General features: G+C 42.5%; 1 protein-coding gene across 1 annotated transcript; it reads right to left on the bottom strand.

The window, feature by feature from the left end:
* Positions 1–16,406: 16,406 nt before the first annotated feature.
* LOC122409726 (LIM domain-containing protein A-like) lies at positions 16,407–64,428 on the bottom strand. Its single transcript, XM_043417486.1, has 2 exons — positions 62,365–64,428; positions 16,407–17,864 (listed from the first exon to the last, which is right to left on the bottom strand). Exons 1-2 carry the CDS (start codon positions 63,584–63,586, stop codon positions 17,497–17,499), a joined length of 1,590 nt encoding a protein of 529 aa, XP_043273421.1. The 5' UTR covers positions 63,587–64,428; the 3' UTR covers positions 16,407–17,496.
* Between the last annotated feature and the right edge of the window lie 7,661 nt (positions 64,429–72,089).

Raw genomic sequence — 72,089 nt, 5'->3', positions numbered from 1 at the left:
GAGGAAAATCCGTCAAAAGTATACGTCTTTTGGAGGATGCTGGTAAGCAGGCGAGCATGCAACCCTTCCCGGTGCCCTGCGTTCCGAATCCTCGAAGACTCTTCGACGCGAAATTATCCACCGAGATCTCGTTTTATGCGGAAGATGACCGGCATTAAATTATACTTTTCGGATAATCCGGGTCATGTGGAGGAGAATGGATCGTCGGTTATCCCTTCCCTGTACATCTCGTCGCCGTACAGACACTACCTGCGACTAAGCGGAAGTTGATTAACGACTGATGGCTCTGCTTCTTCTTTCTCGCACGCTCGCCCGGTGTGTCGTTGATGCGAGAATCGTCACGATCGGAACGTCGATTCGACGCGATAACATCCAGTCACGTATAGTAGAAAATCAAGTATTTATTGTGTTTAGCCTTGTGACGATAGTTGGCCAGCGTTTCAGTCTCCTTTTCGTGCGCGTGTTTCCTGTTACGTAATCACAATTGTTTGGAAATTGAAAAATTTATGAATATCGTTTCCCTCATTTGTCGGTATTTCGTTAGGCCGGCAGCGCTTGATAATTTTCCTGAAGTGTAGCTATTTCAGATGCCATTGTTCGGAGCGAGCGCGATTGTATTGTCGTAAGTAATCGCAGAAAGCTGGGGCCCCGCTGTCGTTTCTTGTTTTAAACACTTGGCGTCGTAATGTCAAGTTTCGTGAGTACTTTCATCACTCCTCGGGCGACAAAGTGTCGTTTCAGGGGAAAAGTACACGTCGCTTTGCACGATCCGTAATTTCGATGACGCGTACCAGGAAGTTACATCGATATCTCGTGGCTCGAAGCTCTCGACGTTTTGTGGTGTTGAAACGAGAGCGACGGGTGTATCGAGAAGGCTGTTCCTGGTGGAACTCGCAAGCGGAATCGGCTTCATTATTGTCAGTAACTGTGCGCGGTAAAAAAGGAAAAAAGTACGAGCGATCTCGTGTCGAAGGGCATCAACGTGTCCCGGCGGGAGGAGGAGATGAGAAATTGCGAAAGTTGGCGTGGTTGGGCGTAACATCGCGGCGAGACAATCAGCGGGACCCATAGCGGACAGTGTTGCATCGACCAGTGGATAAATTCGATCTGAATGAAGCCTGAGAGAAAGAGAAAAAGCATTGGAAGCACGAGGAAGATCGTCGATACCGTGACACCGGTTGAATCAATAAATTCATCGGTTTCATGAACGAAGACGTACTTAACGCCAATAATCGAGTAAATTCGATATTTTCTCCCGACCTTCGTTTCGCCCACGAAGAAACGTTTCGTTCGATCGACGCTGATGCTTCAGAGTTTACAAGCCATTTCCCGGAGAGCTCGGGTTATTCGATTAAACGCAACAACCGGACGAATGTAGCGATAAATTAAGTCGAACGAAACCGAATTCTCGTATTCTATACGCGTTTTATTTGCGGTGGGTGTGACTCGCTCATTTTTTGTTGCGCTTTCTCGGGGCTCCGGACCCTCGCTCCTCCGCATCGAGCCATTGTCTCATCGCGAGGGGGATTGCTCATAGCACATTACACACCTCACTGAGTATCATGATCTATAGATATGTGCCGTATAATTGTGCGGGAGAAAAGAAAAATCAAGCACTCGTGTAGCCGCACAAAACGAGAGAAAAGGATCGAGGAAGATGGAAAGCTACAAAGCCAGATACATCGTACCTATCACGGATGTCGGATGCCTCGCACCTCGTGCTTTCGCACCGGACCTTCGTCTCGCCTCATCCTCCTCCATGTGCGGGTCCATCGCACAGGGGTTGAAGGGGAAAAGGAAGGAAGCAAGGAAGGACCACCCACCCAACCTATACTTAGCGAGGTGTCGGCAAATTGAGCTATAGATGCCCTGGGTAATACGACAGGTAAGCAAGAGCGAGAGGGAGAAAGAGGGCACCACAGGGATCGTCGATACCATCCGGCGCGAAGATTATTAGAGGGGGGCCCCCCGGGACTCTCGGACTCTTCGGACTCCCCGGTGGTGAGGCCGATATCCGAGCCCTCGATGCATGTTCCAGCCTCCTTTTCCCTTTTGAACCCGTGGGGACTACTAATTTCTCACCACCTGGTCCATTCTCTTGGCTCTGAAGCTCGTGCCCATCCGGATAAGTCCTTCAACCGATCGTTCCATTCGCATCGTTTATTTTCCTCCTCGTGTTTCTAGCATTTTTTATTTCTTTCGAGGCAGCGTCCCGCGCGACGTCGAAAGCATCCGATCCAATATCTCATTTTAAAAGTCTTCTAAATGAGGCTGCTTCTCGATTTATTGGAATGCCCTTGATGCCTCGTGGGTTAGTTGTCCGTAGCACTTTTCATTCGTGGTCAGGGGATCGGCTAATTCTCCGCATAGAAGACGTTTCTGTCATGTGTCTTGTTTTCGAGCTTTTACCGTTTAACCGAAATGCCGGAATGGCCATTTTGTCAAGACGTCTTCTCGTCGCATTGTTTTGAACAGATGTCCGGCTAATTATCTTCACACTCTTCTTCCGCACCATCAACATTACCGGTAGTCACATCCCCTCATTCTGTCATCAGGTCGCACGGTTACGAGGAAAGTGAAAGGCCCGCCCAGCGTTATCTTGGAAAAAATCTGAATGATCCTCGGTGCCCTCATTCGTAGAGCAACACAGGCTTCTTTTCCTGCCGGGTTGGACGAACCGAAGTGTAATAATTTGTGGCAATGGACGTGGGTCGGAGTTGGTGAGAAAACCTGCTGGCAGGACCGCCCTTGCGCGCCACTTCAATGCGCCTTAACACCCTCGACAAGTGTTACCTAATTAACCGGGACAAAAGAAGCCGGAGAAGACGAAGGCGAAGATCCCTCGAGATATTATTGTAAGCCTTCATCAGAGTTCCAAGCACAGTCAGATATCGATCCGTCGCTGGGCTCCAGCTTTTGATTTAATCTGTCCTATCACAGATGCGAGCCTTTCTCAATGGGATCCTCACGGAAATTGGCTAATATTTAAAAAATCAAAAGTGTCGCCTCGTCCTATGGGAACTTGGAAGCACAACAGCCAGGAAACTGTACGCCTCTTGTTTCCAGTGTTCATTTTCGTCGTAGAAACTGGCAGAAAGTCTCTCCACGAAAGACAGTCGGCCTGCTGAAATCGGTGAAAAGATTATGCGGCTGCGGTGTCGGGGCAGATAAGCTCAGCAGTCTCTCTCCCAAGACCACAAGACTTTTCCGGGGTACATAACCATCTCATCATCGACGTTTGTATGATAATAACTAAGGTGTGGAGAAATAAGAGATGTCCGCGCTCGCTCGTCCTCGCAATGACGACGAAGACGCAGAAGAAGAATAAGAAGAAGTAGAAAAAGAGGCACCCATAGCACTGAGGAATAAAAAAGAAAGTGAGAGAAAGAGTTGAACGAGAGAAGAAACTCTAAGCGACTGCTGAAGCGGGATGGAAGAGGACGAGGGAACGAGATGAGAGACGTGAAACTGAACGGGAGATAAAGACGAGGCGATCGCCTCGAGGTTGAGAGAACGAGAAGAGCGCTCTTTCGAAGAGCGCACCACACTGCGCGGTTCTTTTGAGGCCTTTGTCGGGTCTCGCGGCGCTTCGCGATTTGCAACTAAAATCATCCCCCGTGACCCCGCTCTTTGCGACTGTGCCTGTGCTCTTTCTCTCTCCCGCTTCGTGATTTGCTGCGAATTTATTAAAATGACGTCGCCAGAGTTGTCGTGTCGTCAACGATACTTTCCTTACGCGCTCATACATACCGCGGTGGGTGGGTCACACGCATCCCGCAATTTTATTCCCGCTCAACGATCGTTCCTCGCGTTGAATACGTAGCACCGATTACAACCAGCATACACACCGCATTATTCGATGTAATGAGAATAAAATACTGAGCTCTTTCATCATTCTCGGACCGCTACGGAGCTCGAGCGGTTCTCTAATGCTGCAATTCGTTGAACGACTCTTTTGCATTTTTCAGTCGGAATCCTAAGCGACTGCCCGACGAGTGTTCAGCTTGAGTGCCATTGGGATCTCTTAATCATCGAAGCACCCCTCGCTTTGCAACGACCTCGAATCGAACTCGTAAAAATCTGAAAAAAAAATCGGTGGAATCTAATGTCACGATGCCCTTTGCCATCGCTGAACGCAAAGTCTGTCTCCGTTGGAGCGACATGCGCAGATATGAATCTCGTCTCTGGGAATACACGAGCATCGCAATACGAATAATATAGGTGAGAGAAAGATATGATTCCCGTCTCTGTGTCTAATGTACAAGAGCACAAGATGGTGCTTCAGAGCCAGAGGGAAAGGGACAGGGAGTACAACATTCGCGCGAGCGATCGCTTCGCTCGCAGAGGAGGAAACGAGAGGAAGAGAGAGCGCAGGAGTGGAGGATCGTCTAAAGTACCAAGGGATAAAAGAAGAGAGGAAAGGAGTGTTGGTGGGTATATAGGAAAGACCACCCCGTGGTTCGTCGGCTCGTTTGATCTTCTCCCACCATTGCCAAGACTCCTTTCTTACCCTCTCTCTTTCTCTCTCCTCTTAGCTGCGCCATCCCTCTCCGACGTTTCTTCCGTGCCTCTCTCGCTCTCTCTCTCTCCTTCGAGTATGCATCGGTCTCTCTATCAAGCGTGTTCGGAGCCATCTCGCCCAAGCTCACCTCGTCCACTTCCTCCGCGGTTCCATCGTTCCTTGCAACTTGTCCTTCTCGCCCGGCGTCCCTCTCTCCCGAGGGAATCTTCTCTGCGTGTAGCTCGTAGATTTCTCGGGCGAGCGACCGGCAGCAATGGCCAGGAGCTTGTATATTCCGCTGTACGAATCCTAACCGCGTGCTCGCGCGATCACCTGCGGAAAGAGATGGCAGAACATCCTCCGCAGAGCAACGGAGAAGCGAGAGAGGAGCCGGAGGAGGCGTTCGTGGACACGTCGAAATCACACCTTCGACAACAACGCCGGACACATATACACCGATGGCGCTTTCGCTAATAATCCAACAGTCTCTGCGGACTTCCCTTTCCCTCCAGCGAAGCCGACTCGTGTGTCCCTTCTCCCTTTTTCTTCACGTCACGACTGCTCTTCGCCTTTATTTTACTCGCCCCTCGCACGCGGAGACCGAAATCCCCATTTCCTCAACTACTTCTCTCCACCCTCTCATTCGCGAGCAACCAAGGCACCTTGTGAACCTCGCCTTCGTTTCTCAGGATTCTCGATACCGCGAATATGGAGACACCTTTCATTCGGCGGACCACCAGAGGCTGCTGCTGCTGCTGCTGCTGCTTTCATTCCTTTTTACGTACCGCCAATATTTTTATTCCCACTTTTTCAACATCCTTTCTACTTTTTTCCTGGGAACGGAGGTGAAATAATCGCACAACGGGGAACGGTGTATGGGGACAATAAAATGTCGGGTAATTCGTCCGAATCGTTGCGCTGAATTTTGTAAAAGTGTACTTTTTATCGTTTTATCAAGTTTTTCGAACGTTCGCTACCTGTCATTACCACCGATACGATCAGCCTCTTCTCTAATAGTGCAAAAAGGTCATTGGTTTCGAAATTTCTAAAGGAGCTTCGCCAACGATTTCCCAGATTTTCGATCGCCCCGAAACTGCATGAAGTTTGAGCGATCGCGTGATAGAATTTTATGCTAATGAGCGTATTTCCGATATTTCGAAAGTATATATTTTTGCAGGTATTAGGGCATGCAATTTCGATAATAGAGTAGTTTTGTGAATAATTTATTTTAAACCGTTCGTTATTTTATTTCAGTGTTTTATTTTCCAAATTAGACTCGTTTGACGTTTCTCACATTACACACATGAGCAGGCTCTGATTTTTTCAACTCCCTACCAAGTTTCTGGGGAATGGTGGATTGAGAGGAACGAGAATAAAGATGAAGAACAAGAGTCGTGCCAATGTGAAGGCGAGAAAAACACAATGCGTGCATGTCAAAAAAGGAAATTCTATATACACTCGACACGAATATGTGCCGAAGAAAGAACGCACAGACACTTCTCTCACTCGAACCTCTTTTATATAAGGTTCGAGGGGTAGTTCTAGTGTCTACCTGCTGGGCGTTATTCGAAGGCGCTACTTAATTATCCTGGAGTCTCTAATCTGCACATTCGCCCGCCACATCGGCCAACACACACGCCACACGTCCACTTCACAACGCTCAAAAATATACATGTAGCATGCGGTGTTCAATGCCAAATCTTCCAAATTTTAGCTGTGATTGTTACAACTGTTTTGGTACACCGGACCCCGGGAACACAATCGCATTTTTTCACAATCGGTGTTCCGATATGATTTGGGTGTGATCACGAATAATTAAAGCTCTGTGAATTGAGCTTTTTTCTACGTGCGTTCATGCATTCACAGAAATGTTTTGATGGTGAAGACATTCATGACGAAATTAATGGAAAAATGTTAATGATTTTGAAAGTGATTTTAGATTTTATAACGAGGTCCAAAATTATCTTTAATTTGAACCCCTTTTCGGTGTTGCCATTCGTCCAAGTAAATGTCGAATTCCGATTTTTTACGAAACACGGAAATCCTGGAAAATCTTGGAGACATAAAATGATGGAATTTATGACGGTCGGCGTGGAAACGAATGTTTGGTCGAGGTAGCATGGAATCGCCTGTGTATGCGAAGGGCGAAAGGTAACGTCGATCGGTGTGCCTAAGCAGCGTCCCTAAACAGAAATCTTCGTGAATTCGAGCGTTCTGAATGAGGGAACTTAGATCGTGCGGAGGATGGCAGACGGCCGGACGTTGCGAATTCAGACTCGAGCATTTCGAACGTTCGAAAGGATTCTATGGACTCTTTTCGAAATACTTTTTATTCTCTCCTGCGATCTACGAAACGGAAGAGAGAAATTGAGCGCGAGGGGGGGGGGGGGGGGGGCAGCGAGGAAGCAAGAAGATGATCGGGAGAGATTGAAGAGAGGATAAGAAAACGTCGGTTCCTATTGGATGGAAAGGGGAAATTCAATTGGACCACACACTACGAGATAACAACTGCATTAGAAATGGCGAGCGTATAACTCAAGCGAATTCTCTTAGGCGAGAAAAACATCGGTTTTGAGACCGAAGGTTTGGGACCGGATGTCAGGAACAGTAGTTCAGTTCTCCGTTTCAACTTTGAGTTACTCACAAATCTGCAATTTTTGAAATGACTTATAAGCGAGTGAAAAGTCCCAGCTGACGATTTATATATTTTTGACGTAGTTTTCCTTGCGTCCGCGGTATCGTCTCATCCATCTCAATCTTTTAAAATGCCTAAATTAATTTCTTCATGCAGTCCCGTGATATTGTGAATGAAAAAAATGCCTCTCTAATTACAAAACACACACACACACACAATAAAAGCACTTGCTGAGATGTTTTTCACTAGGAACATCGAAATACCGAATAAATTTTCGTGCTTTTGTCGTTAACAGCGTCCGTGGGCTGAAACGAACCATGTCTAATTATCGTGTAGCCTCCATCATGGCCGACAGGACGCCAAGCGGTCACGTGATCCCTCCATAATTTCGGTGTACGAGTGAGAAACTTGTTATTTATTCCCCGATGCGCGCGGGGGCGTCACGTATTTAACGGGAGTGATATAAATTTTTTTGAGAAACTGGAATGCCGAAAAGAAACGGTGAAAGAAACGTCAAGGCTTATGCTCGCTGCGGGGACCACCTTTGAGGCCGATCCTCAACCCGAATAAATCCGAACGTGAAGCTTATACGCCGGCTTTCAACACCTCTAAGCTCATTATAACAGACATCGATAAACAGCAAACAAATGGTAGGGACCCACGTTCCATTGCGCTGCGGGTAGCTCAAACTTTTCTTCTTGGCACATTACACCATGTGAACCCGCGTCGAGGTAGGTTTATGATGCTTCATTTTTTCATTTTCGTATTCTACACTCGCTTAATTCTGTTCACACAGGCGGAAACTTGGCTCCGGCGATTGACTCGTGTCTGACACTCGAATCAGTTTGGAATGACGAACGGAACGGTGACTGCATTCATTACTTTCCTATATTTCTACATTTTGGGGTAAACCAATTAATCGTTCAGTTCCTCGTATGATTAAAATTTTCAGCTATTTCGGTGGCCAAGATATTTAAAGTTCGAAGATACATCAATCCGCGTTGTGCACGAGTCTGTGACCCGAAAAGTCTTCCTGCTGCGAATACTCACCATCGTTTCTTCAATGCTTTCAGATAAAGCTCCAGATCAATGGGAAATTGGGAGAGAGTGGGGTAATTCCGGAAGCAAGGTAAATACGGACACAGCAACATTTTTATATTCCGAAACCCCCACTTTTACGCACTTGAACTCATGGGATTTTTGTCTATACATTTAATTGATGAAACTGCGGGATAAACGGTTTCAATATCGTTAAAAAGATTAATTTAATATCCTTATTTCATATAAGAATCATTAACGCAGTTGGAACTTGAGCTTACCCCACTGTTTTTTTAATAATTAATTTGTGAAATTTTGGCAGTTTGGGATAATTTCGAACTGCTTTTTTGGAGGAATTCCGGACGTTCTGCTCTTACCCCATATCGATTGATTTTTTTCAAATTTCAGTAACGTTGCGAATGAAGGAAAATACCAACGTAGTGCATAAATGTAGCAGTGAACGATGCGAAAACAAAAATATTATTTCTCTTTTGAAAAATATGAAAATTCACCATCCGAAGACTGGATTATGTGAATCGAGTGTGAAGTTTGGCCTCTCAAAGTTGCACAAGCGGAAGTACGAGTCGAGAATTTTTCTGCGACTTGTGTAGCAATATTTAATGGCAATCTAGATTTACCCCGAGGGCCGTCCGGAATCACCCCGGAGGTTCAGGGTAAATCCGAATTTACGGAGTGTTTTTTTTTACTATAAATATCTAACAATTTTCTTTATCTGTTAGTTAAAATTTACATCGGAAATCGTAAACAAGATATCAAAGAGTAAAATACATCGAAAATTTATTTTGTAATTTCCTCATGTGATTGGTTATTGATAAACATCCCCTTAAGGGGTCGCAGACCCAGCTACACTAGAAGCTCAATGATGTTCCGGAAGCGATTTGAACAGTGTGATGCTGTACAGGAATGAAAATTCTGAGAATGACAGTGAATTTCAAAAAAATCATATTCTCATTCCTTTATTCAGAGATTCTGTAAAATTTTCCCAACAGCCCAGTAAAAGTTCCCTGCAATAAAACAACTTGTTCAATGCACAACCTCCTCACTGAAAGGCGCGTCACGGGGCTAGCGTCCAACAGGAAAGGAGTAAACCCAAAGACATTTTGTTATCCATGTCCATTTCGAATTGTCAAAGAGCGCTCTACGCAACGAAATAAAAATCGTCAACGCGCATACCGATCGCGTACATCGACAGGACATTTAGTCGCGCACGCGAAGGACCGTGCGCGCAGAGTTCCGGGCGTCGGTTGATCTATAGCGCGGCTTGTGTCCGAGCAAGGTTCAGGATAACCGAGGTGAGAGCGAGAGTGTAGGGGATCTCCTCACGGAGAGAGAGCTCTGTAATCAGGAGCCGCGAGCCGCTGGCAGGTCCGGGCTCTTTCTCCAACCACTCTTAGTTTGTGCTCGAGAGGGGCCTCTTCAGTGGGTCCCGCGGGGCCTCATTGCCATTAACCTATGCGCCGGATCTCCCACCTTTCGTAACCCAGCACCCCACCTTATCCTCCGAACGTGACGTCATAGCGTGCGGCAGGGCGAATGGTGGCTGATGATGGTACGATCAACGAGCCTCCTTGCAACAGGAACGTGTGCCCCGATAATCGAAAAACGCGTAATACACCTTATTACTGGAACTATGTATTAACGACGAGATGCAAGAAATAAAAAAAAATAAAATTGAATTAAAAAAAGAAGAGCAGGGGAAAGAGAGGGCCGAGGCGATCAATTAATTAGTAATCGATTCCAAGTATGAGCTATTTGCGAGCTGTTATGCATTTCGTAGCATCGAGTTCTCATCTGTTTTTCAATAACAAAAAATATAAGCCTCCTTATCGGAATGCAGTAATAACTGATCGATTCGTTAATAAAAAAATGATCGAACAACCACATTTTTCACGCGAGAGCTTCTGCGATGTCGTTATTATACACGAGATTGTTATTGAGTTTTCGATGATAATTGTTGGAAGCAACTTATTCACTTTTTGACACGAGATTAATAATTCGTCAAGGATATGATTCATTGGTGGGAATTAATTAATTAAGTAGTGGGCTTCTCGGAAGGCTGATGATGGAGAATGTGACTTGGGGAATTTTTTTAAGCTTCTCTCATATACGTTTAACAGGTATCCGACATTTCTCTTTACGACACAATAATTTGGCTTCTCGAGTGTTAAGTAGACGTTGAATCCATCAAACGCGGAGGGTCAATCAGCCACTTCGCATGTGTGTGTGTGTGTGTGTGTGTGTGTGTGTGTGTGTGTGTGTGTATGTGTGTGAACCACGCTCTGTATTCATACGTGTGTTCGTGCGTTACACGCTCGCGCCATTACCGCAGCATGAGGTCAGCACGAGATCCTTTCCCGCGGATAAACGGGAATATAAGTTTTTATTTCGCCGAAATACCTTAACTAATATCGCGAACGTGAATTCTCTCGTCGTTTCTGCGCGAGATATACCCTGTTGCCTGAATCCCAATTGCTGAATTTAATGAAAACGATAAAATCATCCTCTCCACTTGAACCCCTCGAATGGGATGGTTGACGAAAACTTTATTATGCAACTCTCTCGTTATGTCGAGCGGCTTATTGATATCACAAGCTCCGAGAATAGAGGCAAAACTCGTTTTGAATATTCTCATTCTTTCACCAAATGACAGTTATCACGAGAAAAACTACGGGAAATGAGAAGCAATGAAGTCAGTTTCATTCTACTGTTGCATATGTTTTTTACGTGTGTGCCTGCCACATTATAAAATAGAAACGTTAATTTGGCTAGTTTATGTAATCCTCTCATGGGAAATGGTATGTGAGAACGGAAAGCTCTTTTTTTATTGCAATTTCGTGACAGCTCGAAGATGACTCAGAAAAAAATTTTCTTTCAAAAATGATATGAATAATTCGCTATATTTTTGGTAACGTAAAGTTTTGAAAAATCATGAGCATTTGCCGGGGGCGATCCGTTCCATCGTGGACGTTGAACACTCCACAGCTTTATCTATGACAAAAAATTCATTCGACGTAGAAACGATAAAAGCAGCTCTCCGTTTCGTATCTCTGGCCGCACCCCGCAAAAAATTGAAGGGTTTCTTAAACGTTATTTATCTATTTTTTATCCATCCAGTGTGCAAAGGGCTCGTCTCGAACAGTCAAAAGTACAAGGATGCGTCCTTCTGCGATCTCTGGAGCGTTTTCCGTAGTTCCGCAGGGTCGTATAGCGTTCGGCACTTTGCCAAACCACACCATTAAATCTACCGCGTAATAATAATAAAAATCGAACTGTAAGGGCGGCGAATTCCAAGCTTTGTGCCCTGCTGCACTCTTCCCTTGTGACCCCAACGCGTTCACTGCTCTCAAACCATTTCCCAAATCTTGTCTCGTGCTCTCCGAGCATCAGTGAACACGTATAGAGACAGGTATACGACATTCCACGGACATGGCTATTCCTCGCCATCGAACTCGACCCCGTCATCGTGTGTTCGAGAGATTCGAGCGATCTGGCAATAAAATTGAATTAATTCGTCACGCGAATTCGTTCCTGCAGCGTTAATCAAGCTGGTTTACAGTACATTTGGCTCTTTTTTCCAAATCCTTCGACTATTCCGAGAAAAAAAATTCTAAACAATATTATTTCGAAGCTCAACGAAGCATTATTTTTAGTTTATTTTTCTCTCAATCATTTTAATTCCATTGGGAATCAATTGGAATTGAATTCTTATTCTCGCGAGGAACTTTCATCAGTTCCTCGTTGAGCGAGATGAAAAATTAGTCGGAAGGATTTAGCCCCGAGAATAAATATTTTTGGAAAATTGATCGTCATCGATAAAGCAAAATATATTTTATTAAAAGCAATGACTGGTATTGTGACGCGCGGGCGCGAACAATCCCGAGATTTGTATCTCGTTTCGCCTTCTCTCCAACAGCTCCGTCCCTCTCGCTCTGACGCTCCCGCGAGTTATTGGGTGTATCGGATATATCGAGAAAATTGACGGTGGTCATCATCGCCATTATGAATTCTTTATTTGGCCGTAGCGGCGCCTCAATTACAGGGCGGCATGGGCTACCTTGCTTACTGCTTCATATATGGGCCCGTGACCGTAAGGGATACGTCTGTATAGCGATGGCTACGAACTACCGTTCGAGCTGCTCGAACTCGAACAAATGCAGAAGATCTCCAGTGATTTTTAATCAAGTATTTCATACTTGTTCTAACTCCAAAATGAGAAAAATCATTCTCGCGTTACGAAGCGAACGTGATTTTGTGCCTGTTTCGACCTTAATTTTTTTCCAAACTGCGCTGTACGGATTCGTAGCTCGCAAAATTGAGAAAAAAAAATTCAATCAAGGGGGAATATATCAGTGTGACAAAAGTGCTTCGTCACAAAAGAGCTTCTGTATGGTCCAGGGATAGCAGGACTAATCGGTAAGAACTTGTTTTGGATTCATATTTAAGTTACATCATTCAATTTTATCCTATCAAAAATTTACCTGGTTCACAGCGAAATTCTGTCAAATTTTGTCCAATCGACTTCAATCAAAAAGGATTCCCTTCAATTGTTTACTTTTTTATTAACAATTTACTGCAAATTTTTGTGCAAAATTCCATTTTTTTTTTTTAAATCGCTATCATTATTTTCCTAATCAAAATTTTCAAATGTCCTACGATGAATACACAAAATTTCAAATAATTCGATCAAGCCGTTTAAAAAAAAAAAAAAAAAGTCCCAAAAAATACCTCATTTTTCAACCTGTCACACTGATATTTCCCCTTAAGAGTGAAAAATATTCGAGAAGAGTTTGCGTCACTATCCACCGGTTCACATTGAAATAGTATTTGTAAGCCCGCAGTCAGAGAATTTCACGAAATGAAAAATATCTTTCGTTAAATCCTGCATGAATTCATAAATAAAAGTAGCGAAGTGTGCTTGGTGAATGAGGCTGATGAAGTAATTAAAATAACTCCCACGAGCTCAAAAGCCCTTTTTTCGTTGGGTTTTCTCCGTCTCTTTCAGTTAATGGATCGATGCATCGATAGGTTCTCGTATTACCATACAAATTATGTGTAATGCAACGTATAATTAGCATGATTGATTAATACGGCGCAATTTGCGATGGAAATTCGCGAGATACACTTCGCAATACCAATGTACACACACGGGCGTATAAATCTGAGTGTAAACGCTTATTGTGGCGAGATTCGAGAGCGCGCCGCGCGCGTTGAGCGAGCCTTTCCAGTCACGGTGTGAGAGACACACGGACGTTGAGAGGATTTATGGGAGCGCGCCGTCGATTAGCGCCGAGATTCGATAAAAGGATACTTGTCGGAGCAGAAACCAAGAGAAGAAAAGCACCGATGAATCAGCGCCAAGTTCAAGAAATTTTACGAGAAACTATATACCGCTCTCGAGATGAATTGAAAAATCAAAAGAATTTCGATTTTCCCAAATTTTATCAAAAGCGACGACCTTTCCTTCGCTGCGTGCAATGTCTAAGAGTACGGATCAGTCGAGTAACCTCCTCACTTGGAATTTTCGAAACCGAAATTCTTTGATACAGTTTGACCGGCGATTAAAAAAGGCTCCGTCAGCCTACGCAGCAGGACGATGGCAAAGATCGACTGACAGCGGCTTTTTATAGCGCCTGATTCATTTTTATACCGACTGATCCATCATCTCAATGCAAAAGTTGTCATTTTCTCGTATCGCGATTGTTGAAACGGTTCCAGGAATTCATCGAATTCGAAAAAAAACTCGCACGACCGTCAGGAATAATTGTATATATCGAGAGATTGAAAATGATTGTTTTACGTGTGCGCGCAGGGGCGAGGACAACGGTCTGATACATACATGCGTGCTTAACGCAAAAGCATCGACGCCTATTGAGCTCGAGAGCGAGACTGAATTATTTCACGAATATATACGCGTTAATGCCATCCGGACGTGTTAGTTTCGTGTTATGTCCGGCTATTCGTGACGTTATGACGAGTGCCAGAACACGGGAATGTGTACACGAGGTAATGGAAAAGGGATACGGTAGAATACACACAACTCGATAAATTGCGGCGCAGTTAAAGATCGAGAGCAAGTAAAGGCATCAAACAGATTCCCGGAAGTCGTTATTAAAATGCATATTTCCATGTGTATGTGCATAAATCCTCGTGAGTACACACGGATGGGAGTGCGTGCTATTTTGATCGATGTGCATTTATTTTTGCCTCGAAAATCATTTCGATTCGGGCCCCTTCCGGTTTCCAGGGTTTCGTCATTGCGTTTCCGCAAAGTTATCGCCCCGCGCGTTCGACTTATTACGGTCTTTCTTCGTATCTTCGACTCGTGAACGGCGCTCCATTCGCGTAATTCGCTTTCTTCGTTAATGTCACCGTGTATTTACCCGAGACCTTCCGCTCCCTTAGCCAGAAGCCGCGACGTCGAATTTTCTCGAAATTCCAATTATTCAGCGCAAAATTCTGTGAGAACGAGAAAAAAACGACCCTCGCGAGCTTTACGAGTTTTTCGAAAGGGACCCCTCGCCTTCGCTCGACTTCGATTGCAACGATGATTTTTTCCGTGTAACCGCGTACGCTGTTTCTATCGATCGGTTCTTCATCCCATTGCTGCTCATTTGCTTCTTTCTTCCGTTGAACTTTTTCAGGATTCGCTTACAGCCGCCGCAGTGAAAACCGAAAAAATTGAAAAAGTCGCGAGTTGTCCGAAGTTACTCCGCTCCCGTTTGGAGTATTTTTCATTTCTTTTCATTCGAAAAATCGCATTTTCGGAGCGACTCGAAGATGATGCGACGAGAAAAAAAGTGATCACAAAAAACGCCAAAAATGAATCTTCACGCATTTGGCTCGATTTGAAGCGAATTTAATAACAAAAAAATTGCCCCTGCGAGAGAAAACAATTGGAGAATTATTAAAAAAAACCTTGCTTTGCCGTTGGGGGACGATAATTGTCGATCGTGTCTATACTCATGGATCGTGATGTCACGAATAATAAAGCGTTACTGACATGGTTGCACGTGTACCCTCGGTAACAAAACTGAACACATTGAAGCGATAAGAAAAAAGTTGACTTATCTGCTCGTTATTGACATAGCGCGCGGCGCTTTTGTGAATTCTCAAAACCGAGAACCCACGTGGCGATTCTTTCCGACCAGAGATTCAGTGGAAAACCGAGATAAAATGTTTGCTTTCATTAGAAAAGAATGATTGATTCCCATCGCGATGTTCCGGACGAGCGTTTTGAAGTACCATTAATTATGAATCGAAGCAGAAGCGAGAGTGAGAAAAAAGGTGGCAGCTTTGCCATCGCGTCTCCCTGCCGAAATCGTGTTTGTCTGCATACACGACGATCATTGAAGCTCCTTCGCAATCAATCAACGTTTCGAATTCAGCTCGGTTTAGCAATCGATATTTTTTCACGATAAAGTTGACGCTGGCGCCTTTTCCAGGGATGCGGTAATATCCGTACATGTTTTGTATTTTTTCTTGAATGTTTTTCCATGCCTGAATAATAGTGAATCATAAACTTTTACAACTGAAAACCGGCTTTTTTCAAAAAGTGCACGTAGATTCGAACGTTCGATCGAGATAATGAAGGAAAGTAACTTCAAAGAGGTCGATTAAAACTTCTTAATTACACTGAAAAAATACATTTGCTGACTCAACCAAACTTTCGTTTGATCAATCAGTCGTTGACGAACGAAATTAAGATCAGTACTCTAAACAAAAATTTAGTTGCTTCGAACACTTCGAAGCAACTAAATTTCGAAGGTTATAGGTTATCGAACATTTAATGAAGAATTAAAACTTCAAAAATCGTAAATTTTATACCAGAGTTTATGGAGATTCCATATTCACCACATTTTTATTCAATAATCCATATACTAAATAATTCTAAATTCCTCATACAAACTGTCTACAGATAGAAAAAAATGTAAGAAATCAGAGGCAAAAGCTTTTTCTAAACAGCGACTTCTCAGTCGAAATTTCGAGTGCCCCGATTTGCGTCACCAAAAAATATACGATCATGCGAAAGGAACGTTGAATGGACAAAAGTTTTGTGGAATAACCAACAATTTTGATTTGCTCACTGCAATTTGTTGATTCCCAAGGACTGCATTCAACAGAACTGTGCAATTTCAATTTTGTGTCTCGTTTTGATCGATGTTAAATTGGGATGGCGATGTAAGGTGAATGAGAATCGGGCGACATGAAAAGTTCATTATTTATATATCCATTTATTTCGGATAACTATACACTTTGCTAAAGGTTTTGTTTTTTCACAAAAATGTACTCAACCACATTCAGCTCTCACAGTCATTCGAATACTAGATCAGGCGAGAAAATTTTTCATCGAGTGTAAGACAGTTTGTAATAGTATTTGAAATTTGTCCAATTATCCCAATTATTCGAACAGCACGATGAAAAAGAGACTCACGAGGAAAAATATCTCGGCGTTCTTAATACAAAATCGTAAAGCTCCCTAATTAAAACTGACAATTAGGATATATTGCAGTGTCCCATTCTATCGTTTATAACACATGTTTTTTTTTCTCCGTTTTTTTTTAACCTTTTATCACGTACAACGACGACTTTTTCTATGTATATATTGTTTTCAATAATCAGCATATTACAGGAAAATTTATTTTCATTCTCGCTCTCGGAATCTTCATCGCAATTGACGAATTATTTACAAACGTATTTACAAGGATGAAACGACTCGACTATTTCGTCATTCGTCATTCATCAGAAACTAATAATTAAATTATAGTTATCAATAATTTATTATCGTCGTTTTTTAATAATATACCGATCATATCGTTCTTTCGATTAATTCTTTGATCTCTCGATAAATCGCATTCGTGCTCGCAAATTCGGTAAATAAATACATTATAATACATGTGGCTACGAAATTGGGCGAAAGCACGGTATCCACGGAATTATTTTCTCTCTCAATTTTCCCGAGTTTTGACAGAGTAATTATTCATTTGAATTTTCCTCTAGCACGATCAGCAATCGGAGGAATATTATTTGGGTGGATGGCGATAAATCGAGATCGACAAATAATATCGAATTTTATCGGTCACTTGACACATTCGCTGGCTGCATATAAATCACCGGCAATATTTCCACGGGTCGTTATCTTTTCTCTTTTATCGTAGCGCGAGGCGATTTTTTACGAAGAATTTTTCGCCCTGTCAAATTATCGCTGGAACAAGAAATATTCGTTCGTACGAAACGTTTGAAAGTTTTTTCTCGTATCGCGAGGGGACAAAAGTGTTTTCGCTTTTCCTCTTTTTCTAAGAACCTAAGACTTTTCGTCAATGGAAGTGGGCAGCGGCCTTTTTTTAAGGATACCGAGATCCTGAACGTTCTCGAGAAAAGTTTTATGGTGTTGAGCAACGAGAAGCGGATTCACCGTCTGTACATCCTTCTTGAGCTCCTCCATGTCCCTCTTCAGTTTCGCTCGGCGATTTTGGAACCACGTTATCACTTGAGCGTTACTCAGGCCCAATTGTGCCGCTATTTCGTCACGATCTGCTGGGCTCAGATATTTCTGGTAGAGAAAACGTTTCTCGAGCTCGAATATCTGCTGGTTCGTAAAGGCCGTTCGACTTTTGCGCTTCTTTTTTGGCTGCTGACGATTGTTGAAGAGGTTCAGGTGGTTGGCTTGTTCTGTAACGACAAAAAGGAGCAAACAAATATTTCATTAGTCACACTCGATAAGTACAACGTTTTTGTTTCAATAAAATTACATTCCTATCCACTTCCAATTCCAAACCACTCAAAATTACTCTCCATTTTACAAAATATTTCTCCACCTCGTCACCAAATCTTCCATTAATCCACAAAAGATCGATTCGCAATCGCTCGAAAAACCACAAGAAAACGCGCTTCCTGTCTATTCACAACCAAGAACAACGATCGCGAGATAAAACGTGAAAAGTGCTAGCTGTCAAATACTGCGAAATATCGACAACAATAAAAAGGATACATAAAGGTACGAGGAGCGTTAAAAAGTGTCGGAAAACCCATGGAACTTTGAGAAGAGTGATCGTAAAGGGTTGAATCCCACACACGTGATGTTCCCACTATGGCGCTCGAGTATGAGCATTCATAGTTACAGATGTCGAAGCGCCTATATGTTTTACATTTATATTTATATGTATAGCGTGGCCTTGTGATGCTCGACGGGAGCAACAAATCATATGCATTTCTCTCGGTGGTTCTTTTGGTATAACCGCGAGTTATACCCAGAAGAGAGAACGAGAGATTGTAGGAATTTCTCCATAAAAGTCGTATTACGCGTTCGTTCCGGACCCATCACGAAATTCCGTGCTGTGGAAGCTCTCCGGCTTGTATATATACACAGATAAACCCATACGCACGAGGGTGCTCAAGAGTTGCAGGACTCTTTACATCCACAACTGTAATATTTGCGTTTGTATGTGTATATATTCGAGGGAGCTAGTAGCGCAGGAGGTCGGTTATATAATATCTCACGCTCCTACATCCGATCCCTTCGTCTCGCCGTGCGCAACCCCACTTTTGCGAAACGATTCTCCTCCGCTTCGGCTCGTCTCCCTGTTAGGCTTTCAGCCTGTGCGATCTTCTCTCCTGGCGTAGGATATGCTCGCTCCTGAGAACATCGTTTCTGCAAACTCTCCAAGCCCAGCGCCGGGATAATCAATCTAATTACGCGATTTGTTCGATACATTTTCTCATGATTCACGTGATTGAGGGGGGCGGCTTCCGTGAGTCGTGTTGTCCTCAAAAAATTTCAAGAGTGCAAACGTCATTGCTGTCTCGTGAGGATCGATAAAAGAGTAAAAAGCACTTGGCCTTTTAGGAATTTAACGATCTATTAAATATGTAAGTGAAGGAAGAATTGAGAGGTGTCAGGATTAAAATAAGTGGGCGAGAGAGTGGAGAATCTTAACAGAAACTGTAGTATAAATACGAAGCGTTCTACAGCAAAATGCTAACTGGCAAAGCTACGGTATATCTATAGAGAGAGGAGCAAGAGTCTTACGGACAAAGTAGCGGAGTCGTTGGTGGATCAAAGGCCGCCGCCATCGGTCACACCTGCGCAACCCAAGTACAATCCTAACCAAAAATTCAACCCGTTTCTCTCATTCTGCTTCTCCTCTTCCATCAAAACACGCGGATGAAAAGGTGGAGTGACAGAGAAAGAGGGGCCGGGAGAAAGGAAGAGCGTTGAACGCCCCCCCGGTGTGTGTCATCGCTCAAACACCCGGATCATCGAAAAGTCATCCGACTCAAAGACTCTTGTTTACGTCAGGTGCATTAACCCTTTGTCGTTGATACGCTTGCTTTCGTCTCTTTCGAGTGGTCCCCCCTCCATCTCTTTTTTTCGTCAGATAATTAACAACATTACGAGACGAAGTGCGAAATGAAAGTTTCGGATCGAGACAATGAGTTTTATCCAATAAAAAGAGTGGCTTTGAATGGGACGAGTCGAGTAATGAGAACAGCAATCGAGATAATGGATTAAAATAGTTCTCAAATGAGATCGACGTGAATGCTTTCTCGAATAGAGTCGATAGGGGGTTTTTTTAAATAAATACACTCTTTCGTGGGAAAGCTTTTGGCCTCGTTGATCCATTTGAAACGAGAGGGAGAGAGAAAGAGATTCCCAACCGTTCTATATATATCCATGGTCTCGTAATATAATAAGGATAACGATTCGGGACGAAAAGTTATATTATGTGTGTGCATGTATTGTGTATATGCATATACGTATGGATGTATGTATAAACATCCATATGTACGAGGTCCGACTATATCGGATGATTAAGGAGACGGCGTATCGGATTTTGATGTTCATCTTTTTTCTTCTCTCTCCTCGCTCTCTCTCTCTTTTCTCTCTTTCTCCCTTAGTGTGATGGTTTTTTTACTCGTCGTTCTTTCTTTCGCAATACAATGGCGCATAATCGAAGACGCTTATTGCCGCAGGCTGCTCAAAGGATGAATGTGATCCTTCCTTTGATTCTTTCTTATCCCTCGTTATCTATTCGCAATCGGTGAAAAAATGAAGGTTTTGTATAAACGAATGAACAGGCGATTAAGCAAGGGAGTCAATCGTCCAATCGATTCGGGCATTTTTCACGAGTCCCAATCCGCAGCGATTGCCTGAATTTCTCATTAATAGTTTACCGGAAATTAAACGGATGCCGAAGAAATTTTAGAGCTTGCGTTTAAAACACGGGAAAAATAGCAGTAAAATCTACATAAATTTCAGCTGCAGGAGGCCCGCGTATCATAATCGCTCTGCCGAAGGCGCGAAACCTCTACTCGTGTTGTAGGCGTCCTCCTCGTCGACGATCACCAGTAAAAAATGAAATAGAAAAATGGGAATGAGAGAGAGGAGGAAAAGGCCTCTCGCCGAAGCTGCAAACGCGAGTTTACGCGAGCCAAACTACACAGCATCCCCCGCGAGGCATGGCAAAACGAGGCAGAGAGATCATTGGCAACATTGGCAGGAAAAGAGAGAAAGAGGGAACGAGAGGCCTAAGAAAAAGCCAGCAGCCAAGTGCAAGGGAGACAGAGAGGCGCTGAGATATTAGTTTCTGCGGTCGACTCTCCGTGGAGATTTAATTCGTTTGATGTTCACGAATTCGCCGCTTCTTCTTCTTCCTCCTCCTCCTCCTCCTCTTCTCCTTTGCTATCTTCGTTTTCTTCTTCTCCTCGTCTTTCTCACTATTCCGTGCTTCATCTGTCCTGGACCCATCACCTTAGCGTTCCTCATTCGCAATAAACGTGATCGTTTTCTCGCTTTTTTCATTCTCGAAACAAAAGTTTTTCTCTACTTTCCTATTTTATTTGACGTTTTTTCAAATATTAGTGAATAAGAATTTAAAAAAAAATACTTTTCTGATTCGTTATGCAAACAAAAATTTCAATAGTTTCTTCTTCTTCGTTAAATACCTTTTGGGCAATCGGGAAATCTCCGCTTTTAATCATCGTTATTGCACTTGGAACATAATGATTATTGTTACGAATGATTGGAGCGCTCGCGTGTCCGCAGCCATTTTTGTTCCGTTCGAACGAATCTCCGCGATGGCGTATCCAATCGACTGAGTCGAATGGCTGGTGCGAATTTGGACCAGTGTTTTTTGTCTCATTCGAAAAATCGCGTCGAAATAGTCCGGTTGAGGGTAGAAATTTACACCGCAGTGTGAAAGTCTGCGTGCATAAGTTTCATCGCAATCGTCAAAATCGATCAATTATTTCAGTCCCTTTTTCCAAAATCCATATTCCGATGGATTTTCATCAGATTCTCATTCGCCACGGAAAGTTAAACTTGAAGATTCGGACCTCATCGCGGTGTCCGAACCCCAAAAAATTGGTTAATTCCGATCCGAGTCCGGGCAAATTCATCTTACGCTTCAGACGTTTTATTCATCGGGGAACGGGGGCCAATTGAACATGCTGAAGAAATCTTTTGAACTCTTCCGTTAGCGGTTTTTTGTTGTCTCCGTTTCTTTCTCTCTCTTTCGCGAACAGAAGCCACTGGAACTCGTAGTTAATTCGATATAACGGGTGAAACGGTACGAATCGAAGCGTGCGATCGGCGAATGGTGTACGAGGAACACGCGGACGATAATGATGGTGTCGACAGGATCGTTACAGCTGGATTCATCTGATTAAAAAAACTTTTTCGCCGATCCCCCGCCATCTCCCTCGCTTTCTTTCGGCCAAATACATGTGGCTATGGAAAAAGACATTTTGGTCCAAGACTCGTATCTTCGTGAAGCTGGGGAGCGGACGGCGGAGTTTCAATTCCGTGAAGCGATACTCAAAAATATCTTCGAGGCCGTTATCTCGACGTCAAACTTAGCTAATTCATCTCGACAAATCGCTCTTGACAGAGAAAACATTTTATTCTCGTTCCGTCAAAATAAAAACTCGGTTATCAACGATTTTACGATTTCTCAAAGTCTCTTTGATCACTCACGAGCCGAAGGCGGTTTATCTTGTGCAAAAATACACAAAAAACTGATAAAACGAGAATTGGCTCGTGGAGAGTGATAATAAAACGTAGGAACGGTGGAAAAATGGTGGTCCGATCGAATGGCGAAGTGCTCCTCCAATTAGAGCGCTCCATCGATAATTAGTAAGGAAAGTGGAAGAAAATATATTTATATAGGATCGGAGGTCTGCGAGGGCGCGTGAAAGATTGCGTAAACGTGATCGAGAGGGAGCAAGCAATTTCGTCGAGTCTCTTCACCGGGAGACAGTCATTTGTCTCCCACTGCGAGACTCTCTTTTTTCTCCTATTCATCGGCAAGAAGCGTGTGTTGTTCCTCCTGACTTTGGTTACGCGTTTGGGAGTGTCTCCCTCTTCGGTTTGCGGACACACACTGTGAAATTACCTCGAAAAAGGTCCGCGAGGGGGCGCCCTCTCTTTTGCCCACACACATGTCAACGATATATTTTCAGGCTGGGCCACAAATCGTTTAGCGGGTAATTTTGAAATTGGAACACTTATTTAGTCGTTTAGACCCAAGGGCATACCACAGCTTCGCGTCAATCTTTCTCCCGGTTCCCTCTCGTCTTCTCTTTCTCCATCTTTTCTTCATTCTCTTTCTTCCCTGTTCGCCGGACGCCCTCTTTTCAGTATCTGTGGACACTCGAAGATTAATCGTGCTCCGATTTTCATTTGGCTCGCTGATACTTCGCGCCCAGTGGATGCAAAAGACGTTATTTTGTCTCTGCGAAGCGCGCGAGGAAGCAAACAATTTTTTTCGCACCCTCGTATCGTATTCCCAACAAAATGTTTCATCTCAATTTTTCGCGTCGGCATATCACCGTGAATAAGTTGCGCGATGAACGCTTCGTCTGAGTTACCGCCGCAGAAGAATCCTGCACCCAAACATTCCGCTCCGTCACTACAATTTTTCTGTCTCAACGTTTTGTTTGAATAAGTTGTGAAAAATAATGTTCATAAACTGCGCGCCACGCGGTAGCTGATTCGACCATTTTTATCGCCGCATCGGACCTCCTTAACAACGCTTTTCCTCTTTCTCGCTCTTCGTTGTTCCGAGCGTTCTAACCGGTTTTTCTAAACAAACATAATATAATGTTTGTCAAATTGTTCAAAAATAAAAATTCAACCGAACTTACACCAGGTGATTTTGACTAAAATACTTATCTTATTTCAATCAATAAATGCTGCTTTCTAATGTATTTTCATTATCCTTTAATCAAGTTTCTGACAAAGCGATTTAAATAAATTGAGTCGTTGGTTGCATCCAACTGCTTGTAATCAAATGAGCTCTGGAATGGAATGTAATATTACAATGGTATGAGGTATCCATTGAAAATAATTTTATAATGAATACATACTATGAAAATTGCAATTCATATGTGGTTGTTTTAACATTGAAAGACCATTTTATTCCTTTTAGCTGTACTTTTCAGGGGCTTTAAAAGACGAAAAATCATCTCATTACGACTAAATATGTCGGTTTTTTCCTACGTGCCTGTCATGCAGTTTCGAATAAGTGTATGGAATTTTACAAGTTATTAAGGATTACACATTTTCCAATATGTCATATATGTTGGTTACATATAGGGCATTTCCAAGCACAAAAATTATAATCCGACCAGGAATATTGTCAGTGAACTTCCCACGACACTTGAAAGCTGTATTCAGACGTATTGGAGGCCAATGAGAATACTGATAAAACGACAACAATAAAACTTACAAAATTCGGTATTATACGCACACGGATTTTATTTATTAAGAAACATATACTTTGTACTTTGTGCGTCACGTGACTATAGAACTTGGAGCAATGAGTACAGGCATAAAAAAAGATGGGCTGAAGGGGATAGCCATAGATCGATATTGCTGCAATGTCATATAATGTTAGATCCACCTTAGTAACTATGTGCTAACGTATGCAAACAACCTCTCGTCAAATGACCCACCTGCGAACTCTCTCTGGGTACAGACCAACTCGAATATTACATGTACGTAAATTTATATGTTCCTATACATGCTTCCATATACTTTTTACCTTCGTTTTATTCCGTATATGGATTACGTGACGGTTAAGTATGCAGTCGAGAATATTATTGTACGTGAACGCTATAGACAGTTGGGATGATCAGAGAATCGCTAATCAGGCGATCCTCGTCGATGCGTAGAGCTCTCTTTTGATGCCTTTATTGGCAATATGAATGAATTGTTACCGATTTTTCGAAAGGCTGAAGCGTTTTTGAGGAAAGTTACTTTTCAACGAATCACAATTTGTCTGTATTTTGCTCAATTTATATGCTTTCGATTTAATTTTACGTTTATCTCTTCTTCTTCCGCTTTTATTTCTTCCTTTTTTCTCCTACATTGAATTTCCTGAATTGCGTAATTCATTCGAACAACGCTAATGCGAGAGAACAGAGAACTCGCACGCTTCCTGGACGGGGATTAACGAGCACGAGGTGCGAAATTTGGGTGACGTTGAAAAATAACCGAACGGCATATAGTTAACGAGCACACTTGGTGATAATAGAATTGCTCAATTTCTTTTTGTCCTGCGAGCAGAATACCACGTAACCTGGCCATTTCGCGAGGAACCTCGGAGCGGATTATTCCCTGTTATTTTCACAATGAAGAGAGAAAAATTAATTTACGGACTCGTAGATATGCGATCTTTCGTAATTTTTCGCTTTTTTCGTGCTTACGCCCGTCGAGAGCTGGAAAAGAGGTCGCTAATGCGCTTTTTCGCACGCACAGTTTACAACGAATCATTAAGATTCGTCTTTGGGAGTGAAGTAACGAGGAAGCGCTTGTGCCATGTCGAAAAATTGGGAACGGACGGTACCTTGAGAAATTGAGGCACAAGAAAAAAGATAAATTCCAGAGAAATTTCGTGAAGCTTTTCTGCAGCGCGACTATTCACAAACTGCACGTAATAAAAATTGTTAAAAATATAAGTCGAACGATTCTGACGAATGAATTGAAAAACTTTTTTCAAAATTTTGGAAAAAGGCGAATATTTGTGGCCCCGACATTGCTCGAAATCCTTACCAGCAATATTTCCGAACCGAATGAATTCTTTTCACACTTTTGCACATTTTCGAGTTCAAAAGCTTAAGAAAATGAAACAGCGAGCGAGAAGAACGCGCAGAATTAGTTTGCGGTCCTCCAAAGCATCATTGATTCACGACGAATACATTTGTTCGTGAAGGATACTCGACAAATTCGTGTCTTCTCACATCACCTGAAAAAAATGTCGAGAGCAAAGCTTCTGGATGTTCGCAGCCATATTTTTTTCGCGCTCCGTCTTCTCCTCTCAGTCTTTCTCCCAATCAAGCCCCGGTTCATTCTTTCGTATAAATACACATTGCTAACACTCACGAGACTCTCCATCTCCCAGTGAAAGCAAAGTAAGATCGCTAAATTGAATCGCACGAGAGCTGAGAGATAAAAAAATGGTAGGAAGAGCGAGACACCTCGAGAGAGATTAACCTCCGCGTTGCAGGGCGAGAGGGAGCGGATTTGATCGCCTTTCTTTTTCTCTTACGTGTGTATATATCTCGTCAGCATTTCGTACGCGAGATTCGTCTTCATTAGGACACCCTGGCGAGAGTTCCTCGGGCTAAATCTACATGCAGCTTCTCTCTCTCTCTCTCTCTCTCTTTCCCTTGCACTTTTCTCGCTCTCAGTTGAACATCCAGCTCCCCTAATTCATATACCACCTGGCAGCACTGGATTATACGTTCTTTGCTAACCAAGAAATCAAAAGATAAAAAGAAAAATTGACTGAGTTGCTCGCTGAGGTGTGTTGGACCGTGATACAATGTAGATATTTATATACATTCGTGTTCGTCTATATTTATATTTATATACGCATGAGTACTCGAAAAGCGCTGCTTTCGATGCTCGAGATATGGGCGGCTGATGAAAGGATGGGGTTAACCTTGTCCGATGGTGTTCCTCCTTCAAATACTCTCTGAATGCACTCTCGTATGCGCGCCAGATTCGAGATATCGCACTTTCCCCTTTGGGTGGTCCGACTAACATTCAGCAGAGCCGCTACAACACTCTCGTCTTCGAGGAGCGATGAGAATGTCTTCCGATTATTTTTAATTCCATCATTTGACGTTTTTCGTCGATGGGACCAACGGTTCAATGCCGTTCACATTTCTGGCGTCATTTTCCAGTTTCTTGATTTTATTAATTTTCGGATTCAACGAATCTTCCTTGGCTCTAACAAACATTGAGATGCGACGAAACAAATTTTTTTTAATCCTCATCACGGATGTGGAATTTTGTAACTGCGACTGGCGGTAATTTTTCATTGGAAAAATTGAAATTCCAACGTACTGGAATTGAATAAAATTTTAATGAAACACAATGCATCAAACTGCCCTTCTCAGTTGCTGCTACAGCATTCTTCCATTTTTACGTATCCCCGTTTTGACCTGTTTGCGCGTCCATCTGACACCTGACCAAGGAGCTTGGCCATCGTGAAATAAAGGGAGGGAGAGTATAAGTAATACACGAAATATACACGAAAATTAACGTATGTGTTCACACGGCGCGTCTGCCACTGCTGCTCTCTTCCTGACAGCTTGGCTGTTACACCTGTTCTTGGAGAAGCCGGAGGCCTCGTGTCCCTTGCGCACGCAATCCCTTCCACGTGTATATATATACGTATATCAATACGTTTTATCGAAATTTCGAGCGAAATTAAGAGCTCCGATATCGCGAGACGGGAGATCACCGAATTCATGTAATAACGAGCTCCCCAATATTTTTCCTCGAAAAATAACATGCCATTTTCGTCAGATAACTTCTAATTATCCGGTGCTCCATTCGAGCACCATTTTCTCAAATAATCTGAGTCGTTACGTCAGAAATATTAGGTAAAATAATTGAATGCCCATTTACAATTAAACGCGAAATCGCCCTTCGAAATTTCGAGGCTCTCGAAGATGGCCGCAAGGGGCGAGAAATTTTCTTTGGTTGGTTCATTCGAAGCTCGAGTGTCCCGCCAGCGTTTTTTCACTCCGAGCATCAATGAAAATATTTCAAAGAATAAAAATCGTTGACACTGGACACGAGGAGCAATTATCGTCGTAAAACAGCCGTCAGTTTCGAATAAAATCGTTCAATCGAGTCACTTACGAGATAATAATTCGTTTAATTAAAGTCTGCAAATTACACATGCACGACGTAAGAGTTTATCGGAATGAGATACGCGAGTGCGAAGCCGAATGACGGAAAGAATTTGATTGATTCGTAACAGAAAAAGGTCAATTAAGCTTCGATTAGAGTCAAAAGAGGTGGGAAGAACGTGAAATTCTTGAGACTTTATGAAACACTTCGATACGCTCTTTTAGCCGCTCTCACTCGTTGCGGAATGAAAATTTCACGAGACTTCTCCGAGAGTACGGGCGGGCCGTATTAAGCTCGAGGATAACTTTCGTCGCGGTTCTGCGCGCTCCCTATTAGTCCTCCGCTCCGTTTTCTTTTTTTTTTCATCCGTTTTTGTTTCTCTTCTTCTCGGTCTTTATATCTCTGTTGTCTTATTTCCTCCTACTTTTTAAAACTCTTTTTGCGTACACCTTTTTTGTCGTACGACTCGCATTTCTCTCTTCCTCTTCCTCTCGCCCTTCTTGGTCTCATTCTCGTGTTTTTTTTCCGCGGCTACCGAGAGAGTTGGACCGCTCTCTTATCTTCTCGCTCTCCCGAGTCTCGTCCTTTTATTCTTGCTGCATTTCTGCTTATTTTCTCGCTCTCTCTCTCTCTCTCTCTCTCTCTCTGCCCTTTGCTTGGCTCCTTTGCGACTATAATGTGCGAGCACATCGTTGCAGCGTCACGGCAGAACGTCTATTTCCGGCCTTCGCTTTCTCTCTTCATCAGTTTCTCATCTCTCCTCCTCGCCCCTCTCGCCGCCCCCTTTTCTTTCCCCTCTTTTCCTCTTTCGGTACATTACACGCATCTTCCTTTCCCTCTTTCCCCCGGCGCTCTCTTCCTCGCTTTGAAATCGTGTGCGAGTCGAGTTGATTGTAGATACGCTCCGCGTCAGTCCACGTGCCGCTGATTAGTGTAATTAGACAGGATGAAAGAGCGCGAGGAGAGACAAAGGAAAAATACTGCGGAGACCTCCGCTCGCATCCATCCTCAAAACGATTCATGTGCTTAATGTCAGTGAAATGATTTTTCTTGGCTCCGCGCTCAATCTATTAGTCGATTCAACTTTATCCGAGCTAATTGACATTCCTCGATTACTTTTCTACCTCTTTTTCATCACGGAATCCTCAAAAAAAACTTCACAATTCCTCTGGCAAGTTGAACAATCACAAAAACTGTCTTGTGGCCTTGAAAACTTGAATTCTAATGTTCTAATACCGCTTCGCGTACTTGAGGGGAGGAAAATAATCGGGGGAAATACAAAGTACAGAAACAACGTGTTTCGAGAAAGAAATCCGGGCGTATTCACACTAATAGGTTTCTCGTCAGCTCCGCGACGTTATCTATCGCTTCATTACAAGCCACGTAACCTTCCCTTGTCTCTGTCCGACTGGCTGCACTCGCATTATGCAGAATACGTGGATACTCCCTGCTCGTATACGTGTATAGATCCGTTAGTGCATTTTGCTCGTTTTAACGGTGAGACGGTTTATTATGCGAAGAATGTCGACACCAATTTATTATCGCGCACACTTCGTACTCACGCATGAACATATGCGCTCGTGTTAGCGCCCCTAGATCCACCTCCGGAGTATTTAAATACTGGAATTGCTAGCTGTCAATTATTTTATTATTCCCTGTATATACGAGAGTTCAATGTAAATGAGTGGCGAATATCGCGGGGCTTTCATTTTCTCCCCTTTATCCGACGTCCATTGCTGCAAAGTATTTAACAAAAGTGAGAAGAATCGCATCGATTGGGAAGCTCAACGAAACGCTCATTCAGACGAATGGAAAACTTTTTTCTCTTCTAGAATCGAATTTCAAGGAGGGTTATGAATATTGAAAGAAAAAAGTGTAAGAAAAACCAGACCTGACAAACACAAATTTTCTCACAGAGTAATTCTTATTCGTTTGTAAACACATGGCACGCGTGACAGTCGTCCACCCCACATAGCGTAAGCGGAATTGCTTTACAAATGCCTTCGTTGAAATGAAACTCTCTCGGGTGAGTTTAGAGTTTGGAGAAGAGATAAATAAAAATTTGGTGAATGCGAGGAAATGAGAGAGGAAAAATCATTTCACGCCGTCCGTGTCATTACGATGAAGATTTCTCGCAGTATTTAATTTCGTTGGGTTGCACATTAAGAGACTTTAGGACGCAGGAGCAACGACACATAAGATGGGCATTTAGGGATGCGACGTCAACGTCAAAACCGATGGGACGTCATCTTTGGGTCATTAGTCACGACGTCGTCACTTCTGCAACTGGAAGCCACAACAGACACTTTTCTCTTTCTCTTATTTCTCCTTCCCCTGTCCTCCCACTGCTTCACTTCTTCCCTTTTTCTCCCATTTACGTATTTCCTTGTACCCGATTCGACCTCGAGTGACCCTAGTAGTGCTTCAAAATAAATGGGCACTGGCCGAAGGATTTCTTCCGCAATATCGTGTTGCGCTCCAGCATCCATGAAACTTTTCTCAGCACACATTTTTCTCTATCCTTTTTCCTCGAATATTCATCCCGAGAGATCACTTTCGTCCGTGACACCAAATCTTGTTGCCTCTCGAGGATATAAATGCGTTGGCACTGTCGAAAGGTAGCCGAGCGACCCAGGAAAATGATGGCTTTATAGAGCCTTGGTACGGGTTCGCATTACACTCACTTCCTGTCCTGCCTCGATATTTCGCTCCCCGGAGTCCTCGCTTCGACGAAAATCCAACATTTTTATACAGAAAACATAGCAGATTGGCTTTCCACGGAACGGGGATGAGAAAAACAGAAATCGAAACGCGCTTCAATTTTATAAAAAATTATAATTCCGGAGCTTCAGTTCAAAACTTCGATGCATGATTTCCCAAAATCTGCGAACTCCTAATTTTCATTCCACCGATTCCCCGTCCGCAACCCCCAATTTCCGCACCAGTCGTTCATGTGCTCCACGGCCCAAAAATTTTCCAATGAAGAGCGTGAAATACTGGAGGAAAACGGCAGGTCCGAGGGTGCGAAGCGAAAAAAAAAATAGGAAAAAGAGCTGACGAGGAGGTTCGACTTGACCAGAAGCGAGGGCGCGAGTTCCTGGCTCTTTCCATCGCGCTCATTGTTACTTCCCAGTTGCCACGAGTCTGCAGTACATCGAGACTCATAAATAATTGGAGAGTCTTTATAGACAAATGACAGAGTGCATGGTACGAAACCAAGTTCTTGGGTGGTTTGTAAGGACGAGTTGTCTGCGTCCCTCCTCAAAGAGGTCCCTGTGAACTGCAACGGAGCTCAGTGCAATACATATATACATGTGGCGCACGACTCCGGGACGGCCAAAGTTACGTATTAATTACACGAAACATTCGGCCCGGAAAATTGATGCCCCGGAGCGCCAATCGGCGTCCCTCTTTTTTCACAGGCAAACGGTGCCACGTAAGCCCCACCTGTTTCGTTTCAACAGAGGAAGAAAATGAAGATCCTCTTTGTTCTCCAACCTCCCCGTTCGGTGTGTGGTAGCGGCTCAAATCCATCACCGTTTTTCCAGTTTCACGGGTCCTAAAAAGCTCCGAAACACTAGCTAGCAGCTTCATACGTGTCAGGGCTCGGCTTAACTTTTCTCTCGTTTTAATTAATTTTAATGAGCATTCGCCCCTTCGTGAAGCTTCCCAAAGATCCGAGATATTAGTTACTAAATTATTACGTCACGTATCAGCTCCCAGCTGCCCTATGAGAGTCACAAAAACCAGTCGAACTTTTATAACTTCATATATACTAATGACTAACTATTTGATGCCTTCATTCGTGATTTAACGATCTTTTCAAACGGTACCTGTTCCGTAAACTTTTTGTGGCTTCTACCATGTAAACCGGTAACTCTCAAACTTTATATCATTCGATATTTTGCTTCAATTTTACCTCAAGATTCGCGGCCACGAATACGTTTTGAGGAAATTCAATAATTTTATAAATATTCATACTCCAGGCTAAGAAACTGTGCGCAGGAGAGTGAGAGATCTGAAGAACTGAGAGGGGGGGGGGGGGGGGGAAGGTCGTGGAAAAAGTGACGCAACGAGAATGGAATCGCTTCGTTGAACCGCGATAATAAAATGTTTCCCGAAACTATAACCAATCGAGTGAAATTCGTAGGAAATAGTTTTCATAAAAATGTATATTTTTCTTCCACCGTAGTTTCTTTTGCTTTATCCATCATCGTTAGGTCCTACGATTTTTCTCGTGCGCCGTCGCCGTCCCCGCTCTGAGAAAGAACGAGGACGACGAATTGATTGAAATTCTTCCTCGAGTTCGAACGCAACGATCGCACTTGTGAGTGACCAAAAACGGGAGAGAAATATGCGTCAGAATGGCTCTCGTTGGGGAAAAAGAGCGTAGGATGATAGTCAGTCGTTTTCAAAAACTTCGCTTGTAAGACGGAGAATGAGCCAGAGAGACTAGAGAGCGCGGGAAGAAAGAAAGAAAAAACGATGTAGAGGCCAAGAAAATACGAATAGCGTGAAAAAGTGTGTGCATCGAGAATCGATTGTTCGGGCGAGACGGGACGATTTTTAATTTCCTGTTCGATGGTCATGGGACCTCAAGATTCTCTTTGAAGTATTCCGATCCTCGCACGATATATCTATAGATAAACATTTATTCATCGTGGCATATACTTGTATGGGTACAAATGGATACATACAAATATAATCGTCTGCCACGTCCACCCTGTCGTCACCTCATTATTCACTTTTATTTCGAATTCATAAATAATAAACTCGAATAGTTGGCTGTATCGCGTTCTTTTTAACTCGGATATACACCGCAGTGAATTACCGGTGAAAGTCACTTTGCTTCATAATCCATTTGTAAAGCAATCCGAGGAACAACATAGACCATTCGTAATTTGCACTTCAACGAGTCGATCTCGTGTACAAAGCGAGAATATATTTGTCGAAAGATGCGACGTTTTAAGTGGGATTCTCGCTGTCTATACTTATAACCGATGCCAAGTGTGTGTGCGCGCGCGCACTGAAATCCGTGTTTTCTCTTCTGCTTTGATGTAGACGTCCGGCTGGCATATTAGTGTAGCAAGTACAGAATTTACGCCAGTAACGATGCGATGTTTCACTTCGCAAAAGTGCTAAATAAATTGAGGCGGCTCAACGTTATGTTACTAAGCTTGGAAGGCTGCTTAATATCCACTCACGATTTTGGTACTTTGCGCTCCGCCTGGTGCTCATTTCCACCGAGTGCGATTGGGCTTATCGGTCCTTTGGATCTGTCATTCATTAGGAAAATTCATGAAACTCGATACGATATCTGGTGGGAGCTGCGCGGACGACAACGGAGATCCGGAGAGAAGCGAGAAAAGAGAGAAAAAGCCGAGCAAATATGTTGCAGCAGCGGACTTAAAGGCGTAAATCCAGCCGTGTACGGGCGTTAAACGACGCAAAAGACGCAGCGCAGTCTAATTAGCGAGAGCGGAGGCGCGATCGTTACTTATTTTCGTAAATTCGCCCCGAGAGGCTAATCACCCGGGGCAATTAATTATAAATGTCTTCGTTTAGAGAAATGCCGCCAACGAGCGAATGAATAAAACTCAACGAGCCACAGGAATAAGGTATTCGAACACGTGTACGAGAAGTCTCATTTATACGGTTGGAACAGAAACTGTCTTGCTGAGAAATATTCATCCTCGATAAATGCTTCGGAAAAACAGACGAGGGCATGATTTTCTTCGTGGCTTTCGTACACGAAATCGTTTTCTTTCTTTTTGAGATTAAAACTCTGCAAGGTGTCGGGGAGAATGGCAGGGGATTAGTTTCTGGGAAAATCGGTTCTGGAGCTCGATTCTCCGGCGCATGAGAATTTCTATGTACAAATAGTTCGATACCCTCACAAAGAAACGTGTCTTTGACGCTGTTACATATAAATATAGCCGAAACTACGTCAGGACAGCTGTATTAACAGACGGAGCATTAGTCAAATTTGATATGATGTACGACTCGCTTAACTTTCTGCTCCAAATATTAGCAACAAAGCCACGAATCTATCGAATAGAAAAGTATCTATACACCCAGAAAAGAAACTTGCTCGTTCAACAAAATTTTTTGTTGGGTTAACGAATCGTGGCAAAGAAACGAAGTTCATACAAACAAAAACTTCTTAGAAACTTAAATGTTGGCTCAAAGCATCACGAATGAAGGGAAGTTTCATTGAACCCAAAAAATTCGATTTGTTTTTCTCTCCTCCTATTTAATTTTCGAAAATCTGTAAAAGTACTCAACTTGCAGTCGTCTGCCATAGAAATATAACAGTGAGGCGAAAAACCGATGTACTTTCTCAGCCACGTAACTCGTCACCGAAAGCATATTCGAGTAGTATCGTGCTAAAAGTTTTTCCTCCAAACGGTATATAACATTGTACGTGTCGTTTATTTCAAGCCTGAAAAAATAAATTGCTTCGATCCAAATAACAACGTGTCAATATTGTAACTGAAATTTCTTTATGAATCGTTAACTTTCTCACTTTTCTCCCTTCTCTTCCCCTCTATGTCCGTTTGTCTCTTTCCCCCCCCCCCCTCTTTCTCTCTCTCTCTCTCTCTCTCTAATTCCTTTATGTATTTGCAGAATAGATACGACCGCGATAGAGTGATTCTCGTCTATATTGCTGGTGTGATGCCTGCTGGGGAGAGAGCCTCGATTAATAAATGAAAAGTACTCGATGTGGATTGATCGTTAAAACTCGATGAACTCTATACACTCGTTCCTGTCCTCTTTGCCTAAAATCTATAGATGTTTCACGATAGTGTACGTTGCTAATCAAAAACTTCTATAAACATCCATATTTTTCCACACGTTCGTACATCATATACGAATACGAATTGACTTGTGGATATACGTGTCTCTGTACATTGTCAAAAGTTGTATACGCGGAGCACACTTGTTGAAGAAAAAGCACAGAACACTGTAGTGTGTTCTATCCCGAGGCTACGTCGTCCTAACGCCCCGAGTATTATTTGCCAATGACGCTGTGAGCATGAAAAAGTTGGATAGATACACAGGAAAAAACCAGGCCAAGTTAGGGACTTTGAAATTATTAAACGTTCTTTATTCGGCCGAGCACACTGCCAACTGACATCGATGCATATTGCAGGCATCGTAAGTCCGTACTAGCAGTGACACTCCAACGTCAACCCTCCGATATAATTGCCTAATTGAAATACGTCTCGATCCTTCAATTTTCAACACTGTATAAAGCTCTTATAATGCGTGTAATGAAACAGCACGTGCATACGTACACCGGCCCGATTTCAGTTTATAGAACAGTCTACGATATTTTATTCACGAGGTGAAATAACCCAATGCGAAAGGAAAGGAAAAGAAGAAAAAAAGGTAAAAACGGTAGAGAACTCTTCGTCATTACTAATGATTTTCGCCACCTGTATACGCAACGTTACCGGATCAAATGTGCTTCTTTCTTTTGTGTATATTTTTTTCTTACGAAGCCCGACACCGTTTCGCCTTTCCGAGCAGGGACCATTTTTGGGGGAATATTTCCAGGGGAAGAATGTTTCGGGTTTCGTATACGATGCTCTTAGATTCGGATTAACGCTTCAATAATAAAATTAATCCTCGGGGCAACGATTGATCAGATTTACCGGAATTCGATTGACGAAGATCGAGGTCTCCTTTTACTCCGTCGTCACTACCGTCGCACTGCGGACGAGATTTTTTTACGATTTCACCTCCTCGAACGTTCCAAGACACTACAGAAATTTAAGCGTTTGGTTAATTGATTTTTTGCTTCCATTAGGGGACAGTAACAACGATAAAGTGCTACTGAAATAACATACGTGCGAATGCAAGAGAGGGATCGGGATGCATAGACAATAACGATTTCCGAGCGTGACGATTTTAATTTCAAGCCTATCCGGGCGACTCATCCACGCCCGATTAAATTTACCTAACTCTCGCCCGAAGGGTCTTCCTCGTAGGATCGAAATATATATACCGGCAGGTGCCCCCGATTTCCGGCAGAGTAAGCACAATTCTGCTTCTCGATGACGCGCTACATCGCCCGTGCAGAATAACGCGCGTTAACGCGTGTCCGATCGTTTTCTCGATCGTTCTTCATTGCGCATCGACCCCGGCGCCTCTGGCATCAAACCCGAGTTGCGATCCTCGCCAGGGGCAAATGTAAGGATCGCGCATTCAAAGCGCTCGGAATTTTGATGAATTTCGCTTCGCAGGTGACGTGGAAAGCGAAACTAAAGCAACTCTGGAAAACACTTGGGTTCGTTCACTTTTTTATTCTCGGGGTTTAATGTACCGATTATAAAGAAAAAGAAAAACAGAAAAATCGATGGATTTTATGACTGAGGATAATCGTTTTTCTAAAGTCGCGCGTGTTACCGCTCTTTTCTGAGATTTTCTCGGCTCTTTCAACACAATTCGTTATCATGAATCCAGAAAAACTATTTTTTGTCGCCCGCTGAGGTTGGAAGTTTCATCGAAGCATTGAAAATTCATCAATTTTACGAAATTATGAGAAACAAGAGTGAGATTCGTAAAGTTGACGCGACCGTTGACGGAAATGTTGTTCGTGCGTTCTCCAAAGATCGATACCGCCGACCGAAAGCTGTGATATTCGGTGGTCAATTCACCGCCGCGGCCGGAGGTCCGTATCGGCCAAGCTCAATCTAACTTTCCCCATTTATGATTGTACTTCGTCCCTAGTTTCGTCTCTCAATTCGATCATTTATTCACAACGATAATCAGACATGCAAATGCACGAGCGACTAGAGACTTGTTGTAGGCATATAATTGAGCGTTGGTAACAAACTTGCCGACGAAACTTCCACGGTACTTTAAATCCACGAATTTAATTTGTGGTCTAATGTAAAAGAAATTATTGGCGAACGGACGGAAAGCAAAAAATAAAATGAATAACGAAGTTTGTTTTTCGAAGAGCATTAAACGCAAATATTTCATTGGGTTTCAGCAGTGGTACTTAATAATTTGTCAACCCCTGTAGTCTGATCATTTTTGACCAAAAGGTTCGTAATCCCTGGAATTCGGACTTCCACTGTTCTAACCGAAAAAACCTTTTCCCTGCACCATAGCTTTTGGCTTTTTCTCCTTATTTTCATAACCTTTAAATTGTTTTCCTTCCCTAGACAGTTGGAAAAATGTTGCCCATTAATTTTCTCCTCACAGTTGCTTTACATTTTTCACCAGAGCATGGAAATAAGAAATTTCTGCAGCGTCGCTTTTTTCATGACGCACGATAATGCGCTCGCATTCGTTTTATGCAAGAGGACAACTTGGAGCGTGAACAATGAAAAGAGAATGAGAGATCAGAGGCGCGGAGAGAAAGAAAATCTCGCGCGTTTTCGCGATGAGAATTTGCGTGAACACAAATCTCTCGTCGGTTCAAGGGGAATGTGGTAAACGGCTTAATTCCATCGAGCTCGCGAGGAATGTTAGTTGAAATGGTGCGAGCTCCAGCGCTGGGGTCATATTACCTATAGCTATACACAGTATAAACCAAAAGACCATCCCTATATGTATAAGATGCAAGCCATGTACGCGGGTGTACGCACCAGGAGTCCACGAGTAATTTGCAGGAGCGAGTCAGTAAACGCGGGTTGGAGGGAGACGAAAAAAATAAGGGAATATAAAATAAGCCGTTGGAAAAACATTCATTCGATGGGTAAAATTATATTTGAGAGCGTTCAAGATTGATAGCAAAAATTGGATTCAAATTTAAGATAATGTCGAGTGAAAACGCGTTATTAAGGTAGATATTGCCCGAAGGATCGTATTTTATTGGTGTCCAAATTGGATCGACTTTTACTCCTTAATTAAAGATATAATCACTTTAAATTAATGTCAGAGCCATTAATTCGAAATTGTAAATAAATTTTTTCGATTTATCTTTTGGCGAATGAAATTACAAGCCATTGATCAGTTGGGCACCGATCACTGACTGAACCCCACATTTCAATCGTCCCTGGCGAAAATATTATAGTGTTTTATGGAAAAATCGCTTTAGAGAGGGCAAAAAGGGAAAACACAAAATTAAATGAATTGAGAAAAAAGTATTAATAAAAAGACAGAAAGTTGTGACAGGAATGGCCCAAGCCAAGAAGAAATGCCGAAATAAGCAAATGTGAGGTTATACGAATGCTCATTATCAATTTCGTTCAATCTTTAAGGTAATATATCTTTATTAATAGTAAGACAATCGTCTCAAGAATTTTTTCCCAAACTTTCACTGCATACTTCATTGTTTTGTGTACTTTTTTAATAAACTTAGTAAGAAGTGTTCAATCGTTATATGAAAAGAAAAACGATTTTTTACGCATAGTCCTTAAAACCCTGTGTATTTTTCTTCATATTTAAACACTTTTATCTCAAGGACCAATAAGACGAGCTCTTTAGAATTTGATACGCGTGTCAGTCGACTACTCATTCAAATTCTGTGTGAATTTCGAGATTTTATTGAGAAAATCGTTTCATACATGATGCATGCATACCTTAATTATTTTTGCTCGAAAGTGAATTCGAAAAAAATATTTTGGGGGTGAGAACGAATGAACGACTTATAATATGATATTTTCTGATTATGGAAACCCGAACGTTTTGATTACTTTTCGTCAGTTGGAGAGAAAGACTCGACTCCTGGGTTCCCACGATGTCTAGTTCTTTCGGTCAGTTTGTTCGTATTCGCGCATTCCTTTCATTTGAAAAATTGAGACGAGAGTCCAAGAAATTCGTTGATAAAAGGAAGAACACATGGTTTGAGTATTGGCGATACGAACGACGTGAAATATGGAGTGTTATTTTACAGTTTGTGAAGAGCCGGAGAGGGACTTTTCAAAAAACGCTTTCGTCTCGCTAGTTAGGCTAATTATTTCCTCATTCAGAGTCGTGGGATCGATGCGCGTGAGGAGAATATTGTATTGGCAAGAAACTCGTGATTTATGACATTGTTTTTAGGTTTGCTTCGTGCACGCGGAGAGTTTGAAACCGTGAAAAAAAACAATCTCAGCTAAATTGGTTGTTCATTTCTATGAAAATCAAATGGAAAAAACGACTCGAACCATTAAATTCTTTCTTCTTCATGGGAAAGGTGCAATGGCAAAAAAAATCGAAACTGTGTTTTCACCCACGTGCCTTTATACAACGTATAGAAACAGACTCTGTCGAAGATAAGTAGCTCAAAAGGCACCGCCCGTGTTGAGCTATCTTTCGATGATTCGAAGCAGAAGCCCTCCCAGCACGATAAAACGTGCCCTGAAAACTCTCCGGGACCCAACCAATCGCTTTTTGTTTCGCTTTTCAATTTTTTTTTCTCTCTCAACGTTGAACGATCGAAGCACAATGTTCAACGATCCACCGACAGTTCGATTATTCGCAAGTCGATAAGAATGAGGAAATCGATCGAAACTCAACAATTCCATCGAAAAATTGCATTAAATGAACAAACTGCTATAATCATTTGAAAAACTCATGAAATTAATGAAAGAATCGTCGAATACCATTTCGTTATTATACGAGAATCAATTCCAAATTTTCCTTTTCAATAAAAATCATTGGAAAAACTATCATTTGTTTTGGTTTCTTTGACTCAACGTTTTTCTAAGCTCGAAACGCGTTGGAGTTCGTTACAATTCGATGTTTATTTAACAGCCCGCTTAAGCGCTTGTCACATCCATAAACGAGTATCAGTCTCGATTTTTTAGTGCAGGGAATGCTCGGCGAATAGGTTGACAATAATAGAAGATGCCAGAGCCGCTGTGTCAACAGATTGCGGGCTTAATCGGCCATGAAGAGAGCAAATCGTTTTGTGTAAGCGATTATCCAAGCTTATTGTCTCTGGCAGAATGAGAGAGGGCGGAGCGTCCGTGTTGGCCTGGTGAATGAGCGGAATCATTGTGCACCCTCGGCTCACCCTTGTTCGTGCCCCAAGAGCAGGAGGGTTGTGAAGGAGCAGAACATCCGAATGCCTGAATCTACGAGCGGTGTTTTCACACCCTCAGAATTCTCGTAGTTTTTCAATTCTCGTTTTTTAATGATAGCCAAAGTAAACCGTTGAATTTTAAGTACACAAAAAGCTTGATCTTCTCATTCGTTAGCTGCCTCCCTCAAGATTTTCATGTTTTTCAGAAGCTCCGGAGACTGCGTGAAAACTGAATTCAACGCGATGATGCTGGGCCATCAATGTCCGAAGCCGATAAAAGAGAATCGACGCCAAATTTGCGACGGTGAAAGAAGAAAGAGACAAAACACACGGAGATGAGGGCGCATAAACGTTTTGATTCCGGGCACAATGGTGATCGCTTTTTGGAGATAAATGGACCGATTCATGGGCCGCGAAACTCAGCTTCGATAGTTCGTAAGAGCTTCGGAAAAAGTGGGAGAGCCAAAGATGGAAAAGCTTTCGAGCGAAAGATTCGCGGTAAATAAAATTCCAGCTATGCCGACACATTTTCTCGGGTGCTTTCATGCGACAGGGCCGTGAAAGAAAAACGAGGAGCGATAACAGCCAAACTGATTTTTCCATCAAATTTTCCTCTCATTTATTGCCCCATTTACAGCGATTCGATGAAAAAAATCGTGCCGCTCGGGATGAGAATTTTTTAATGAGATTGAGTGACGCTTCGCTGCTGTCATGTCGCAGATTTTTACGAAGTGTAACTCCCTCGCTTTGAGCCTACATCTCGAGCTTTCTTGTCCCAAGTTTTTTTTTCACTTTCGTTCGAGCATAAACGTCTGTAGACAGCACCTTGCGTTTTTCTTCGTTCCGTTCTTCGTTCTTCGCATACCCAGAATGTCTTTTTCCCTTTTGTCTCTAATTTTCGCATGAACCTGGACGCGCGATCGATATCCCGTCAGGCCACTTTCGCGTGCAAATTCTCAACGAAGCCGGACGACGTCTGAAACTTCTTGTCGACACTTAGCGTCAGTCTACGAATGTGCAAACTCCAGCGCGAGCACTTTGATGCGAGTCGACTTGTTCGTAACTAGCGTTAAACAGAATCCTTTATAGTCAAATAGTGACTTTATGTGCGCGAAAGAATGCCCGAGAAATCTTAACGTTGTGCTTGCACTTTCGAAAGGTTTCCGGTTCGGTAAAAAGATAACTTAGGAGATATGAGCACGAAAAATCGTAGTCGAAGGTTTTTTAGTTCACCGTGCCTCCGAGGAGTTGTCTGATGAACGGAAATTGTAAGAAAGGCAAGTGTTTCGATGTTCAGAACCCTTGAAATTCGTCTCGAGGAAGGTTCCATCAAGCGACAGAACTTTTATGCTTTTGAGGATACACAACAACAGAAATTTCATGCTGTAAAAAAGCTCGCACGTCATCACTTACGGGCTGACTTTCTACCGGGGTTGAAGTTAGGAGAAGGAATCTCGTAAAGGATGTGACATAAATGGAGGGCTGGAAGTTGCGTGTGTAAACTCGACCAATGACGAAGCAGAGCGTGGTTGGTAAACTCGAGGACGAGAAGGGCATAAAGCTCGGAACGAGCGCCAGGAAGAGAAAGAGGGAGGGAAGAGCAAAAGTGATTTCACGGGAGGATATCCTGGAAAAGTCAGACGAGAGAGGGGATCCGCACCACCATTTGTCACCAGTCCGCTGGCTTTCCCATTTTCCGTCCGATTTGCCGCGAGCACGGCGTTGAACCATCGCTCGCACCCCCTCGTCGCTTTTCCACTTGATCCTCCCTCCCAGCCTGTTTGAAAGTCCACCAAAGCTGCGAAATACTTCAGCATTGCTGGGCTCTCGAGTCGACTACACGGCTTTGCCGTTTTATCCCTATTTCATCCCCTTCCTTCAATTTACTCCGACCTTCTGACTGGTGTCGCTGCTAAATTTCTTTGGTACAACGAAAACCTCATTTTCTCGTCTCAGAATCAGACGAGCAGAGTATTTAGTGTGTATCCTTAAGCCCGAATGTACGATATTTTTTATAAATTTATACTTCACTCGTAGCTTCGATAAACATATTCACCTTCCAGTACAGAAATAATGTCAACGTTGATGAAAAATTAACTGTCAATGCTGTGAAGTCTCACCATCGATTTCGAAGTCTTTGAAATCCTTTTCTCCTTCGCAACATCAATCTCAATATTTCTATTACTGTGGAATAATAAATTCAAGTAAAAAACACCGATCGAATGTATTTTATTGGAACAAGAACATTTTTTAGTATCGATAGAGAAAATCATGTTTTGACATACGCGCGTTTATGTCACGACTGTGTGACCTCTTTTATCTTTCTCGCTATTTCTCTCTTTTATAAAACAACTGAAATTCCTTTTCGTCTCTGATCGTAACGTTTTCTCCATACTTCATACATTGATATATATTTGACCTTTCTACCTTATTATATCCTCTGTACCATCCGTAATTTCGGGACATTCAAGTTTTCGAAGAGTTTATCAAAAATACTATTTCATTCAAGCAAGTTCGTCTGCCATATTCGAAAGATGAAATCACAGAAAAGGACTCTCTCACGACTTTCCAACTCGAGCTAATTGAGCCTCACCCGAGATACCGTGAAAACTAAAATACGATTATTCAAAAAAGCACAAAATAAAAATAAAAAATATTACGTGAAAAGCAAAACTTCTTTGAAATTTGAATCTGCATCTAGTCCTGTGATTATAAGTTAGTATTTTAACGAGTACCCTCGTTTCGTTCAAATCATTTGGTGCAGGCTGTGATTTTTTCCGAGCTAACACCATCCACTCATTATAAAATAATGTGCAGACATAGTTATATCGCAGGGAACTTATTTATGAAGGATTTTCCTTCGTATCCTGCCTCTCATTGATATCTAAAGGGGTATATCTATGTTCGTAGGGAATAAGGAATGCGTATACATAATTTTAATGCTCTTCCGCAGCTCTTCTCTTCGGCATATTACGAAAATAATGTCTGTAAAGTCTTCGTACTGTCGAGGCTGGATACGCATACGAAGCACGTGCATTTACACAGGCACAGACACACGACGTTATAACGATCACCGACCTTTGATACACAGGGATAAAGTATACGAGAGCCCGGAGAAATACGCGAACAGCAACCCCCAATAGCGTAGTAAATGGGGAAATAAGTATACTTGTACAAAATATACTGCTACAATGTGTCCAACACGCTTTGCTCGTAATGAGGATCGTGTGTGCCTGTGCATCCCCTTCCTCCTCTTCTCTCCTATTTTCTTCTCTAACTTCGCTGTTAGGTACATTATCCCTGGAGTTTTGGATAAGCAGAGCTACGGAGATTGAATGAAAACAATGTTCAATCTCGAACCACAGTGAGCAGGGTTTCGCTCGTGTCTGCCTCCTTTTAGAAATTGAGCTGGTTCTGCAGCCATGAAATTCCAAATGAGCTTCGAATGTAGTGAGTTCAGTCGTGAGTATGGTTAAAATTGAATTTCATTTTTGGATTTTTTAAATTCCTTCATTTCATTTATTTTTACTTCATTTTTGATTGAATTAATTTTTGTTCGGCTGTTGGATCAGGAATATGAACTTTGATTTTGATTTTGAGAATTGGAATATAGCAGCTCTTCGTACTAATATTATTTTTAGGATAATTTGTTCAATGTAATGGCATTGAATAATGGCACCAAAAATGTTTTCGTGCTCTGCCAATAACCATTCTCAATGCTCTTTTCTGTGGCTATCCTCTCGCTCTAATCCCGACGAGGGTGTAACTCGATGCAACTCTGCCCTCGTACGAGTTCGATATCTCTCGTTACCGTTGTAATACAGCTCCGGTGATATGCTCAGGGCTCGTTAACCTCGTACACTAAACTTTCTCATCAGGAGAATCGGTGGCTGGGCTGCTCCATATCGTTCGCTGTGGCGTTATTAAATTTACGATACATCGAGCGTGTGCAGCTCGACGTGTGCGTTTCCGGAGCTGTACACGTGTCTGTGTGTTCCAAAACCTCGTGATGGAGAAAACCTCCCCATTACTGAGTTTGGCTTTCGTTACCAAACATATTTAAATAAACTTCGAACGAGGAATCACGTGTTGCAATGATTGGGTTATTTATCTCGATTTTTTTTCATAATAGCAACTATGATTGTTTTACTTTTCATATTTTATCGAATTTCAGAGAATTTCGTGAGCGCGAAATTCAGGAAAAGCTATTAACTCCTTCGATGGCAAGAGATTTTTCACGCCAACTATCGAAAACGCTGAAAAAAATAAAGAAGAAAAGATTACCACGAAAATTGGTTGCCGAGAGTTTTTGAGGTCGCTCATTACGAATCTGCACTCAAAATGAAGCAATTCAAAATGCCGGACCAAAATGCACAAATTGATCTGACGCCAAATGGCAAGAATGCCACTGACGAGCTTAATATCAACTCGATTCCTGCATATTTCCGAATCATCTCGTCACTGCGAAAAAAATCTGAATTAATTTCACAAACATTTTCGTTTTCTCACTCTTCTTCGATTTCTTATCGCCTTTGATTCTGTCAGATAAACGACTAGAGTTAATCAAGGCCGATGATACTTCTCACCATAGGAGCCGAAATAGATCTTGTTTATCTCTCGACCTTAAACGGTAGAAAGGTAACAAAAGAAACGTATTTTTCGTGACTCGCAATTCACATACACACGAAGTATCGAGTCAATTAGCAAGCTAAAAAGGAAAGAACTTTCGATCTCAGCGAATAGGTATAGGCAGGCCTGAGAATCGAATATCTTTTATAATGCATTTGGGCTTATACATCGCTATAAACCGCGCGGTTTTTTGACTCTCTCTCCATCTCTTTCGCTCTCAGGCTTCCCTTCTGTCGCTGTTTAACTCTCCTTTTCTGTTTGTGTCTTTCTCGAATGTCTTTCGCGCCGGTCTTCGCGCGCGAATTGGCTCATCGGTGAGGCTAATTGGGCAATTATATACGAATCTTGCCTGACGATCACGCGGGCGGTTCACTTTCGCAGCGGTCTAAACGACCGTAAATATTCGTCGAAGTCGAAAGAGAAAAAGACGGATACTGAGAGAGAGAGAGAGAGAGACGAAGAAAAGCTCGTGTTCCCGGCGCGTTGTAAAATCGCTCATCACATAATCCAACAGGCAGACGGCAATGGGATTCGTAGGATCGGGTAATGCCACGGAGCTCTGCTGGGCATGAATAGAATGTTCATGGAATCAAATTTTCAAAATTAATTTCACCAAAATCCGCGTTTCTCTATATTCCCAAATACAGTTTGAGTAACTCGTTAATTTCTATTCCCCCACAAACACCTTTCCTTCGAGATATTTCGTCTGGTTTCCCCCCTTTTAGCTAAAATTCATTTTTCATTTATTTGTAAGGTGAATTTTTCAAAATTCATGAAATCTGCTGAATTTTATGAAACCTAAATGTATGAAAAATGTAAATTTATGAAATCCGAATGTGCACGTTTTGGTGGAATCGTTAAAATTGGGAGTTCGGTTTCCATCGACAGAGCTCTTACAGCGAACGTCGGAAGCGAGTATAATAATGTCGTTGCAGCAAACTGCTTCCGATCTCCGGCACGACGATTCCAAAGTCCACAGACGTGCACACTGGTCGTCCATGTGCGGAATTCACATGTATAAATTTATTAACGTACGTACAAACGGTTCGGATCAGTATTGTCGAGATGTCAAGAGTGTGGGGAGGGACTTGGAGCTCATGGTTTATAGATAGACTTAAACACAGAGCTGTAGAACTATTGTTCTATTTCCAAGGCTGTCGGTGAGGTCGGAGATTCGTTAGGTTTGCTCCGGCGCGTTGCGCGAGCGATAGGGCTTGGTGTTGGCCCGTCACTCAACTCTTTCAGCTTTACTTCTCCCCGGAGTGCCTTTCCTGCGAGTGCAACGGCGAGAGGGAGAGATCTATAACTCGAGAACTGTCATTACAGGGTACGAGTCTTTACACACGAATAGCGCACACATTAAATATTCGTTAATACACGTAGAACTGACGATCGAAAAGATACACGAAAATAGAGAAAACGATGCAGTGGCGAGTGCAAAGAGTTGGACCTCGAATTTCCTGGAGACTTTGAATTCAGGAAACGAGTGGATTCGATGAAATATTTCAGTGAATCTGGTACCGAGAGTGCTGTACAAAAATCAGCCTGAAGAACTTCTCCGTAGTTCCTTCATAATGATTCAATGACAACCTCGGAGGTCGGATCTTATGTTTTATTCTAATTTTAATCTTAAGGAGTTTCGGTACAGGCGATACAATATTGCCATGCTAACCCATGCTAAAAAAATTAAAAAATTCAAAAAGTTCAGAATTTTATAAAATTTGGTGAACATATTCTTTAGTGCCAAATTTGACTATACAAATTTTTTAAGATTTTTCTTCTACACAGTTATCGAGTAATTGATCACTAAGTTCACGTGTATAAGCATAGCGTTTCCATATATATAGTTATACATTCCGGGCATAAGAAATCTGCTTTAATGCGTAATTACTCGATAACTAAGTAGAAAAAAATTTTGAAAAAATTTGTGTTTTCGCACTTGATGTTGAAGAACATTATCACCAAATTTCATCAATTTCTTAACATTTAGACTTTTGTACCGAAACTCCTTAACTCAAATTATACTGAATAGGACAGGACCTGTGAACTCTGTTCTTTGTGCAATCCTGAATAAATTTATTTAGGTTATTATGTTAGTTCTGGAGAGAGCAACGCAAATATTAGTATTAATTGAAAATATGTATTGTACTACTTTTCAAACTTGCCTCAAGGTGCTAACCAAGGGTTAAAGTAGTTCGGCCATTCTATGACTAGTCAAGTTCGCAACTGCTGCTTTGTTTTGATTTAATTGAAGACTGAATTATTAATAAAATTAATGAACACTTACATTGAGAATATTTTTATCTCAAGAACGTAATAAAATGCTATAAAAATATATCATAAAATACAAAATTTATACTTCAACTTGACTATTTAATGATTGCCTCTAACACTTTAAATACACAAAACCTGGGGAACATTTTTATTGCACGAAAGAAAGTTTACGTCGGTGTAATGGCACCGAGAAAAAGGAATGGTCAATTCATTGAAAAAAGCGAAGCTACTAGAGGAATGAAAGCACGTGAGTCAGTCTCAAAAATAAATTTGATGAAATTCCCGCGATTCCCGACTTTGCCCGAAGTTCAATGAGCTGTTACCAGGAGTCGAACGTAATGACTGGCACCCGCTTTCGACACGTCAAAAACTGAAGTTTTTTTCATGCTTTCTTTCTTAAAAGCCCCGTAAGGTAATGTTTTTTTAAAGAAACGGAATCTGTAATGAATTTTCTTCGCGATATAAACTTTTCCGAAGCTTGAACACCGTAAAACTTTTTCACAATTATTGTAATATTATTATTGTGAGTTCTTCCATAGGGTACCGTGTTAAAAACTCAAAATTGTAAATGAATTCACTCAACATTTTAATACTAATTTAAATAAACTGAATTAAATTCGATAACGAAGTTTTAGTGGCTCGCGTCATCAAATTAGATCATGAATCCCAATAAAGTTTCACTTCGACAGTCATTTTCGCTCGGTATTGATATTTTGTTGTGGGAAAATGAGGGTGAATAGTTCTCTTGTCAGCACTCGCCAACTTCTCGTAGGCGCGTTTGCTGAGGCTGTCTAATTAGAGAATGCGAAACGTCGTTTCATGCATATATGTAGAAGAGATTGGAAATACAAAGTCACAGAGAGCCCTGTGAAACTTCACGTGACATCGATCTAAAGCAAACCTGGCGTACACGCGTAATATTCGCGTAGTTGTTTCCGTGCATTTTATATCGTAAATATCAAAGTGTATATTTTTCGTTTATACGTGTTTTTACGAAGCCTCCCATACGCGACGCTCTCCCATACAAAGGCTCGCTAATTACTCGAGAATCGATTAAGCCTTCCCCTTTCCTCCTGCCGCTTTCGGACCTCCCACTCGCTGCCATTGGGTTTCAACCTCGTCGGGGTTTCGAGCACCCTCCGCACGTCCATAACCATCATAATGTAGCGCACGAATTTTTTATTAGTTCGATAGTGTAAAGAATGTTTATTTTTCATAAATTTATCGTCTGTGATCTCTCAGATAAAATTACACGTCGTTTGTTAACGCTGTTCGTTGTTCGATCGTTCCAAAGCTATTACAACGTTTTATGCTCTTTCGGAGAGAGCACGAATTTCGTGAAACCGATGGAAAAAATATTTGTGCAGGTTTCGAGTTGCCCGGTTTATTGAATTTCGGATTCGATGGAGATTTTTTTTTCAAAAAATTGCCACTTTGAGGGAGGAAAGTTTTTGCTGCCGGTGGCAAAAATGAGGGTCGCGTCAAACCGGTTGTCCAACGGTTCAACAATTTCTAGTTCCGTTTGAGCCTACGATGCGACCTCATCCGTTTCCTAACTTACTTTCCGTAGCCTCAAACGGCGAGGTCACTCGATCGTTTTGTATTTCAAGTGAGTAGACGATCATTCTGCTAACCCCTTTTTTACGACGCCAGCTCCAATGAAAAAAAGAAGAAGAAGACGAGAGAAAAAGACTCATTTTCAGTGAAAAATCGAAACGTCGACTTTGTCTTCAGGATCCATTCGAATGCTATGCTGAAAAAGCAGGAATTTGCGGCGTAAACAAGAGTGACGAAATGGCCTTGAGGAAAAAATTGTTTGATTGATGCCGCGTTACGCGACTCCCGATTAAATATGTCTTTGATTTTGTATGTAACGTTGTAGAAAAATAGCTTGTATATAGTAATGAGGTGCGTGCTGACTCTACTTAATTTCGAGCACACGCACGTCGCTCTGCCCGACACGTTTGCTTCTATTTTATTAGATTTCTCGTGTGAGCATTGTCATATATTGTTTTCGTTCGTTTTTTTTTCGCTCCTCCGCATGTTTTTCGTCATATTTTCGTGTTTCGTGAATTTGTCAAACGCCCAAGTATATATTTAATTCATGTTGCTTGCGCACAGGTGAAAATGATCGACACGAAAAACCAGGGGCACGTGAACACGTCGAAAAGTGGGGGGAAATAAACAAGTTTTTCTATCGAGTAAGCAATAGCAAGAGCGAGGTTGATAACGAAAAAATAATGAGCCGAGGAAAAGACGATCGATCTTCGGACTCTCTTCGATAACCGCACGTGCTCGAAAGAACTTTCCTTCCTCGAAAATGTATCGTGACCAATATTGACCGGGTCGAAATTATCCCCGGCGAATATTGAAAGGAAACGAAATTCGATTATTAATATTTACTGTTCATTTCATTTATCCTCCGATCCAATCTTCGATCGTTGAGGTCTTTGGAGTGGCAAAACGGGGCGAGCGAGAACGCGGAGGTATTCGGTGTAGAAAGGCAAAAAAGGAAGTCGCACCTTTTCTGTCAAACTGACAGTTCGCGAGGCATTTATAACGGGGAATTCCTTTCCCTGCTCGGCAACCCCCTCTGCCGCGGTGCTGTTCTTCAGAAAAGATAGGAGATCGCGCGCGCGCGCCAACTCGATCGAGACGAGAGGCCGCGTTTTTTCACTTCCTCTCTCGTTTTCGTTAACACCTCACCTCCCCCTCTTTATATTCTGTTTCTTTTACTTGTCAGCAATTAGCACCGCCGTAAAGTACGTTCGTATATATAAATATGGAGGAAAGGAAAGAGAGACGCGTTCGTTTATTTGTCGGCCGGTGAGGTCGCGCGCGCGCGCGCGCGCGCGCCACCGATGCCTATCCCCGACTTTTATGTTTGATTTGCATGTGAAACGTGAGTGCCGCTCGAAGTCGTACGGCTCGCTCGAACTTTTTCTTCCCGCTTTGTCCGCGCGGATTTTTTCCAAGGATATTCGTCTGCGATTGAATTTTCTCAGCTTCGTTATCTCGTAAGAATTTCATTCGATCTCGTCATACGTTTTCCTGTCGAAAAACGTACCAGGACGCCATTTTTATTTCTGCGGATCCTCCAAATTCCCTTTATCGATGGATAATAAAAGATCTTTTCATCAGACATTTTTTTTCAACACGCAGTTGGTCCTTTTCATTCTTCCAGTATTTCCCATTATTCTCGTCCCTTCAGAATCCTCCAGCCATTCGACTTTTGGCTCGTCCATGCGGCAAACCGCAACTCTCCGTATATTTTCGGCTCTCTTTTCCTCCCTTTCTTCTATCTTCATTTTGAGTATCCACGCGCGGATACCGGCTCAAAAGGAACTCACACATACGTCGACATTTCTTTTATTACGAGAAGCGAACGGAAGTTTCAAAAATTCTAACGAAACAATGGCCAAACTCATAGCTGTGAAGCTTTTATGGCTGTAATTCTGCCATCACGCCGCGGAGCTCTCGCGTATTTCTGCGCGCTCAACAAGCGGACTCAGACCTCGCACCAGCATTCTTTTTATTCATAGTTTAAACACGCGCGTGTGGCTTCAACTAAAACGAGTGTTTTAACGATTAAACACACTTTTGAGAAACTCGGATGAAGTCTTTCAACGCGCGACGCCGGGTTTCGCACTTTAGGCTAAATTATATTGTTGTAATACTAACGTCAAACACGTTCTCACTTCTCGCTCGCCTTAACTCCTCGTATAACTTACTTCAATGTGCCACCCACTTTTCACTGGATTTAGTATTTTACGATTTATCTTTCGAACTAAATAACGCTCTCATTTTCTCGAACACAATGAGCCTCGCGCTCATTTCTCAGGGGGTAAAAGCCTATTCAAATAATTTTATGATCGTGCGATACGGTTTCATTCGACTCAGCTTCTTAATGATTCGCAGAGTGTACTTAATAAACGTAAATAAACCAAGAGCATATTGATTCATAAAACCTCAACGCTCAGCACGATTGAATCTTAACAATTTTGAAATCTAATGATGAAAAAACATCGGAATAAATGAAAGAAAGTTTGGAATATTTTTAAAAATGGTTACGCTTCCGCTGCGTTTTGAATATTCAGTCGAATTCTACTACCCCAAAAAATAAATGGCAGCGAGTTCTCATCTCCATTTTGGTAACTTCGAATCCTCCTTTTTGGCTGGAGCACAAAGTAAAAATGTACCATCTGGCTTTGTCTACTCGCATCGTTTTTTATTTTCTCGCGTTTTGCGGTATCATCTGCGGCGAAGAGGCCGCACGTTCCTGTGAGGCCAATGGAGCCACCGATTGTGGCCACGGCGGATCCTTTTGAGAAGGAAACGAAGAGACACGACAAGGATCTGCCTTCATATTTACCGGCGAATACGTAACCGCCCGTCGAATAAGAATGATAATATTCAAAGAAGAAATCCATCTGTATAGGAACGTTAGATTTTCTGTGCGATGACATTGTGTCACAAAATTTTTCAAGGTTTTGTAATGCTCGTTGAATGATCTCAGTTGTTGAAATAATTTATTTTATTCCCATTTTATGAAACCCGTTTCTTCAGTGGTTTCTTTTCTTCCAACGGAACGATCAGTTATCATTCATCAAAACTTTTAACTCAAAGGAAAAAATCGTTTAACAGAAAAAAACGTTCGTGGATTGTCCAGTTCGACAATTTCCAATTAAATGGCGAATATTTATTTAGGAGTCAAACGTTCAGGGAATGCGCTCGTACTTCCTACGCTGAATCTCCAACGAAATTGTTTTCTGCCTAGAATTTTGACTCCGCACTTGTTTAATTCGGAAAGATTGTAATTGCAACGGAGTGTCACTGACTGATGCGGGTACTACGGAGAGGGGAAATCGTGCTCGGTGGTAAATTTGGTATAGATATATGGGATGTAAAAACGATAGAGTATGGCAAATCGCAGAGGCCTCAGGGACCGTTTCTCCGGCAGGCGTAATCCGCTACAAATTTATTTCTATTTGGCGTCGAGGGTGGGCGATGATCGTAGGCCGCGTGGCGAAAGCGTACCATGATAGAGGGTGAACGGAGATCGATCAAGCAAATTTTTCATCGTCTTTTGTATCCATTTAGGTGAGAGAGGCAGAAAAAGAGAGAGAGAGAGAGAGAGAGAGAGAGAGAGAGAGAGAGAATTTGTGTACACAAAGTACAGCAGGAAAAATGTTAATTGAAGTGATATCGAAAAGACGAGAAAAAAGGTGGAGATTTAAAAAGCCAGAAATCTGGATTGGAATTCGGATTTTCTTGGCTCTCACTTTCCAAACGAATTGCTTGAAATTTATCTGCTCGGTAAATCTGCACGATTTATGACGAAGCATCGATCCTTGCTACTTTTTAACAATTTGACATAGTTCTATTGGCCTTGCATACGTAACAGCAATCGTAAAATGGAGAGAGAAGGAAAAAATTGATGAAAGAAAAGTTACATATCGAGTAGGGAGTCGCTTCACGGTGTGCCTTCCGTCCGCGTTCTCAGTTTCTCTCGTCGAAGCACACCAGGACTCGAGCAGGCTCTTCGGAACTCCGGGATACCTCTCGTACCACCGAGATGGAAAGAGAGCGAGAGAGAAAGAGAAAAAGAGAGGAAGACCGCCTCTGAACAGGGGGATCCCTCTCTCCGGTGGACAAACTGAGACCGATCGCTCGCATAAATCTCCCTCCACCATCCAATATAAATCCGTCGGGCCCGTGCTACCCGACATAAATACGACTTAGCGACCGGCGATTTACGGCTAATTGAGAATTATTTCCCGCAATAGGAGACTCGGCTGCGGCGAGAAGAGAGAAAACCTCCTCGATCGCTTTCTCTCTCCGTCTTCTCATTTTTCTATCTCGCCGAGGTCTTTTCATCCCACTCTTCCTACATCGTACCTCATCCGCTGGGACCCGATCGTTGTGGGAGTACACGAATACGTTTTCCTCTTTTTTGTAAATCGTCCAATAAGAGTGTCGCGATTTCGTTTAACCCTCAATGACGAAGCTTCATTGAATCGAGGTTTCTTCATTAGACATTCGACTTTTCATTCTACTTTTGTTTGCTCCAAGCTCCTTTCGATCGCTTTATTCTCTCTCGATCTTTCTTACAACAATTAATAATATTCACTCTTCATTGTGCTGTCCTGGCTTTCTTGACGAATTCTCAGCAGAGCGGAGGGTGATAAATAAAATTTCATATCCAACGTTCTTTACGCTCTGATATTTCGTTCTTTAGTTATCGGAATATCTTTAAGCAGGAGGCTCTGCAGGGTGCAACGCGTGTGGTCGTCGGCAAGCTGCCTCCAAAATACAAGTTGACCAGTTCACATTTCTCGGTAAAAAGATCAAACTGAAATGGCGAAAGTTTAAGGAGAAACAAATATGAGAAAGTAGAACTTTTCCTTGGTGGCACTATCGGCACTTGCCCTCAGAGGATTCGGTAAAATTTCTTTCGCCAGGATCGACACCGCCACTTGTGACAGCGGGGGACAGTCCCAGCATCTTCTAACTCGAGCAACGTAAAAAGTGCTCTCATCGAAGTGACATTTTTATTCTTGGGTGGGTGAGCGTTCGAAGCGCTTCGGTGGGCCTGCTGTTTTCGTGTTTTGTTTGCAAACTGTCACAACAACTTGACCCGGACGGAGAATCTCAACCCTCGTCGTTGTTGCTGCCGACAGCAGCACACGCCGAGAAGCTTCTTTCTTTTTTTTCTTGCTTTCTCCAAAATCTCTTTCTCTCATTTCTTTTTTAACTCCGCCTTCCTCTCTCTCTCTCTCTCTCTCTCTCGCTTCCTCTCGCAGCCTCGGCTCCTACACTCGACCCGAGATTCGAGTGGTCTCGTAGCTCGTGTCCTCCTCCTATCTCCGACCCGAGAGAACCCACGGGCCCACGAGACATTCGAGGAGCAGCAGCAGCAGCAGCATCAAAAAACGACACCACCGATCGAGTCATTCTTAACTCGGGGAAGTAATTAGTCTCAAGTATCTTTCCCTCTTTCTCCTTCTAAAGAAACTTTCCTTTATAATAGGCCGTTGAAGATGGTCTCGAGGAAAATTCAAACCTCGCGTGTGTCTGCGTGCTGGTCTTTCGTTAACTACCCTCGAAATGTTACCAAATATTTTCCTGTGACATGCAGCAGCCCCTGGACTCCCCATTTTCGAAATGAGCCCTCGCTTCCTATTGCCAGCAAGTCAGACGATGACTTTTTCTGGCTGGTTCGATCGATTCGTTGATAGGATTCGATACGACGAAATTTATTGAAGAATGGAAACTTTGCTTCCATCGAATTTATGATTAGCCCCAATTTATATGGGGCTAATTCGTTCCATCAAATTTCAACGTTCACGGAAATAATTTCCACAGCAAGCAATCAATTGTTGCAAATTCTCTGTTACGTAACGCAATTGGAAAATCTTTACAAGCAAAAAAGATAGTGCAGTTTAGAGGGTGGTGGATATTTTGTGATTGGGATCCCCATAAATCGACGAGTCTTGATTCCCTCGCAAAGTGGTGGGCAGCAAAGGAAGAAAGAGGATATCGAAGATCTACGAAGGGCTCGGAAAGAGAGGATACATGAGAATGCCGCGTAAGTATAGAGAGCATAATAATCAGAAGTAAATTGCGAATACGTGAGGCTACCGTGTGCCGTCGGCTTACTCGCTCACTGTCTCTTCCTTGTATTTTTCTTTCTTTCTACCTACCACAGCTACAGCTATATGCGTATGAATATATAAAGACATATAACCACTTATGATCGTAGTAAAAATACGAATAAAAATACACGTTTATATTTTTCTTGTAATCTAGTAAAGTTGTTTCTAGTATAACATTTTGTAAGTGCTCTCTTTTCGTATGAGTTTTATGCAGAATTACGTCAGAATATCAATGTTGATATCCAATTCGTCAAAAGGGAAATCAATAAGGTTTCTCATATTTTATTAACATTCTTTTTGGAGAACAAGTTCAAGAATTCTCATTGACTACCATTGCAGTTTGATGATCGAAGAATCGATTTGTAGCACGAGGGGATGAAAGTGAAGAGATTGTTAAATGAAAATAATTTTGTTTGGCTTCATTGACCATTAAGGTAGTTTATGCACGAAACGATTTTCTTAAGAAAGTCTTGAAATTTAGAGAGAGTTTAAATGGGCAGTGGACTGGCACCCGTATCAAATTTTAAAGGGTTCGTCTTATCGATTATTGAGATAGACATGTTTAAATATGAAGAGAAATACATAGGGTTATAGGGACTATGCGTTAAAAATCGTTTATCTTTTCATATAACGAATAAACGCTTCTTATTATGAAAAAGTACACAAAACAATGAAGTATGCAGTGAAAGTTTGGGAAAAAATTCGAGACGATTGTCTTACTGTTAATAAAGATATATTACCTTAAAGATTGAACGAAATTGGTGATGACCACTCGTATACCCTCACATTTATTTATTTCGGCATTTTGTTTCTTCATGGTTTGGCCCATTCTTGTCACAGTCTTTTATTGATATTTTTCTCTGATCCATTTTCCATTGTGCTTTCCTTTTGCCCTCTCTAAAGCGATTTTTTACATAAAAAACTGTAGTATTTTCGCCAGGGTCAAATGAAATGTGGATTTCAATCAGTGATGCATCCTCGATTAATTAATGGCTTGTAATTTCATTAACCAAAAGATAAGTTGAAAAAATGTATTTACAATTTTGAATGAATAACTCTGACATTAATTTAAAGTGATTATATCTATAATTAGGAAATAAAAATCGTTCAAATTTAGAAACCCACAAAATACGATCTACCTTAATGTTTCATTGGGTCACTAAAATAACAGAATTCCTCAAGAATATTTCCTCGTCTCGATTCACAGGTTTTCTCTAAGGGCCAAAATGGGAAGAAATGAAAATGCATTGGCGGGTGATGGCTTAGCCATAGTCGGCTATAATCTAATTTGAATCCTGGGAGGGTCTACCTGCTTCTCTCTCTTTCCCATTCGTTTTTTCTCCCGGTCTTTAGATCGCCTCCAATCTCTCCGTTCGCCGGCAATCGAGCGTAATGGAACACGTATCGAATAATATTACAAGAGCGATTCGATTCGATATCGTTCGCAATTCCTCCGCAGTGAACCGCACGTATAACGCAGGCGACTTTTGCGGCGAGACAGAAGAACGGCTGCCGTTGAGCCAGCGCCGCGTGTGAACTCCTGGTTTTCGTGTTCACGCTCTCTCGGACTTTTTTGTCCGGTTTTTTTCCGCCCGACAATTTTGTTTATTCCACTCTTCAACTTTTCTTCATTCTTATTCTTCGTTTTTTTTTTTTTATTAAACCACGTCCTACGAGCCTCCGACCGCAAGATTCTTACGAGACGACAATTGAAATTCTCTTGATTACGGGAAAAAAGAGAGTGAAACCAATCGCCTGCTCTTTCTATCAGCAGCTATTATTTTATTGCAGGCATTTTAGCCGCACGAATCAAGTCACATTTGAGCCAACATATCTTCAAAATCGAAAGACAAATTTTCCTGCGGATTGCCATAGTTTTAGCTGGCAGACATTCGTCATTACGTGGCTCATTACAGATTTAACACGGTATAATTCGATCCCTGAATCGTTAACGCTATATAAAGACGTTTGTAAAGTCCAACATCTGCAGAACCACCGGTCCATATTACACGCGATTCTTCAATGGCTCATCCCTCCCGGGCACACTCTCCACAGCCGCTGTGTAAATGACGCTCACAAAGCGATGGACAACAGACGGACATGTGACTACGAGAACTGAGACAACGCGCGTGTCGCGTCTTCACAAATTGATGTTGAATACGAAAAAACTTGCGATCAGACTGAGAGCGCATTTAGTTTTTTGTTTATTTTCGTATTTAGTATTTTAAAAACATTTTCGAATTCATTATTTTCAAAAAATTTTCGTATTTTTCAAACAACCTCAGTGACGTTGATCCGACAATGTTTTTAAAGAGGTTTCATCGAGCAGGAAAAAAATCTGTTTGTCTTCGTAGTTTAATTGTCAAAATTAGAAAAACTTGCATTTTTTATTTGTCCTTTACTGAAGCATCTTTCCGAGGCAATTAAGTTGCAATGCTAGCCGGAAGGTGACAACATCTTTGTGCTCCACAGTAAGAGACACTCAAAATTATATTTGATTTTTGTAAATTTCGTATCCGATTCAATCACTAAGATTCGAACACTATTTTCTCATTTGCTTTGCTCCTGTGTTTATGACACTTCGTTCGCATCCTAACTCGGTGCTCCAAGCAAAGAAAACTGACCAATATTTTCTTCACATTTTCCTCCAACAATGAAAGCAGAACTAACTAAGCAATTTTTTATGACCACAAAAGGGCAAGAATAAAAAATATTTCTTTCCTGCTCATAATTTCATTGTTATTTTGTCACTTTCCTAGTAAATAGCGAAGAAAAAATGCTCTTCCATTTAGTGTAAGAGTCTCGCCCAGTGCTGTATGAAGAATCGAGTGAGAATGCAAAAAACACGAGGGCTTTGCTGCACAGTGGAAATATCTCGTTTGAGGTCGACCTGACGCGTACTAAGCAGAGCATTTTTTTTTATTTTTTTTAATCAAAATATTTTTCACACATCGACGTAGGCCGTCGGAAGTCGAGCATTCTTTTCGGTGTTTCTCAAGTGCAAAGAGTCCCTGCTCAAAGATCGAGAGCAGGGTGTAAGAGAACACACGTTTTTATCACGCTATATGCAAATGGGACATATGTGAGGCGAGCCGAGGCCACGTGTAATAAATTACCCCGTGGGGGCTCATATAGGTAGGCCTAAAATTACAATCTCTCGCTGTCTTTCTCTCCCGGTACTGAGCACAACATGCACGAGTATATCTTTGTTACGTATCCTCGTTATGTCTCGTGTTCAAAGTGTTGCCGTACAAAACTCAAAAGTATCCACGAAAAAAGAGACCCCCAATTCTGCGGAGTTCGGTACGATCTTTGATGTTGAATGCACGCGGGCGTGACCCAAAAGTATAAGAAAGACACGCGTGTCCAAGGGACCGGAAGTTCCGGAGTAAATTTACATAATTTTCGTTCAAATGTGAACGAGTTGCCGGTCAATTTTTGACTTTCATCGCGTCTTCAAAATCGGATTCTTTAATTTTTTATCACAATTTTTTGAACTATCAGAATTTAAGGTGTAGGATCGTATTTTATGGGTGCCTAAATTCGGTCGATTTTTACTTCCTAATTAAAGATATAATCACTCTAAATTAATGCCAGAGTTATTCGTTCGAAATTGTAAATAAATTTTTCCAACTTATATCTCTTGGCGAATGAAATTACAAGTCCACAATTAATCGGGGATCCATCATAAACTGAACCCGAAATTTCATTCGTTTCTGGCTAAAATACTATAGTTTTTTATGTCAAAAATCGCTTTAGAGAGGGCAAAAGGAAAGCACAATGGAAAATGGATCAGAAAAAAGTATCAATAAAAAGACAGAAGACCGTGACAAGAATGGGCCAAGCCAAAAGAAGAAACAAAATGCCGGAATAAGCAAATGTGAGGTTATACGAGAGCTCTTTTCCGATTTCGTTTAATCTTTAAGGTAAAACATCTTTATTACTAGTAAGACTATCGTCTCAAATTTTTTCCCAAACTTTCACTGCATACTTCATTGTTTTGTGTACTTTTTTAATAAACTTAGTAAGAAGTGTGCAATCGTTATATGAAAAGAAAAACGATTTTTTACGCATAGTCCCGATAACCCTGTGTATTTTAGTCAATCGACAACGCATTTAAACTCTGTGTAAATTTCAAGAATTTCTTAAGAAAGTCATTTCGTGCATGAAGTACCTTAAAAAGGTGGTAATAGTTTGTTTTCAAAATACTTGACCACGGTGAAATGTCGAAGAGTAGAAGTTGGCAGAATTCAATTGAATTAAACTATAATTTGCATTCCCATGAGCAACAATTACAAATTTACTTGCATGAAAATAATGATTAATTGTATGTACGAGATTTGAAGTCACTCAGAATTTTGCTAGAAAAGTGGTAAGAGAATCGAAAATAAGTCGAGTGTTGAAATCAATGTTATTCGATCTAACAGCCTTTTTCATTGCTGCTTGATTAATTCGCCATCAGTTTGAAAAATCATTATGATTTCAGATTGCAAAGCGATTATCCTTTAAAACGCTCCGGTGAAGCAGCTCAAAGTGTTTTCTCGCTTCGCAGATTACTCTGTACAAACGATCCGCTTGTTTTTTTCGCGTTTGCGAAATGCCAGAAAATAAAAAGAGAAAAACGGAGAAAGAGAGAGGGAGAATGAGACAGTGCAGCAAAGAGCAATAACCAGCATCGCCGTAATTGCCTTAAGAGTAATTCAGCGGCGTGAATGGACAGCTCGTTTTCTTGTAATTACCAACTGTCGTAGACAATTATAATATTGTTAATAATCGGGATACCAAATTCATAGCAAATGATAAAAAAGAGACTGGAGCCTTTCAGAGTCCATCAAAAAGAAGGAAAATCACAAAAACTTGGAGCTTCTCATCGCACGCTAGCATGGAATTATATAAAACGTGAAATTCAAGAATATTCACTTTAAATAGCAACTGTTAATCGGGAATAAATTATCGTTGGAACGTTGAATGAAAACACTTTCATTTTTTTCACTTTTGTTAACCAACACCTGATGGCGTAACTGATGTTATTCGAAGTAAAAATATAATTTGCAGTTCAATGTACTCGAACCCTCCGCGTTTGCGAATAGGAAGCACGATTATATTATTGAGTGTTCAGTGTCGGTGAAGTCGGAAACTGAAATGTTCGTGATAAAATCTACTATAATCTCGAGAAATGATTTGTAAATCGTAAATTTTATAATTCATTGATGAAAACTGTTTTCCACATAAAACGAGAGTTTCATCTCAATTCCTTGTTGATCATTCAATTAACGGCTTTTCGAAGAAGACGTTTTTTTCTGAACGATTAGCCAAGAGTTTTGAGAAGGACTCTTGGCCGGCTATAAACCTTCGTGCCCCGGCGAATAAGTAGTTTGGCACATATTTGCGGAATGACATAATTGAAAAACACTCGTTTTTAAACGTGCGCGTAAGGTTCTCTTTTCTCCGTGGTCGAATGTAGAATAGATGCGCAAACAAACAGTACGCAAGATCTTAGTTCTCTGCGTAGAATAAGGCAGATCGCGTTGATGCTCATCTGCCGCTTTACGCTCAAATATTATTCTTTTATCTCCTTTTCTCTCTCGCTCGTTCTTATTTTTCTCAAATATACTTATGACTGTTTGTTCGCTCTCCGGCTAATACTGGTAGTCGTGTCGGCAGTGGCACAGCGGCGTCGGCGGTAGAATAAACTTCGACCGGGTAAGAGGTGAGTCGTAAAAAGGATTTGCGCGGACCTGTCGTAAACAATGGTCGATCACGAGCTTGCCTCGATCCTAGCAGCATATACGAGGAGCTCCTGCGACGTGTTTCTCTCGTTTTTTCCTTCTCTTTCTGTGGTTGGAAGACCCTTCGAATATCCCTTCGGAAAGGGCTCTTTTTTGTCTCCCTTCCCTCTCTGAGTGGGAGTAGAAAAGCCTCGTGAAATTTCAGACTATGCTGCTATCCCCAGATCTCTGTAAATGTTGCGAGCTCGCATGTGTTGTCGATTCTGTTCGAAACGGTTTCTAACCTCTCGAAAAGCGATACTCGCTTCCTCCAGTTTTCTCCTTCGTCTCTCTGCCTCGCTCTCCTTCCTCTTTATCCCTCTACTGTTCTCCGTTCCTCGATTTTACGATCGTCATTATACCCATCCTGAAAAATGGTATTTCCTCGCTTTTTAATCCTGGTAATCATGGCAAATTGAATTTGTGGCCCGAAAACGATGACCGCTCCTCTGTTTTTCTATTCCCGCTGGCTCAACTGCAGAACTCGCTGCCTCGTCACTGTGCAACCATCCACGAGCTGTGTCGTTGCGAAAAACTAGAGTTTTATTGTGCTCCCTCGTATTTTACCTATTTCCCAATGTCGAGCAAAAAATAAACACAATTACTTAACGATCCACTGACGGTACAGTCTCTCACGAAAGGTGCCTCATTATGGAAGAAAAGCTTTGCAGTGTTGTTTCTTTTTTTTCAAAAGCTCTATAGCTCTTGCAGTTCAGTGTCCGATCGAAGTGAATTACCAATCTAGAGACACAACAGTGTCTCGATATCAAGAATTTTATCATTCACTTGGATGTTTTTTTTTTTCGCAACGGAATCATTAATGCGAATCTCTCATCACGGAAATTTTTTAATGAAAATAATGGAGTGATTGCTGACCAGTTTTTTATGACTGGCAATATCGTGTGAAGCAAAAAATGTCGTTTCTTTTATACGTCGATTCGACTTCGTAGTATTGTTAAACTCCCTTAAAAAAAGGGAAATTTTGTTTTATGGAATAGTACGGTGCGAATAATCCCATTGGCATGGAGTGTTTCGACTGAAAAATGTCTTTCCAGGTAAATTGGATCGATTCGCAGTGGGAAAACGTTTGGAAGACAGAGTTTCGTTCCTTCTTTTTCTCGAGCGGTGCTTTCCGCTTCGTATTCTCTCGAATCCGTACTTAGGATCCATTGTATTTCCACGAAGATATAACGCGCGCGATGTCGTGAAACGAAAATAGCACCGGCGACAAACAAGAGTTGAGGTCGCGCACCGAGTGTCTTAGCACATTAATTTAATTACACAAACATCGTGCCTCGTTTTGTGCCGGCCAATTGCCATTGAAATCGCCGTAATTTTCCCATTAGACATGTGCGCTGAGAGGAAAATAGCGCGGAACAAAGGGAGAAAGATAGCGAATATGGAATGAGGGAGGGAGGCAAATAGGAAGTGAAGGAAGGAAGGCAAAACGGTGGCAACATCCGGTCAGAGAATTGCGTGGTTCGAGATGACGGGGTACCTCATCATCGCTGGGCCATCTCGCACGCATGCATTCGCGACATGTAAGCATTTTCTCTCAAATAAGCAGCCGCAAACGATACCCAAGGACACCAATATCCACGTGAAATATATTTTTTCTCGAGAAAAAGTGTTTTTCGGATATTCTTGATTGACTGCGATCTAAACAATGCGACAAGAGACCTCGCTGTTTGTTTAAAAGTCTCGCACCTGTACTCACCATCCACGTTCGTCGAATGGAAACGTCACAACGAATCTAGGACGGATCTAGTTGGAATAAAGTGCACTGGCAATTTTCGAGAATGACAATGCGAGAGAATCAGGTTGTCCAATCGTCGAGGAACCGAACGACGCACGAGGTCACCGGAGCGTCTTCTCTCACGATGCTTTACTATACTATTTGTCCCGTGTAATTAGGGTTTTCACATATGACACGGGAAAGAGACAAATAACTGCATGGGCTCTCTGTCCAACGTTTCTGTGGCTCCGCCTCTACCCTACCGCGCCCCCTATCTTCTTTTCCCTCTGCCGCTTCTTCCATTCACTTTTCAACATATCTATGTAGATGCTCTCAACTGGGCATAAGACAGAGAGATACCGGGACAAGATTATCCCTCTGCATAACTGACAGCCACTCTTTAACGCTTACGACACTTACGGAGAGGTCCCAGAATCATCATCCTGAGTATAAACCGAGTCTTCGTGAAGCAACGAGGATACACATGTAATATCCAACAGAGCGTACTTTTTGACGAGCGCCTCGTCATCTCTCAGACTCGTACTCTTCTTTTTTATCTTTCTCTTTCTCCTTCTCTCTTAAAACGCTAACCTGTCCATCTTATACGACGTTCCCCGGGCTCGTACTCCCTTTGTACATTAGTGAGACACTGCATTAAACGCTATTCCCGTACTTCACCGTGTACTAACAGTTCTTTTTTACGAGGAGGTACTTGTTACGCCGGAATTCCATGTAAAAGCTTTCAATTATAGAAAGTATGAAGAACACACAATGTAATGCGCTCATCCTCGTACGGCACTTGGAACTCGCAAAAGTCTGCTCGATTCATCAATTACTTTATCATGGAATAACTCGTTGCTTGATCATTTAAATGGGCAACGCGATTGCAATTTTATTGTAGCAACGGTCATTCCAACCGTGATATCTTCGTAAACATGTTGCAATAAAAGATGAGACGATTTATGGAAAAGATTGGAAGATTGATATCCGACGACTTACCTTGACTGTGTTCGCCAGCGTCGAATGTTTTGCTCGTCATCTGGAAAAGCGCATCGAGAGGGCTGCTCTGGCCCGTGTTTCTTTTTCCGTTTTGTCCACTCGTCGAGTTGTGCTGTTGTTGGCTCGTTTTATTTCTTTTAAACTGCTGCTGCATCGCCGGATGATGAAGTCCGGGATGGTGGAGTCCATGATGCAGGGAATGGTGATGCTGATGATGAAGATGATGGTGGGCGAGAGGATCCGGACTCCCGGAATCGGACACGGAACTTCGTCCCGACGAAGATGAACTGCTCAGAGGCGGTTCGCTCATGGAGCCTGACATCGAAGCCAAGGACATTCCCATCAAAGACAAATCCCTCGGACCCTGACTGAGACTCGAGTGGTGATGAATCTGTTGATGTTGTAATTGTTGCTGATGGTGATCGTGATGGGAGTTGTGATGGTGATGGTGGTGGTGGTGGTGGTGGTGCCTCTGGTGATTGTGATTGTTGTTGAGATGTGGTTGACTCGATTCCACAGTGTCCCAAGGCCTGACGATCTTCGCTTTTGGCCTGTGGGATAGAATATCCAAAATACTGAAGGATTTTACACCGCGCTCGTTGTTCGAGTCTCTGTCTCTTTCGTCCTCGTCGTCGGATTGTTGGATCGGTACCATTTTCAATTTTTTCAGAGGCTTGAAGTAGTCGTCCGTGGTACCGTTCGGTGAGGTTCTTATCGTGTTATCGTCGTCTTCCTCGTTGTCGGCGTCTTCGTCCCGCGTGAGCATCGTGACCTCCGCGTTCGACGAGGTTCGACTTATCTGACGTCGTCTTCTTCCGTTCCCCATGCTTCGTTCATAATCGCCATTGTCTCTCGAGTATCTTTCGTCCTCGTCGAGACAACACGGTGGACTCAGCCTTTCGCTGTACCTGTCATCGCGCGACGAACTTAATCTCTCGTCGTCCTCCTCCTGCTGGTGATTGCCAACGACGAGGGGCAACGGGCTCGGACAACCTACCGAAATCTCGTCGTCGTCGTCATCCTCTCGCGGATCTCGAGTCCTACTCAGCGAACAACGCGAACTCGTCAAACGATTTCCGGGCGAGCCCAAACAACCGGATGTCGTACCGCTCGAGGAAGCTGTCGATGGTGACATCGTGCTGTAAGCAACCTCTGTCATCTCCGTTGTACACATTCTCGCTCCGATATCCTGGAAGCGAATCTCACCTTCGGCAAGTAACATATGCGATTGCGGCTTATTTTCTTTCTCTGTAACTGCCAATTTTCTCTGTTTCGCTCATCAACCTTCTGCCCTTCCGACGCACCGTTCTGTCCTCCACTGCTACGTTTTCTTCGCGGTTAAACAACAATAATAACAACAATAATAACACTACTTGCGCAACACCAATGTCAGGCGACAATACCCCTCAACACTCCGTCATTTTCGAAGGCCGCTCAGGGGGAAATATTTGGTTTTATCGACAGCAAACGCGCGGCTTATCTCAACGTAGAATCCCTTTTTTCGCGAATGACAGATAATACCTCACAAGCACTGCACAACTGCACGCTCACCCTGGACGTGCCTTACTACCGGCGTTTCTTCATTTCAATCCTTCGAAGCGCTCTTCGTTGACCGTGCCAGGTGCACTTTTCGTCACAAAAATAGTCTCGCCGCAAGGACAAACATCAAGATTTTTCCTTCAACTTTTTGGTGCTCATTTTGACACGATGAAACACTCGCGAAACAGCACTGTAAGAACGCACCGGCAGAGATAACGCGCGCGCGCGCGTCGGCTGCTCATTCACTCATAATTCGCCAAATCCTGCGACTTTAATCACTGCAGTTGACAGCTTGAATGAATGAGTGGCTGTCACCGTTGTGCTATCACAGTTCAAAATAGCGGATAATACCGTGATAGTTTTAGTCACACTCGGAATATTGTCTCACAGCTCGGAGAGGAAAAAACTAAAGTCGTTAACACTCTTGTGAGAAACGAAGAAACGCGATATTGAGAAGGAAAGTGTTTGAAGGATTTGGAGAAAAGCACCCGCAGACCGATCCCCGGGGCGGCACGCCAGTCCTAGCCAGTGACTCAAAACGGTTTGAACCGATCCCGGTGCCAGTTACGGCCTAGCCGGGCTACGGGAGCCCGCGGAGGGGCTCGCCGAAAGGTCTCGAGCGGTAGAGGGAGGCAAGCGGCACGAGATCAAAGTGAGCGAGGGGCTGGCTCTAGCTGCTGGGAGGCGTTGCCTACACGAGGCCGACCTCCATCACCGTTGCCCTGACGCCAAAGGCCCCCACGGCAAAATGACGCTGGTTCGATGGAATTTTTACGAGACGTACTTAACGTCCCCTCGAGCTCATTCCGTTTGCTTTCCCTCATCTTCAATCTTCTCTCCTCTTCCTCCCTCATCCTTTGCCCCTCGTGATACGCTCGTAGGATTCTACACTCTTTCCTCCTTTTTTCTTCACCGCGGGTACAGGCTCTCTAACTATAGTAGCAAAAATTTCCTGTTTTTCATTCGCGCTTGCAATCGACCAGCAGACATCGCCGCGATTACGAGCCTAAGGTGGTACCCTCGAGACCTCCGCACCATGTGTGTCAGGCATGTGTCCTTCTCGAACCCTCTCTTCTCCTATCCTGGATCAGCAGCGATACGCAGACGCAGAATGCAGGTGCGGTCCAGAACGCTGCGAAAGAGATCGCACAACCGGGAATAAGATCACGGTGGTGGGTAAGCCTCGTCATGATAAAGTCTAACGAGGAACGCAGCAGGATTTTTCAAAAGGAAATTCAAATATTTTAGCCATTAAGTTTTATTAAACCCGCTTTTTTCTTCGTTATTTATCTTTCGAGAAGTTTCAAGAATGTCCACAGAAGAGGGTCTGATTAGGAAGGTTCGTTTGGCAAAAACTCTGGATTCTCAGCTGGTTAATTATTTTTTTATTCATCAAAGTATCTCGGGCTCGTTCCTGAATCTATCTGGGGAAAAAAAACTTTTCAATTTACAGTTTACATGTTAGTGCCTTTCCCAATGGTGAAAACTGCCATTTATTTTCTTCGTTGCGTTCGTCATTTAAAAGTATATCTTTTATACATCGTCAGCTTCGAAATAGATTCGCGATGCGAGCGTCATTATTTCATGCTTCATACTTCATTCATCGTTCCACTATCCATGATTTCTGGCTTTCACCACAACGGTAAATACTTACTGCATGTGCAACGACGAGGGAAAGTTCGTCATCGCACAACCTGCTCAAAGTTCGGTCACTCTTCTCATCCGCCTCCTGCTTTCCTTCGATTCTTATTATTCTTATTCGCAGTCTTTTTCATTCGACACGTAAATGAGTCGTTTGTAAATGTCAAAGTCACCTATCGGAGCAAGAATTATATCGGCACAATTAGCCCATGTGAGCATGATCAATCTTTCTTTGGATTGCATCAACAATGGATTTTTGTAATGGATTCAACACAAATTGATGTTATTGGAAGCGTTTTCTCCATTCAACTGCAATGTTTTCGGAAAGAATGAATCTGTAGTTTGATCTAAAAAGATTTTGGTCGTTCAATCACCCTTAATCTTGCGATGATCAGAATCATTCCACATTTCGTAGCAAGCTCGATCACCTCCAATGTTACAGTTTTTATGCGAAGGACGGAATTTTTAATGAATTCCACGATCCTGCAAGCTGGTTTTAGCCGTGACGAAGATCTCTGTCATCGAAGGCACAAGTGTCTCGGAGAGTTTCTGATTTAACCCATTCGGCAATAATACGAAATCACAGATGATCCTGTGGATGCGGTTGGATCGAAGCCCCGAAGCTGTCTTTTGACGGTTTTCGTGCTGGACACGATATCTCTCGACTTTTTGGCGGTGATTCGGGGGATTAGGTGTATACCTGTGCGTGATTGCATCGCAACACGAGCCATATACATTGCTGAATTCAGCCTGAAAGAGCAGGGAGAGAGAGAGAGAGAGAGAGAGAGAGCGAGAGAGAAGACGGGAGGCTGGAAGCCGGAGCGCGCGTCCCACTGATCCCTCTTCGTTTTCTCCAAGATCGGTAAAACCTTTTTAGAGTCCTTTTAGCTTCAATTTAGCGTTGTAGACGAGCTCGAGTTGAGTGGCTCGCTTTTTGTCTTCTTCTTTTTTAAGGCCGTCGGCTTCTCTATCCTAATACAAAGAGGCGCGAGCCGCGGCCAAATTATTATGATAGGTCGCCACCGGATTCCCGTCGGTTCTCTTTGATCTCGCGCAGCGTTTAGCATGATCCCCCGATACTTAGGGTGGCCCAGCTCCCCGAACCTTGTATAGTACTACTTTACTGCATATATACTGATACTAAGTACTGTTTTACGATATATACGACGACGTATTACGCTTTACCACCGGACATGGATAGGGAAGATTTTATGTAACTTGGACGTGGACATGTCCAGGGTGGGACAGAGATACGGGGAGCGATCGATCAATGAGGAATTCGTTCCGCTTATGGATCCAGCAGTGATACAGAAATCTATGCCCTTAAGCTTTATTAGGCTCGTATAGAAAACACTTGATGCGTTTTCCCACATCTTCGTTAATGCTCTCTTTCACACGGGGATGTATATACATCCGAAGCCAGGCCTCGTAACAATGAACGTTGATGGCTTACTTTATAGCCTAAATTGCATTGCGTTTCGAGGTATTAATCAATTTTTAATATCCAACCTCGTGACGTCAATAATTCTTGATGCTTGAGTGTTTTTCTTATGTTAGGCCTCGTGCGAGTATATAAAATTATTTCCCAACGATTGTTCAGCCTCATTAAATAACATTACGAGGTTGGACATAAAATAATGATTAAAATATTCATTGTTACTAACGATTTCAAAGCTTTTACGTAATTCTTATTCGATTATCGGGTACTTTATCCTGCAGCGTCTTTTTGACGCACGAGACGGCAGTTTCAACGCTGTTTGAAGAACAGAAAGACAGTTATTATTGCTCGTTGTTCAATCCGAACTTATTTATCGTTGATCATTTCAGTCGTTCGTTCTTACTCTTTTCCCTCAATGCATTGGCCTGCGTTCTGCCGTGGCCCTGAGTTTGTATCAACACTGTGCGCAAATAGATTCCTCTCTCTTATAATCGTTCCGTCTCACCCCTTCGGTGAGTCTTTTCACTGCTGGGCTTGCCGTTGCCGCCGTCCGTAACGAGCTTCAGACACGAAATACGAACGTAAAAATTCTCCGTCTCGCTTCTTCTCTCTCATCTCCTCATTCTCACCTCCCCTCTTGACATTCCTCCTTCCAATTTCAGACCTTCTTTCCTTCATTTTCGATTGCTTCGCGGAAAATTTCTGCGTGCACGCCAAATCATTCAATAAACTCGTTTCTCCTCTTATCAGTAAATGATGCACGAAAAACCTTCGCGCCTCAACCTCAAAAGTAATACCCAACAAAAAAAGAAAGTTCATGCATTTTTCAACCTCGATAAACCCGAGAGTCTCGAATTCCAATAATCCGTCAAATTTTCATAGCCTTTTCGAGCATTCTCAATCCAACTTATTTTCCACCAAATGAAAAAAAGTATTCAATCTTTGAACTTTTTTATTCTAGATTAATACACGCAAATATACTTTCACCTTTATTTATTTATAGAAGCGATTAAAATCCCCGATATATATTCAGGCCTCCATTCAAATCTCCAACTCGTCAATAAAAACACGTCAATAAAAATTTAATGTTATAAGTGGAGAGAGAGAGAGAGAGAGTAAAAAAGACGTGACAACCCGTAATCCAATCTCGTCCCGTCCAAAGAGCGAACTTGCCAACTTTTTTTTATCATCCTCTCTCTCTCTCTCTCGCTGGCTGTTAAAGCTGAGATTCATGTAAGCTGATATATTATATCCGGGGATATAATAATCCCCGGAGTATCCACACCATACGGGTCTCGCCCGCGCGAGCTGTTCCACTCGATGACGGATGCTAATGATCCGACTATAACGGCTAGGCTTCGTGGTGAGAAAGAATAGGAGGGGGGGGGGGTCGACAGCATCAATAAACATCGACTGGACGTTTAAATAAACCGCACGCTACTCGCGCACTTCTATATAATACATTTAACGTCGTTCTTTTCTGTATTGCAGGATAAAACTCGGGGCTCTCCTTATCGCATTTTTCATCGGGCATTTCACGTCTTTTATATACATATTATTCGCGATATATGCTTGTTCATGCATATACATTAATGCTGTATATATACTTATTTGTAATTGACGAGCAGCAGCGTCACGCGAAAGACACTTTTGTACATAGCACGATTATCGTACCATTCATGTAAGCTCTCACACTCATAATTTTCCTCTTGATACGTTACAGAACAAAAAAAGCCGATAATCCGGATTAAGTGGACCAATTTTCTCGTTGAATTCGATTGAAAGTTGTGAGCATCAAATTGAAAATGATCTCGCAACGCCTCAGTTTCTTCACGACTATTATTATGTTGTGCCAAATTTCGCTCTGTTTCGGGCTCGTAACATATTCACTATGATTATTCAACATTACATTTTTATTTTAATCAGCCTAGCGATGTATTTCCAGTTGATTTATCGTTGGATAAGTCATTGCGGACCGCGCAGAATGTCGATTCGAAGGAATTTGGTATTTTTTTTAACAAGGCCTTTCGAAAAAATTCACGAGGATATTGCTGCGTCTAAAGGCGTCATATTCTTCTCGGAACCCATCGAAGTAACGGGCGACAGTTGAAAGTACGCAACGATTACTCAATCAGATCGCATTTCCATTCGCTACCTGGAAATTTACATTCACAGTTGGCTGAGTTATTTTTCGATCGAAATATACGAGTTTTCCATTGGTGGAGTGCATCTTCGCATCTTCCTCTCTACTCGTATGTACCACAATACACCCACGCATGGACGGAGGTAACAGTGGAGGTTTCCATTACGAGAGCTCCGGCTTGTCACCCTCTCGTACGGTCCATAAACTTTGAATTCACGTATGCAGATTTAACAAACGCGTTTATGCGTACCGAGAGGCCTAAGAAAACTGCCTACGCACATGAATGCGAGGTAACTGCAAATTCCCACGTACGCATGTGACGTCGAACGTCGTCGTTCTGCGTTATCCCGTCTGACGTCAACTTCACCCAGCAGTTATCTCAGTCCCCTTTTCCTTCTCCATCCTCGTCGCGATCCGCGCATGCAGCAGAGAATCCTCTAAATTACAAAGCTCGTGTCTTTGGACTCGTTTGACCAAACTCGCTCGAGCTGCGAAGAAAGATCGCGCAAGTAGAGAAACTTGTCTGCAGTCAGCCACCACGCTTGCCTCCGCCGGCTTGTAACGCCGCGTAGGATGTGAGCTGTTCTCGCGAGTTTCATTCCTGGCCACGCCCACCGAGCCCCCTCATTGGTCGAGTCGTTTTCCCGCCTCCCAACCAAACGTGGAGCTCCCTAACCGCCGCACAAACGATTTATGCCCACCCCCCACTCCACCGAGCTCTTCACTTTTGCCTCTATGTGTGTGTTCCATTGGCCTGCTCGTGTGCGTTAATGTGCAGAGCAGCGGGTTGTACAGAACTCTGGTGGAACACTTGACGACGATTTTTCGTATTTTCCGCAAGACCTCCTGTGAGAAAATTTTATCACCTTGCCACAGAAAACACTGAAAAGCCGAGCATACAGCTCTCGTGGTAAAAAACGAGAGGAAAAAGAGGAGGTGTGAGTAAGAGGGAGAGAGGAAAGATGAACAGCTGTAATGCACACTTTATGCCCCGTGCACTTGTGAAATAACGAGTTTTTTTTCGATACTTTCCTCATTTTTGCTCTCCCGAAAGCTTTTATTTCTATCCGCCTCAGGAACGAGGTCGCAGCAACATTTTCCCCGAGGAATGAATTCGAACTCGGTGCAAGGTCTTTCAAAAAATTCGCTCACAGAGCCAAATTTCATCAGCCGGAGATCCCAACGTTTTTTCTAATCGTGTGTACTTGCTCCAGTGGATTCATTTTTCATAGATTTCACCCTTCGTCGCTAATGACCGCGACGAATGTGGACTCTGTATCTTTCGAATGTGGTCCACGAGTGTGTGCGCGCGGGGATACAAAGTTTCCGCATCAATGGACTCATCGAGGATGAGAAACGGCCAAATTGGCCTTCGCACCTAAATAGGTGTCGAGAAATAGGTATAGAAAGAACGCCGGGTCGTCCTCATTTTCGAAGCTGAGCACTCTGTTTCCCAGCTAGAGAGAGAGAAGAGAGGAAGATAGCGAGGGGAAGACGAAGGAGAAAAAGGGAGAGAGAAAAGTGTCTGCCTAAACTCTCTTTCTCTGCAGAGCCCTGGCCCAAGAGGCGTTCACCAAAGGGCGAACCCTCCACGGTCCTCCTTCTCCTCACCTTCATCCGCCTTCTTCGCAACGTTGGCGGTCTACGGGAAATCGATTAGCGTCGATGGACGATGAATTGACTCTCTGGTGAGGTCTCTGTGAGTACCTCGGACCTCCTAGTCGTGGTCTTCCGTTCAACTGTCCAACTTTCCTCATTCCGGATCCACCAGGATCTCGGCGACCGCGCTACTGCGGTTATTCCTGCACCTCGAGACCCCAGAGGTGCGACTCCCAATTTGAAAAAACTCTTTTCCTCGAAAGAGCCATTCCCACTGTGATTTTCGACGTGTCCAAGCGACCAGAACGCCCGCCATTTTCCGCCATCCTCCCAAACATTAAAGTCTAGTTAACTCTTGGACCAGAAAGAGTCGAAAAGGTGGAGTCCACTTGTAAAATACGTTCCACACCTTCAAGGTGTCTGAATTCCTGCCTCCAGATATTTCTTACTGTTCTCAGCATCGTCGTCTTACCATCCCTCGTTTTTGCATCCGAAATTCCGGAAAAAAAATACGATTTAGGTTGCAATATTAACAGCATGATCATTCTCCTGAATAGGGGAGACAAGGGCTGGCTGGCCAACTTTTCAAACTGTTGCTCCTAAACAAGGAACTATAAAGACGATTTCAAAAACTAAATGGTTGTCTCGAATACCTTCCTCTATTTAAGATAAAAATTTGAAGTTTTTAATTTAAAACGAAATGAGCTATTGAATCGCTTTTTTGACGAACGGTTTTTGTATCAACCGACCCCACGGTCGAGGCAAGTTAACTATGGTACTATTTTTATTTGATAATCAACTTCGTATTAGTGAAATTAATAAAAACGGATAGTTATCAATATATTATTTATTTGATGATTCGAAAAATCAATACGAAATGTTGACATAAGTAAATGTTAAGATAATTTTTCTCCATAAGTGTAAGAATGCAGAATGTTTCATGTTTTTTCTATGACACACACCTCGAGTGGGCCCATTCAGAGCGCTCATGTACGTCGACAAATGTGTCAATCAACCCCATATTAGTGTTGACCTAATTTTTTTAGCAACATAACGTTCTACCAGCAAATTATAGCGAAAATTTAGAAAAAATATTGTGCACGCAATTACAGTTCAATATATGAACTTCCATACGTCGTGGATTATCATTGTAATAATTGGAAAAAAATTCGAGGCATTGATTTATGAAAATTCTTCATTGTTTTTAAACGAAGAGTCGCTCCGACGCGTCGGGACACATGAATCAGAAAGAGGTTACAATAAACAATTATATCAATCGGGCGTGTGTTTACGTTCCGTACTTTGGTTATTGTTTAATAATCAACTAGGTCTCCCCTACCTCGCCCATTTTTCAGGCTCGTTCGC

The sequence above is a fragment of the Venturia canescens genome, chromosome 4, assembly GCF_019457755.1.
Source record: "Venturia canescens isolate UGA chromosome 4, ASM1945775v1, whole genome shotgun sequence".
NCBI classification, from domain to species: Eukaryota; Metazoa; Arthropoda; class Insecta; order Hymenoptera; family Ichneumonidae; genus Venturia; species Venturia canescens.
This window is presented reverse-complemented; position numbering and strand designations above follow the sequence as displayed.

What these genes read in the sequence shown, in the direction of transcription:
- LOC122409726 (XM_043417486.1), bottom strand. Translation starts at nt 63,586, where the DNA reads ATGTTACTTGCCGAAGGTGAGATTCGCTTCCAGGATATCGGAGCGAGA. An exon ending in CGCTGGCGAACACAGTCAAG is followed by an intron (nt 17,865 to 62,364) that starts GTAAGTCGTCGG and finishes TTGTCGTTACAG; the next exon opens with AACAAGCCAACCACCTGAAC.